The sequence below is a fragment of the Martes martes genome, assembly GCF_963455335.1.
Source record: "Martes martes genome assembly, chromosome: 5".
In the NCBI taxonomy this organism is placed as follows: domain Eukaryota; kingdom Metazoa; phylum Chordata; class Mammalia; order Carnivora; family Mustelidae; genus Martes; species Martes martes.
The window spans coordinates 154,026,212-154,098,300 of NC_137892.1; the positions used below are offsets into that span (position 1 = coordinate 154,026,212).

The window sequence follows — 72,089 nt, forward strand, 5'->3', positions numbered from 1 at the left end:
AGGAGGGAGAGGATTAGCCAGGGAGGGGCTGGGGGGAGGGAAGGGAAGGTGCCCCAGGACAGATCTCTGGAGCTCCCCAGTGCTATACCCCAGCCACGGCAGCTGGGTGGCGAGGGCTGAACTTGGCAGAGATTTGGACCCAACCAAGATCAGGGTTTTACCTACAAATGAGATGAAACGAAAGAGGCACAGGACACAGAAGTGATTATAACTGTTGAGCATTTCATTTAAGCTGATGAGACGGGAGAGGAGTCAAGAAGGCCCGTGGGGTGTAGGGACAGGGGCCTGAAGCGGGGCGGGCAGTGGCAAGAGGTGGAGAACTGTGTCCTTGCAGCTGGCCTGTCAGTGAGACCAAGGGTGTCGATAATGACAGGGTCTCCAGTGAGCCAAGAATGGCAGGTTGGGTGGGGGGGGGCGGCGCTGGAGAACCCGATCCCCAAGGAGAAGGGGTCAGGGCACAGAGAGGTATTTACTGCAAGGCAGGCAAAACGGCAGCGCAGTCACCAGGAATTGGGACGGCCAACCAGCAGAGTGGGAGAGACACACAGACCTGGGGTGGCCTGGAGGGGAGGGCCCCAAGCTCATCCCCAGGGAGCACAGTCTGCATGTGGCTGGATGAGATGGCTGGGCAGGCGCTGCCACCGTTGTGGGGGGGGGGGGCAGAGGCAGGTCCCCATCAACTGCCTGTGCTCTCTGGGCATAGGGGAGGCAGCCAGGATCCCCCAAAACGCCTAGCACAGCGCCAGGCCCCCCCGAGTAACCAGACAGAAAGGAATATGCCGAATCAGATGCAGCCTCGGGGACGTCACCCCAACCAGAAACGGGACCCAGGTCTGCAACGAGGGGCCCCCTGAGACCCAGGCAGCTGCTGCCCGCTCGTGGCTCTGCGGTGACACGTCCCTGACCCAGCCCTACACTCATGAGTCTTCTTGGGTTTAGAAAAAGAAGATGGAGAACGAGACAGCGGCCGAGGGGGAGGACTCGGCCATGACAGACATACCACCGGCAGAGGAGGGGACCGACGTGGTGGAAATGCGAGAGGAGAACGACTAAGGAGCGGGACGCGGGGACAGCAGGGCAGCCGAGGGGGCAGCGCAGCGACATCTCCTCTCCCGTCGTGCTTGCTTTCTTCTGCTGGGGGGTTTGGATTTGGGTTTGGGTTTGGGTCAGGGAAGAGGCCTCGCCGTGAAGGTCTCGCGGAGACTCTGCGGCATACTGGGTGCGCCCACTCGGCTGCGGGGACCCGAACAGCGGTCTCTGCCATCGCCTCCTGCACACGAACAGAACAATGAGTTCACGCCCCCGCTTCCCCCGAAATCCCGAAGGCGCAGCTGCCTCTAGAACAGCCTGTCTCCTCCTCCGCCCTCGGACAATCTCCACTCGGAACCAAAGGACTGCGGCTGTGCCAGCGGCGCCCTCGGCCGCCCTCGGCCACCCCCGCCCACGGCCGGCCTGGACGCTGTCCCTCCGCATCTCTCTTCCGAATCCACACGCTACAGCTCGGCTCCCTCTGGCTGGCTTCCCGGGAACACGGCTGTGCGGAGAGACGCGGCCTCGGAGGCCTTGCACCCTGCACAGCCTGCGGCCACCAACGGCCCCCCGCCCCCATGCAGAGCGTCCGCGACGGGCGGCGGCCCGGCCTGGCCGTTCACACTGACCGGTACCTTTGTGAACGCACCGCGCGGCCGGACAGACGGCCAGGCCTGCCCTCCCGTGGGAAGGTTCGGGCCGCGAGGGGCGTAGCGGACTGAACGAGAGCATTTCACCGGCATTTTCCTAGGTTTGAGCGAGCTCCCACCTTTCAGGCCCCGCCGTGTACATACATGAGCTAACTTTTTTTAAGTTGTCAGGACAGCGCATCTCCAAATGTCAGCATCCTCAGGCATGACTTTCCCCGAAGGCTTGTTTTTCACTCACCTTTCCTGAAGACGGCGCTAGAGCAAGTGAAACGGAGCGTTCTAACTTCACATCCTTAGTTTTTAAAAAAGTGAACGGAAGCTTTAAGTCATAATCTAGCATTCTAATGCCAGGTTGCTGTATTGTAACTTTCGAAGTAGATTCATTACCTGGTTCCGCTACTCTTAGTCATAACCATGCGGGACAGGTAATTTCACGCCACACGATAAAGCAAGACATTTTCTAAGCGATAGCAAAGTCACTATGTGATATTCCCTGAAATGACACATTTGAGATCCATTTAGTGCAGTATATTTTTCTAAGTTTTGGAAAGCGGGTTTTTTCTTTAAAAAATTATGGACACAGTTCACTAAATTCTTGATTTAGTCAAAATTCCTAGACGGAAAGAACCTAAACACAAAAATATTTTAAAGATATAAATATATACTGTATATGTTATGTAATTTATTTTAGGCTATAATACATTTCCTATTTTCGCATTTTCAATAAAATGTCTCTAATACAATACGGTGATTGCTCGTGTGCTCCACAGACCTGCAGTTGAAACGTATTGTATCGATGAACATTGTATTTTATTTACAGCAGTTTTACAGAGTCTGTCATTTGTATATAAATGTAAGGCTCAATAAATGAGGAGAGAACTATTTTTCATTATGGGTGGCAGGGGTATAAATAGGTCAGCTGGCATAGAGAACAGTGGGAATGGAAATATACACTGGAAGGGGCAAAAAAGAAAAAAAGGAAGAAAAAGGCAAGCCTTTCGTGTTCATTGTTTTCAGTGCTGTGTAATCATATTGTTCCTCGTTTAAAAAAAAAAAAAAAAGAATGTAAGGGCGTAAAGTCAGCCATGAACATCACAGGGCTGCATTCACATTTCTGGACATCAAGTGACCTTGGGTGTGTCCACCATGGGGACAGATTTTCATGTGCTTCCTCTGAGAGACTTTTCCTCCATATAGATGAGTGCTGGAAATTACGATGGGTAGCTCTCGGCTGGTTTCAGGGGCAGATCTGAGAAGAGGGGAAAAAAAACGTCTAATTGTATCAGCTTTTTAAAAGTACATGACTAGAAAATTAAACAGCAGTATTTTTTAACATGTGTGACTATCTCATGCTTGCGGGGCTAGAGCGTGAAGATCAAACTGAAAAAGCCACCTCTCTCTCCCTAAGTCAGGGACAGCTCAGCTAGAGAGCCTTCATTACACAACTAGAATGTGTCGCTAGGACCTCAGAGACACCGTCGGTGATGAACGGGCCATAAATATGTGGCGACTGTCTCAGAGAACACGGGAAGCCACCCCACACCCAGACCACGATGACAGACATTGTGCGGGACGCGTCCAAAACCTTCCGCCTTGAAGCACGCCATCCCTCACACAGTTCCTCCCCGTGGGCTAATTTCATTCGTGGCCTACCACACACGCCTTAGCTTCTAAAGCAGGACACGGTGTTGGCACCCTCAGATGGGAAAGGCGGTCGGAAGAGGGAGGGGGACAGGACACTGCTCCATACCACTTTCCAGAGTAAGGAGGGCCACACCTTTGACTTTGCTGGCCAAAAAACCAGATTTCCCCAACACAGGTTTCTTTTTTCTTGCCAGTCGCTTAGCGGACAGGTATAATTAGAAGGGCATGGTGCCTGGGAGAGTCACAGGTCAAGGACTGTGAAAAGACCAAGTGTGACTTTCTCCATGTCGGGTGATCCTTGTAGACAAATATAACCTGAAACGACAGGGGCACAAAGCCGTCTTCAAACGCTGAGAAGTGAGTTGGGGCAGCTCAAAGCAGTCTTTCTATACTGAGGGTTTTCCCAAGTCAGAGGCTCCTTGCTTTTTTTGAGGGTCATAAGCCAGGTCATTCTACGCATGAAGGTGTCGTGTGCTCTGTTCCACTCGGAGCTTGCTGGCACAGGGCATCAGATGCCCGAGAAGTGAGCGGAAAGAACCAGGCGAGACTCGCTGCAGGAAAGTCATGATAGGGCTGCACCTGTTGGTGTGAGGCTCGGGGGCCTGTTGAGAGGTTTGCCTACTGGCCAGAACCCCTCGCCTGACTGGGATTCTTTCATTGGGTCATGGGGGGCCATTGGTTTACAAAACGGGGTGGAAGCCAGGCATGGCCCCTTGCTGCCTGTGTTGGGTCTGTCTTCTCCCCAAGGTCGTCTTGTTCTGCGTTGGTTTCATGGGCTCGGCCTGAGCACGTGGCTTGGCTTTGGAAATGTCCATGAATGGTTGATACCCTCAGAAAAAATAGCTTTCAGTGTTGTTTGGGATATATCGGGTGGGGCCAAGGAACGCTTTGGTATGGTAGCAAATACACTTTTTCATTATTTGCGTCCTACCAATAAATAACTTTGGGAAGTGAAGAGGGCAGGGGCCCACGAGGAGGGAGGCCCAGGGAGGGGCTCCACCATAGTCAAGCTCCATCCGGTTGAAAGTTCTCCAAACCCCAAGACATTTCCCAGCCAGGATCCAGCTCTGCAGTCAAGGGCAGCCTTTTCTGGATCTCTCTCAGGGTTGGGATAGTCATTACATTTCCCCAGTATGACAAAAGTTCTTCAAAGATAGCTTAAAGTAACAAGTGAAAAAAACTCAACAGCTCCCTACCCTAATTGTTCCCCATTTGGGCTTTTTTCTTATGGGAGGAAAGGGGGGAGGAGGAGAGTAACTTTTTTTTTTATACTCTTAGTTTCTAGAAACAAAACGGTTTGAAGACTTAGTAGTTCTCTGACCAGTCTCTTTCCTTAATTCAGACTGAAGTGGGAGAGCCCAAGAGGCTGTGTTGCAAGAGAAAAAGCATTCATAGTCTTGTTATTCAATGACATGACCTTGAAAAATATATTCTTGTAGTTAAAAATCTTTCTACTTCCATGAATCTCTAAGCACACCCGTGCCCAGGACAGCATGTGCTGTTGCGTTCTAAGGAGCCGTGACTTCTCGACTCTTATTTTGCAGGTGAGCTGACCCCTAAATATAGGAATGAAGTTTCCAAACAAAGCGAGGCACAGCCCAGCAAAAGGGGCTTTTTGTGCCCGAAGTCCGGCGCCTCTTGTCGGCGGGCAGGGCTTCGGGAGACACGGCCCCTTGTAGCCTGGAGACCTCTGCGGTCCACGTGCGGCCAGTTCCGTGATACCCGTGGCTCCCCCCGGCCTTCCGTAGATGGCCACCCTCCCACGGCTCTTTCATAAAAAGCATGTGAACCGTAGAAAAGCATGTTTTTGAGCAACGTGTTTGGTAAACATTCGAGAGGCTTCTCCGTGTGGTTATTCTGAGTCTCTATTTCTGTCATTTGAAGGAGCAAAACATCACATGATCCATCAGCTGATCAAACCACACATAAAACAGGATGTAGAAGAAATCCTGAGACAAATGTACTAAAAGGCCCTGTCGCCTGCCCTTGAAAAGGCTAAAAGTTCTCAAATTCACTGGGCTAATGTTCAAAGTGAGAGAGAGCTTATTATGTAATCCAAATAACCCCAGCTCCACTCAAGGTCAGAAAAGGGGCGTGTGTGTCTTACTATCTGACCTCGAAAGGGGAAAACAGTGGAGAGGAGCCGTTCTGAGTTGACTTTCCTCCCACGAGGGGAGGCTGGAGCTGTCAGCAGCCTGGGCGAAGCAGACCACGGGGAGGTGGGCCCCTCGGTCACCGCGTTGTTTTTAAGTCATTCTTGCCAAGTCCCGGTGATGCCCAAATGTTTCTTTCCCTCTGCTTCACGTACAATCAGCCGGGGTCCCTCAAAGCCGGCGTCAGGTCAGGCACCTGCACAGACAGCACGGGGCATGTTTTCACTGAGGGCCTCAAAGCTGGGTTATGAAACTTCAGTCCCCCCGGCTACCAAGTCTCACCACAGGCCGTGTGTGTCCACAGAATCGCACGAGAGCCCGAAGTAGAAGTGGTGTCCTTAGGTTAAAGGACGCTGGGGACAGACGAGCCCATCTGGCTTCGTGGAAATCCCACGGCGCAGGGAGACCGGTTGGCCCCAGAGGGTTTAGAGGCAGATGTTCTCCAGCCGTGCACCAGGGGCGAGAAAGGGCTGCCTTTGGCGTTGGGAAACATCACGGCCAGGCCGACTCTGGTTCCCTGAGCACGGGGGACCCACAGTTTAGATGAACCGGCTACCGAGGGGAAGTTCAGACCAGCCTGGTGGAACGAAGGCGGTATGAGGTGTCCACCTGCGTGAGTCCCCCGGTCCCTGCAGCGTGGACCAGCCATCATAAAGCAGGCAAGTTGTCGTCCCCCCACCCCACCCCCCGCAGAGCCGCCCCCATGAGGCTCAGGGAAGCAAACACGCAGCTCCTTGGGGCCGGGCTGTGGTCGGTTTGCTGGGTGATGTTCCAAGAGCACAAACACCCAGAGCCAGGATGACCAAGGAGCTCGTTGCAGCCCTTCCCAAATCTGGACGGAGCCCCCCATGAAATGATTCTGTGCGACGCGGACCAGCCTGTGCTCACTCATCTAAGGAGAGCTTACACGGCTGTGGGTCTAGAGCCTGACCCTCAGAGCTCTCACACCGTGCCCGCCGCACACTGTCACCTGCGCACCGAGAGGCTGACGCCGTTAGCCCTAAGGCTCCTTCCAGGGCCAACGCGCTGTGTACGATCTAGGATTTAGAGCACACGACAGGATGAAAGATAAAATACCTCCTTCTTCATCTCAGATCTGAACATTAGTAGTGAGGCAGAATGGTTTTTTTTTTAACAAAATGAAGTCTGTGGGGAGTCATTCGACACATGCCATGGCTGTCCACTGACAGCTCTGCGGTTTCACATCAAAACTGGGGTTTCATGGAAACCAGTCACGTTAAGACATTTGTGCAGCCTTGGGTCAGAAGTGACTGCAGAGGTCAGTATAAAATACATACAGAACTTGAGCAAGTGTTGCGTGTGTATTTAATAGATGGAACTTTCTGCGTGGTTAAACCAATTTCTAGATACTTTCCTTCTTTGGTTACTGGGGGGAGTGGAGCTCACACTCATGCGTTGTCAAACGGTTTTCACACTCTAATTTTACTCTAAGCTTAGAGCTGGCATCCGGCTGAGACTGCTCTTAGTTTCTTGATTTTCTAAACTCTGTCAGTCTATTTATACATCCCCAATTACATGGTTTCCTAATTCTAACTGCATTTCCCTTTTCTGTCAAACATACAGGCGGCGTTAAAATGTTGCCTTTGCCTTGGTAGCTAAACCCTCTAGCTGCTGGGTTATTTCTCGAAACTCCCTTATTTAAATGTGACCTATTGCTTCAAATTATAGTCTATGTGAAAATGAATTTTGACTTCCCGGCATTGCAGTAATATTGAAAGCACTTCTCTGAGGCTCTCTCCCCACCGCTTCTTGAATGGGGATACCCAGCTTAGACGGGCGTCAGGAAAGTAAGAAGGCCAGAACCCGAAACCCCCTCCTGCCCACATCTAAGAGATTCTTGTTCTTATCGATCATTGTGTGAAAAGCATGACTCTTCTTTAAAATGTGGTGTCTTCACCTCAAAGAGTGATGGCGCTCATTCTTTGAACCTCCCATGAGAGATTACGGAGAGAAAGGGTTTTATTACACATCTGTAATTAACAGGGTTGAAAGACTCCCGCTGCCCTGCCTGAGGCTGCCTCCGCTTTATTCCATGTCTTTGGGTTAAAATCCCAGGTTTCTTGCCTCGACCATGCTTCCCTGTTACCGCCTCTAACACTGCCATGTTTTTGAGTCAAAGAGGTCAACACCTTTCTTGCCATTCATGGCACTTGGGCTGTGGCCTGTCTTCTTGCCTGGCTCGAAATGAATCACATTATCATCCACCCAGAAACCTATTCCATGACACTCCTATCCTGCACCAGCAGGGTCCCACTAACCCCCAGCAGCTCTCCCTCCTGTCACTCTCTCGCTTCTGTCCCTCCTCTGCATCCTCTTTAGTGCCACTGGCTTAGCTCAGGGGCTCCTGGTCCAGATGCTACAGGAGCCTACTCCAAGCTCCTCTGTACCCCCTGGACTACGATGTAAATAACACCTCCCAGAGTTTTTGCAGTGCACAACGTGCACAACCATTCCTAGCAGCTTGCCCACCTCTCCTCACCTTCACTTCACGTCACACAGTGCAGAAGACTTTTATTGTTCATACTTGTCTTCTTCATTTATGATGGCTGAGAGAATTTAATCCAGAGGCTGTTAAAATAAACCATGAGATGGTACATGGTTTTGAAACACCTGCTTCTAATCTCTGCCTATCTGTAAATTATCCCAAACCACCCACACCCACATGTTATACAACAGTGCCAATATTCCAAAAGGTTTACCCTAGTGATGGGGCAGTTCAGATATAGTCATAGATATGATCTACTGGGCTTTTACATTAATATCATGGAAAAAACTATGCCCTCTTCCAAATTATCTTTTTCAACTCATAAAGGCAACACTTGAGTGGGGGGAAGTTTGGCTTTGCTTGTTTAAGTCACCCCATGAGCTCCAGGCTTCTTATCTGGACTATGCAAGCCAATAAATACTGTGCTAATTTCACAGCTCAGTACACAGGTCTTTGCACAAAAAGAACAGAGCACACACACACACATACGCACGCACACACACAGGAGCTGTGAATCCTCATTCCATCTCGGCTGCTGACTAGCCTGGAGTCAGGCAAGTTACCGGATGCCTCCAGGTCGGCTTTCTCTGCTCCAGAACGAGACCTTGTCCATTCTGAGCTAGCGTGGTGGCAGGATTTACAGAGCCCGATGGCCAGCGGTGCAGGCCGAGGAGGGGTGCGTGTGCTGGGCCTCTGCCAGTGACTCTGCACGCGCTCATGCCGGCCTGCTTTTGGCAAAGGACCACCACCATGCAGTGATGGCCAATCTCGTCTTCGGTTCAGAGACCTCAGACACCCTTGAGTCCAAAGGCCAAGACAGAAATGAACAAACACGATTCGTACCCAACTGTATACCACCCGCCATCTCTTCATCTGATTTCTGTACAAAGCTCGGGTGCCGTGAGGGCCGGCCGCAGCAGTCCGTCTCCCCCAGCCCCCGGACCTGATAAGCGCACATGCTCGCAGGTTCGTGAAGCAAAAACCCAGATGTGGTTTCTTCACGGGTCAGGCAGGGCCACGTCCCACCCCAGCCGCTCTGCCTTTCTCCCAGATGCTGCCCTGCTTGGCTCTCAGCCTTCCTCCCCCTATAGCTGTGGTGGTCACAGCTGCAGGATTCCACATTCTTTGGAAAAGAATATAAATGGCCCCCACGCCCCAGGCCTGCTGCCACCTAAGTTGGGAATCCAGTTCTGCGTGCTGCCGGGCGACCCAGTCTGGGCCTGTCTCTAGTTCCCAATACACACTGGTGATCCCCAGGGCGGTTTTTCCAGTCGGGACTTGTTTCCGCATCTCAGACCAGTGACCTGCTAACCTCTCCCAGGGGTCCCAGAGGGGCTTAGGCCCTTAAGGGCCTCTCTGCACACTTTCTCACCACCCTGTCCCTGCCTTCTCTGGACTTCCATCTAGATCAGTCATTATCACCCACCCAGAAACCTCCTCCATGCCCCACCCCTCCCTCAATCAAGTCACAAACCCTGGCAATTCTCTCTCCTGGTAGCTGTCACTTCTGTCCCTCCTCTGCATCCTTAATTCTTCTGGCTTAGCTCAGGTGCTCCTGGTCACCCAGGAGCCTTCAGGCCCATGTGTCCCCCTGGGCTATGAACTGAATGACACCTCCTGGAGTTTTGCAGTACACAACCTACCCAACCATTCCCAGCAGGCTGACCACCTCCCTCCACTAACCTCCTTGCTTTTCCAAGCTGGCCAGGCATTCCTCTTACACTAGGCACTGGGTTGCTGTAACACTTCACACGGTGGACACTAGACTGAGCTTGGGCTCCATGTCATAAACAGGGCCCAACCAGAAAGGAGGATGCTAACACCCCGTGAGAAGCAGCATCACAAGGATGGGGGCGTGGGGGGGTGGGGGTGGAGACGGGACTCCTGTCCAGATGTCTTCACGCCCAGCCCATTCCAAACCCTGTTCCCTCTTTCATCCTCACCCACTGTGAGGGCATAAAAGAACAAAGAGTACATACTTGAAAAGATAATTTGTAGAGATGGTTTCTTTGCAGGGTTATACTGAGCCCTTCTCCTGGGGGATATGTGCACATATGTGAGTTGGGGCAGGGTGGGGGGGTTTGGAGCTTGACACCTTAAGCCTAGAGAACAGGGCTTAGAAGAAGGAAGCTGGAGGGATCACTGGATTCCTAGGAGCTGCGGAGGACGAGCTGTGGGTAGGAGAGAGGATTTTCCACATCAAGGGAAGTTCTCACGCAAGGCTGAGCTGGGGGCCGGAGGAGGGGCAGAGGGGTCTGCTCCTGCTCCAACGCTGGAGGGCCGGTTGGGGCAATCAGTGACTACTCGTGGCTTTGACTCTTAGACAAGATGGGGTATCCCAACTTCTGAACAGGAATCACATTGGGCAATGTAAAATGACCATAAGCTTTTTAAGATTTTAGAGAAAGCCAACACAAGAGCAAGCTGGAGTCAGGGGTGGGGGGCGGAGAGCAGAGGGAGAGGGAGAGAATCTCAAGCAGACTGCACTGGGCACGGAGCCAGACACGGGGCTCGATCTCAGGACCCCGAGATCACGACCTGAGCCGAAATCAAGAGTCAGATGCTAAACCGACTGCGCCTGTGCCCCCCCGGGTGCTCCCGTAAGCTTTATTATCCAGGGGTGCTCAGGAGAGTCATGGATGCCCACAGCTGAGTTTTCATCCAGGGGCAGGGGAAGTTCTCCTACTGATTACTCTTGAACAGTGGAAGAAAAAACTGCTTTGTGATTCCGTCCTGCCATTCAGATGCACATGGGCTGTGTGAAAGTTGGGGACAGTTGGGAGAGGGCCTGGGGAAGGACAGGGAGGGAGGACTGGGCCAGCTCATCCTTGCATCTGGAGTTTGGAAATGGGCAGTCACTCTTTGCAAAAAAAAGAAGGCACTTGCACCTTCCTCCCTGGCATATGCTAGCCCCAGGACACTTGCACAGCAGTTCCCTTCCTGAGAGAGCCTCCCCTCCAACCCCACTTCTGGCTGATGAACATCAAGCCCTCCACGAACTAAGATGACCTAAGCCAGCTAGCCGCCAGCTGCAATCAAAAGAGCTCAACACGGATGTGTGATCACCCTTAGCCTTCCCTTCTCGATGTTTCCTCCCTTAAATCTTTTTGTGAAACACAGAGACGAAAACCAAAGGTACCCTCACAGCTGACAGTCTAGTTAGAAAGTATGGCAGATGGGCAAAGGACAGGAGCTCCCAGAAAATGACCCACGAACGGCTTCTACGAACAAAAGCAGGTTCAGTCCCACTCGGTACAGGAACACAAACCGGATGTCCAACTACCAACTCAGCAAAGATCAAAAACTACGATAGAGCTCAGCGTGGGCCGGGGCCTAAGGAAATCGGCGCCCCTAGTCCCCAGTGGACGTGTCCATCGAAGGCACCTCTTCAGCGGATACTTCCACAAGATGCTTCAAGCGCACCCTCAACGAGGGAGATTAACGTCATGGGTGAACACGGACAGGCAAAGCAGGAGAGAAAGCCAAACGACCGATAAATATCTAAGAAAAATGGCCACCGTTAGCAGAATCAAAAGCCAATAAAACAAATTCTCTCTCTCTCTTTCCACTTTTTTCCTTGCTGAATGGTCAAAGTTAAAAATGAAATCCCACCTAGTATCGCTCGGGGAACAAGGAAGCAGGCCCTCCAGTACCTCCTGGTGAGCCTGAAAATGCTTACAACTTTTTTGGAGGGTAGTTTGGAAATACATTTCAAGAGCTTTACACGCATTGAATCTAGAAGTGCCTAAAAAGGTTCATGAATGAGAATGCTTATTACAGCACTAGTTATAATTATGAAAACTGGACCTATTCAGGGGCGTTAACTGTATGCTTTTAAAAGATATTTTTAAAACCTTAATAGCATAGTGTGTTCCTCATGACCTGACACAATCAGAATGTGATCTTCAGGTACCTAAGCCAACAATTACTGTGGGGTTGGCCTTTTGTGTTCTGCGTTCTCGCTGAGATTTTTTGGAGGTACCATCTCCCCAGTGAACGGCACAGCATGTCACAACCTGAGCACATCTCACCTGCCCTAGGCTACGTTCTAGTACTAGTTGATCTGGGGAGAGAGCAGGAACTGTGTGGAAGCCACTGTCCTAAGCTACAATAAATATGCTGCATTGTAACACGAAACTTCTCAGCCACCCTGCGACAGCAGAGGGCTGGGCTGCCGGGTTGGGGAAAGGCAGAAATATCCTCACTCACTCTGGGAAGCTGGGAAGCCTGGGTCACTCTGGGCTTTTCCACCCCAAAAGCCAAAATCTGTTCTGCCTCTTCTGGGCCAGAAGTCTAGAATGAACCCTCCACATCCAGAAAGTCAGAAGGGGCTTACCAAGCCACCCACACTGTGCCCAGACAAGAGGCAGGGGTCGGAGAAGTGGGAAGGGGAGACCAATAATTTAGAGGCCCTACAGAAAGAATGCCCAGAAGGTCTCCAGCAAGACAGAGAAGTGAAAATGGACTGTTGAAATCCACACCCATCTTAACTACACATGACACAGATGGTATTTTATCGTTTGACGGGGGCAAACACATTCCGAGGGCTTCCTAGGACCCAGAGCCTGCATCCCTGGTTTTCTCTACGCTTGCAGGGCAGTGGGAGGCCATGGAGAAATGCCAGAAACACGGCCCTTAGAACCGAGAACACCATGATTCAGGCAAGTGGAGGCAAAGTGTATTTATAGCAGATGTCTTGCTGATTAGCCCACCGAATGGTGTGGTGGAGGAGGAACGTGGTCTGCTGCTGCTGTGATCCCAGGAAGGTCTCTGGCTTCCCACTTCCCGCCCGCGGCTGCTTGCTGACGGGCGCGCACCCCAACAAGCGTCCTCCAGCAGCGCGGCACCATCCCGCAAACAGACTCCCGGACTCGGTTCTCGGACTCACGGGAAGGCAGGTCTCTGCTGACTCAAACTCCATTCTCTGACCCCAGGAGTACCTCTGGAAGCCCAGTCTTCCCCACCTTCTGATCATTCCCTTCCTTCAGGGCAGTCTAACTCACGCGCAGTGCGGACAAGGTCGTTCCCACTCCTCCCACTCCGCCGCTCCTAGGTGCACGCCCGTCGCTGAACACCCAGAATGTCACAGGCCCTGCAGGCCTCTCCCGGGCAGGCACCCAAGGCTGGGTCAGGACTGCGGCTGCGGCATGGCTCTGCAGGCCCCCGGGCCCTTGCTCGGGGGCTCTGCCAGTGCGCGCGCCTCACTCCACCACGGCGGCCGAGAGGACTGGTCCTGCATCCGGACCCGCGGCAGGAACGAGGCACCGGGGTCCCCGCAGCACTTACTGATGGATCTGGAACTATCAAGTCCTGGGTCACCACAGGCCCGTCCGGGGCTGGGGACAGAAAGTCACGGTACTGGACCCGAGTCCCCCGGAGTCCTCAAAGGCAACAGAGCAACACAGCAACACAGCCAGGCTTCTGATCTTTTATTTTCTACGTTTATTTTTGGTTATTTATGTGTACATCCCTCGGTGGCCGGGTTTACTAAAGGGGATCCACAGTGAAGCCCTGAGTCATGAAGTCACAGAGGGAACCCCACCCCCGCCCCCAGGCAGGCACCCCCACAACCGCAGGCGGGGAGCTTAGCCCACACGGCCTGGAGCCTCAGGAGCGCGTTTCTCCGAGCACAGGTACTCGACAAATCTGACATTTTACAGTGTAAACAGAGGAGACTTTGCTAAACGGGCCCAGAGGAGCAGGGCCAGGCTCACCAGGGTGAGCTCCCTGCCATGCTCCCACCCTCCCAGCTCAGGCCCCCCAGGGAAGGAAGACGCATTGCTAAAGGCAGAAGTTGGTCGTTATCCTCTCCAAATTCACAACACAGAAAGTCAGAAGCTGCTAAGATGCAGGTAACAATAGCAAAACATCCTCTAAAAACAACAGAAATGAGGGGGGAGCTTACTAGGTACATTCATTTTGGCTTTGTGCCCACGTGAGGATACTGAGAAGCGAGCGCAGGTCCCTTGGGCTGCGGTGGCTCCCGGAAAGGGTACCGTGTGTTAGCACCATTTACGGGCACACGATCAAGGCGTTTCTTATTACAGAAAAGCTCTTAAAACCTAAGTACAAAAAAACTATTTTGAGGTTCATAATTAAGCTCAACCATCGCTGGTTACTAGGAGAATGAGCCCTAAGACCACAGGTATTTCAAGGCCTGTATGCTCTTCCTTGTATTAACCACGTTCTGACGACTTCCTTCCTGACCCAGGCGTAGACCCAAGAAATCAACGTGACTGAAACAAACTCCAGCGGGGGTTCTCCTCCATGAATAGGCCCGGCTAGTCCTGAGCATTCAAAGTATTTAAATACATAGGAGGCCAGGAGGCCTGGGAACCAGAGGCGTGGTATGTTTAAATGGTTTGCTGATACGGAACTTCAATGCAATGAACACATCCATCGTTCCAGACCAAATTAACCCGTTCCCCCATTCCTAGTAACTACTTCAACTGACCATGGAAAGAGAAAAGCGGCTAAGTCCCCTCAGGCCTCCGGAGAGCTGCTGGGCCCAGCAAGACCTGGTGCTGACCTGCTGACATGCACCGGCCCCACGTGGGCAGGGCCCTCCCCTTACCCTACTGCACCCCTCCCCTGCCAGCACCCCCCCCACGCCCCCCAACAGCCCACCGGACCAGTGTGGTCTTGTGCTTTTCCAGGCGTCAAGTTATAAACTGAATGACAAAGGCTTTAATCGTCAGCTGCCCTCGTCTATTCTCTGCACAGCTTGGCACCGGCTCCCTGGTCTCTCGACCTCCTCAGAAGAGATCACCAGGGTTTTCCAGAAGAGTTAAGCACTAAACATTGCACATCTGTGAAACAGGCAACTTCATATGTTTTAGGAAAAGTGATTTGCAGAATCCATACACAGAAGTCCTTCTACTCATTCAGATGTTCATCCACGTGTAACACAGGCCAGGAGGTCTGTCAGGCATTTGCTGTTTCGCCCTTTGGTTTCAAGTAGGCTCCACAGCCGGCACGGAGCCCAGTGTGGGCAACGACCTGAGCCTAGACCAGGAGTCTGGCATTTAATCACCTGAGCCGCCCAGGTGCCCCTGTTGTTTTAAGTGACATTTTTATTCTAAAATCAGTTCCTCCTTCGATTCACTTCTTACAGTTCCTTTCGCCATTTCTGCAAGGGACCTGACTCCGCCCTGCCCTTTTCCTGAATGATCTGGGGTTCTGTGCCTTTCACACACTTCCCAGATGCACCTCACACACACTGAGAACCTCCTTTTCGCTGTGCTTTAAGTAGTCACAGGCTTTTTTTAAAAAAGACATTTATTTCTGTGTAAGCCTAGAAAGAGGATTCCCTGGAGGTTTAGACTTCTGAAAATACTTCTGGGTTTTCAAGGGGGAGTACCTGCAAAGTACTGTTTAATAAAGACAGAAAATGAAATAATCGAAACGTTATTTTAACATCAGAAAGAGGAGGCAGCGAGTAGTCTGTTGGAGGCTGAAGCATCCGCAGTGACAGCAGGAGAGCCAAGAGTAGCAAAGGCAGGAGAGCGGGCACAACACAGCTGTTCGCAGGAGACCGGGGACCGGCAGAAAGCAGCCCACCGACACGGAGTGACACACAGCACCTTGGTGGGAGGGGCAGGGCAGGAGGGAAAACAGCCTCCAAAAAAAGGCGGGGGGGGGGGGCCATAAAAACCCACAAAAGATGTTTCTTCTGAAAGAGGTGTTAAGACTCATGTGGCCTGAGACTTTTACCTGCTAAGCCTACAACTGGAAGGAACTGAGTAATGAAAGGATGCCAAGACGATGCCTGAGAACTGCATCAGACCTCACTTATTAACTCAATGCCCAACACAAAATACAAATGAAGCACGGTCAAGACCCATTTGGTGCATTTAAAGGTCAATCCCATTTGGTGCGTCTAAAACATTTTCTGATATGCTGTATTCTAAGAAGAGGAAACTCAAACACTTCAGGTCAAACCCCGCCTAGGTCTGGAGCACAAGGGCAAACCCACACCTTGGCATCTTGTCCTCCACCGCGGTCATCGCTGTTCCACGTGTAGGAGTGAAATCAGTGCGAGCTGTGTGTGCAGGAGCTAAGCTCCTCCTCCTAAGAGGGGAGGAGCCAGAAGAGGTCCTGAAGAAGCAGTGTTAATTCCAGGGAACTCGCTATAGGGAAAGTCTTTCAGGTTTAAATGTGCCTTAAATAAGCTCAAAGGTGTAAGTCACGCCTGCTTAAGATGGAGATCATCTTTCTGCCGAGACCCTAGGGTCCAGATCTCTGAACTCCTGCAGTAAGCTCTGGGAATGAATAAGCTCAGTGTAGTCACCACAGCTTTCTCTTTTCCTAGAACACTGTAACATCTTAGAGGCCCCTCTAAATCGATGATCCTGCATCTGGTTTGGTCACAATGCAATTTCTATTCTGCTGCTATCACCCGAGCAGCCCATGACTAGGAATGATTCATGGCATTAAGATTGTGGGCAACTGAAGTTGCATGTTATAATGAAGAAATGTTATTTTTTAAAGTCAGCCAATCACGTATATTTCCCGAAGTACTGTTTCTTTGAAACCTTTGCCTCTCCCATGCTGCAATCACACTAAGCCTGTCCAACAGGCTGGGCGCAGAGTCCCACAAGGCCCTGGGTCAGAAAGCTACTTCAGCGCATGCTTTCAAACAGGCATCATTGTGGTGCCAAAGACCACAATTTCCACGCGCTCTAACAATACCACACACAGGAACAAGAAAAAGTATGCACGTAAACAATTAAGCTGCCCAAAAGTCCAGTTCAAGTTCATGAAGATTAGAACATTTTCAAAATGCAAAGACAGATGATCATGAGTATTATTAAACTGAATAGCAGGTGTGGACCAAGTCAGATTCGGTGCACCCCCCGGAGGACAGAGACCCCCACTGCCTCGCGCCCAAACACTAACTGCTTTAAAAATGTTCAAGAATGAACAGTAAGCATTACTGTTGTACAATTACAAATACTAAAATGAAGCATCAAAGCCAATAAGAAGTCATTATTATTTCTTTAATTTGGCTTCTAGGCACCTCCTTATTCAAGGCACCATGACATTTCACAGTGAAAAACAGAGCCTCTCCAGCGCACTCAGGCACATTCAGAGCAAAACCCAGTTCAAACGGTCTGAAGAATGAACACCTCCCGAAGTGTGGTATCACGGATGAGGTAACAGGAAAATACTCATGTAACAGTCTGCATAGTTTTGTGTGTCCTCTGAGTTTTCTCAAAAGAATTTTAATTTTTAAGTATAAAGCAAAACTTATATCTTCAGAAAAGGCCCGCCACTCCCCCAAAACATGTGATAGCTTATTAACTACACTAAATTGAACCAAATCAAGATTGTAACTGTTATAAAATAAAGGTTGGTGCCTCAGGGTGGTGCTACCTTCACAGACGCTGAGCCCAGGCCGGTGCTGCTGACACAGCACTGCAGTGATGTATCTGGTCCCGGGGAACCACGGACACGGCCCACACCCCCCGTGGACCACTCTGGCCCTAACTGCAAGCAACCAGGCCTCCCGGCAGCATCACTCACCAACAGGTACACTCCCTCCTCCCTCAGCCCTCCCGAAACCGAATCACACACCGATGCGCTCGGCCCCACTTCTGTACTTAGTTTTCTACTTGCTTCTGTTTCACCTTACTCAAGAAAAATCTAAGACACTTCGCTATGACTCACCCCCCGGCAGGAACACGAACTTGGCAGCGGCAGCACCCTCAAAAACATCCCGTGGAAAGGGCACAGGAAGCCCTAGATCCAGCTTCCCCCGACCCATGTGCTCAGATGAGAGAGGGCCTGAAGTCACCGGGCCCTGGCTTCCTCCTCTCAAAGACCAGGGGAATCGCTACGCTCTTCTCACTATCAAATGGTGCACCTGTGAGACCGAGAATCATCCACAGCCTGACGCCAGGGCTCAGCTACAAGCAGCGCTCCCAGCTGACAGCACAGCACCTGCACGAGGCACCAGACCAGCTGCGGCCGTGACCTCAGGCGCCTGTCACGTTCTCAGTCAGAGGTTTCAGGTGCCATCACATCCCTCCTGCGTGCGGCTCCTTCTCCAGCCTTTTAATAACTCCTTTTTGGACCCAGTTTTTAATCTTCTATAAGACAATCTGCTTAGAATAGCTTTAATTAATATGTAAATCCAAACCACCGATCAACAAGACTATCAGAGGCCGTGATGACTGTGCTGGTGACAGACGCCCTCCAGAGTTAGGTCACGTAAGCTCAAGTGCACAGGAAGGGCCTACAGACACCCATTACCACCAACACAAAAAATGACTATCTTAGAAAAAACGAGAGCCAGTTTACAATTAAAAAGAGTTTGATTCTGAGACATAAAGAACACATTCCTTTCCAAAATGAGTCTCCTCTGATACCAGAGATGTGCTTTACGGAGAAGACGCGGTCTGTCCCTCCCACGACAAGTGCTCTGAAGGCCCCTGAAACGTACTGCGTCCAAGATGAGGGAAAACACTCGGTTAATTCTTAGCAGAAATTGTCCTCAGAACAGCCCCATCCAGCCTGGCTCACAGGGCCCAAGAGTTCCCACAGGTCATTCTAAGAGACCCGGAGGCCCAAGGCCCAAGCCAAGCGTGGCCTGTGCACCTCGGCCGCGTGGCCAGGCTGTCCAGGCGCGCCGCCCCTCACAGACTTGTCTCCTCGCACACTCTGACGGGGATGTTGTAGTGCCGGTCGTCTTCAGCGATCAGCGTCACCACCGGCCAGTCCAGGGGCGGATCGGTGGGGTAGACGGTGACGAACTCTTCCGTGCTGTACTTGGAGAGCCGGTACACCTGAATGGTGTGGCGCACGGCATAGGCGAGGAGGAACATTTCGACCTGGGGAAGAGAGCAGAGAGCTGTGCGGAGGGAAGCCGCCGAGCCAGGTGGGGCTCGCCACCTGCTCCAGCCCCGAGCTCGGGGCAGCGCGCGGCCCGGCCACCCCGCAACCTCTCTTCCTCCGTGCAGGCCCAGCCCCCAGCCTTCTCTACACGCTTATCACAAATAAGCAGACCATCAAAAGTGGGCAAAACATCTGTTAAGGGACTTGTATCCAGAATATATAAAGAACTTTTATAACTCAACAATTTAAAAAAATGACCAGTTTGAAAACTGGGCAAAGGAACTGAACAGAAAAGACATTAATCCAAAGAGGATATGCAAGCAGACAATGAGCACAGGAAGAGCCCTCAGACGGTCGCCCACCAAAACCACAGGGAGACTCCCCTTCACTCCCACTAGAACAGTTATAATCAAACAGATAATAATGAGGCATCACTACTTAACAGCTACCACATTTTCTTTTGGGGCGACAAAAATATTTTGGAACTTGATAAACGTACTGAGAACCACTGAGTTATATACTTTAAAATGATTAATTTGGGGTGCGTGGGTGGCTCAGTGGGTTAAGCCTCTGCCTTTAGCTCAGGTCACGATCTCAGGGTCCTGGGATCGAGTCACGCATCAGGCTCTCTGCTCAACAGGGAGCCTGCTTCTCCCTCTCTCTCTGCCTGCCTCTCTGCCTACTTGTGATCTCTCTCTGTCAGGTAAATAAATAAAATCTTTTTTAAAAATAAAATAAAATAAAATAAATAAAATGGTTAATTTTATGTTACATGAACTTCAACTGAAGAACGAAAGAAGTATATCCCAGGTATCTAGCCGAGAGAAATGAAAACGTGCGTCCACACAACAGGATTACTCATAGTAGCTAGAAAACAGAAAGACCCCAAACGTCTGTCAGCTGATGATGGACTGCGGTCTGTCCACTCACTCACTGGAATACTGTTTGGGATGCGTGCTGCAATATGGACGAGTCTTGAGAACATGAGGCCGAGGGAAAGAAGCGAGCCACAAAAGACCACATATTATACGATTCCGGTTTTACGAAATTTCCAGGATAGGCAAATCTACAGAAACAGAAAGCAGACTAGTGGCTGCCTAGGGCTAGGGGAGGCGGAATTAGTGCCAATTGGTATGGGGTTTCTTTCAGGATGATAAAATAGTTTAAAATTAGATTACAGCGATGGTTGCAAAACTCTATAAACACACTAAAAACCGCTGAGCTGCACACTTCAAAAGGATCATCTTTTTGGTATGTAAATTATATCTCGATACAGCTGTTATGTTTTAAAAATGGGACTCGCCATTACAGATTTTGTGAGGACTCCTCAAGAACGAACTTCGGTCCAACACGCAAACCACCACGCCCCAGGCTCTGTACAGAAGGGAAGGGCTGCGGTTCCGGAGACAGAAGGAGCCTACGCTCCTGATAGATGAGCACATACTGTCTGAAGCAGTCCTCTTCAATCCTGCCTGACCCAGCCGTGACCATGAGCCTCTGCCCTTGGCTACACACCGCAGAGGCTGCGCTTTGGACGGACAGCCTTAAATGCCACGTTCATAGCCGGCTATTCCACTAACAAAGACTTGAGCTTTTTGAGGTACCACAGCACGCACACACCAAAGACAGGGCAGGGTGGCTGTGGTGAGTCGGGGGACAGGAGCGCACCGGGTCTCTGGGCAGAACTCCAAACTTAGCATATGTGTAAAAGATCCCAGAGCAGGTTGGTCTCTACTGGCTAAGGTGACTCCAATTCTATTTTTAAGGACACTATCTAATACAGTTCCGGCTGCCATGATTAAATAATAAGACCCTTTGCTGTATTTATTTGTAGCCTGCCAGGTGCAAGGGTGCTGATCCCATCCAGCATCCTGCAGAAGCAAGTTCAGGCTGAAATCAACGTGGTGGTTACAAAACGGACCCACAATTCTTCTGCCCTCCTCACTTGATAAGGTGGGTGGGACCTGATGCTCTCTCCCCTCGAGTGTGGGATGGACTTAGTGACTTTGTTTTCAATGGTGTATATAACAGTATGTAACTTCCAAGATGAGATCGTAAGGCAAACTGTGGCTTCCTCCTTGCTCTCTTCTTGGATCACTTCACTGTCTGGGAGAAACCAGCCATCGTGTCCCAAGGACACTCGGGCAGCGCTATGGAAGGGCCATGTGTCAAGAAACTAAAGCCTCCTTCTAACTACCCACGAGGGTGCTGCCAACAGCCGGGTGCTGCGCCATGTGGGAAGTGGATCCTCCAGCCCAGTTGAGCCCTCGGGTGACTGCAGTCCTGAATAACACGGGACTGCTCCCTCCTGAGACCCTGAGCCAAAACCACACACCTACGCCACTCCAAATTCTTAACCTACAAAAGCTGTGATATAATGTTTAATGATTAAAGCTGCCATTTTGGACTAATACACATTCAAAGGCACAACTCACCTGTTCAAGGCCACCGGTGTGTCCCACCTGGTTTAGATGGTTCCTTAGCAGCTGTCCAGGATCATTTGATGTGTCCCGAGCAAACAGAAGCACGGAGAAAAATGGTACTTCCTTTCCCTTCTCTTTATCATCATATAGTTCAATGGCTCTGTTTAGCATTAGAAATTTTACAGCTTCATAGAGGCTATATTCCTCTTCCTCATTTGTGAACAGTTCATCACAAGCTATCTGCCTTGCTTCGGCCGTTCTCAGTTCCGCCAAGCCTGCCCACTACAAGAAAGTTACGTAACAATTAAACACCTGCTCTAAAAACCCCTGGTATATTTCATACTATGAGCACAAAATTATTTTCAAAAGTAGGCGACCACGGGTCATGTACCCATGCTCACAACATTCAAGTTTCTAGCTCAAACAATGGTACTCCTTAGACCACACAAATTCCTTATCCAGCTTTCCCCCCATTAGTATGAAACAAAAGTACAGTGCACTAAGGAGAAGCACTGATGCCATGGGATGGAGCTTTCAACTCCCCTAACTTCCAAGACGATGAAACTGGACCAATTGGAAATAACTTCCGGAGGAGCGAACAAGGTGCATGTGTGAGGGCTGTGTGTGAAGCTGGACGGGGTTAGCTAAAATTATACCTCCCCTTAAGGGGCATACGGGAGGGAGCACTTACCACCTAGAAGCACCAAGCCAACCTGCAAAAATGAAGACGGGCAAGGAAGACTGTGAGGCTGCTGAACGTTAGGTTCACTAAACTCATCCTTCTATCTCCCTAAAAATATACATGGAGTTTCAAATGAATACATCCACGCAGAAAATTTTTATTGACTCCTCCTTAAGAATAAAGCAGAGTCCTAGGAATACAGCTAACACAGGGGAACACTTTAAGTGAACGAGAAAACTCTATAAATACATGTGCTTTTAAATTAAAGTGAATGAAGACAAGAGATACCAACACGAACTAGTCCTTATGAATAACCAGTAACTAGTGCTCCTCTCAGAAAGCCATTAAAATTCTAAATTCAACAGTGAATTTTAATGGTAATGACTGTACCACAGGATTCTCTTCTATATGTGGTTGAAAGCTGGAGCATCTCTTATTTTCCAGAAGTAAACCCCGTCAGCAGTCAAGAGCATGGCTCTAGAGTTACAGGGTCAGGATGGAATGAAGGCCTTGCTACCAAGCAGCTGGTGGCTTTTGCTGGGCATTAACAGACATCAGGACCTTAGTTTCCTCATCTTTAAAATGGGGATAATATGGCAACATCTTGGTAGTTAGGAGAATTAAATAACATATGAAACATTTAGCGCACAGCCTGGCACACAGGAAGGACTAGTAATGCTGGCTTAGATTACTAATGAATAATTTTAATGTTACTGTAAATTGGAAACACTTAAACCATTCCCCAAAATAAGGATCTGTTTACAGCACACATAGCTAATACAGCAAAAATTACAATTTCTCAAGACCTTAAAAGGGATGAAAAAGAAATTGTCACCAATGGCTGAGTTCAAGAGCCTTCCTGTTCACCCACACAGCCAGAGCCCTGTTCTCAGCCCTCACGTACCCTAGATCCTGGGGTCCCCAGCCCCTGTAAACCCCATGCTCCATGCCAAAAGGCAAAGAGAATAGAAAGAATCCCTGTTTCCTTCTCCTGTCACAAGTTTTTAATTGCTAGACTTTCCATGAAACATTCATGTTTGTAAATAAAAACTAGGTTCTAGGAGGTCAAGGCCCTCGGTTCATTCACTAAAAAATGTATTTACCAAATGCCTATTGTGGTCAGGCTTGGTGCTCGACACTGGGTGAAAAGGAGGGAGCAGGACAGAGCCTCATGGAGCTGAAAGTCTAACCAGGTGGCAGACCATACGGGATGAAACAGATCAACACCCGGGGTAAGCGGTGAAGGACTCCTGAAAGCCGTCTGATGCCTCCTTACCAGGCTCCGCGCCATCTACAAAGCCTGAAGCAATCAGCAGGCTCTCAACTTGGGGTTCCTGGTGGGAGAGCTTCAAGCTCTTCTAAGGCAAGCAACCTAGCAGTCCGCGTGGGCCAGTGTCCAAGCAGGACCTCCAAAACCCATGGAATACTCCAGAAAGGAGTATTTTAATAACCAGATCACTGGGAATCAGTATGCCCTACAATTCTGTTTCAGAGAAATCCTCAGGACACTTTTAAAAGACAAGTTACTGGCATGCCTGGGTGGCACAGTCGGTTAAGCATCCAATTCTTGGTTTCAGCTCCAATCATGATCTCAGGATCATGAGATCAAGGACCCCCCCCTCGGCCTCCACACTCAGTGCGGGAGTCTGCCTGACAGTCCCTCTCCCTCTCCCTCTGCCCTTTCCACTCGTGCTCTGTCTAAAATAAATAAATCTTAAAAAAAAATGAAGACAAGTTTCTGACAATCATTCAGAAATGAAAGCAAGTCTAGTAAACAGGGACAGAAACTTAAAACATGAACACAGTTGGAAAAAATTTATAAATACGCATTCACGTCACTGATAATACTCTTAAGAAATAGAGACTAAATACAGACTACCCCTGAAACTTGTTAGTGTGACTTAAAACAAAGACCACATTTAAGGCTTCCTTTTAAGAAAGTTAAACATTTCACTAAACATAATAAATGGTGTTGATATTTCTCGATTTTACCAAAGACTTCACAGGAAGGGTTTATGTTCATTGAAATTATGTTGTCTAACTGTCCGCCATGGGCATTTGGCAATCCACTCCGTGAGGACTAAGAAGTGGTCTGCTGGGACGATCAGGAGTGAGAGTTTTGCACTTCTCAGAGAAAAAAAAACTACAGATTCCAAACCTTCTTCCTTAGCAACGTGAGGGACTCCTTAATTCTATCAACCAGGTCCTCGCTCTTCCCCTCAAATTTCAGTCCAAGTTTCCACTGCTTGATCCAGTTGTATTTGCTTATGAGCTTTTCCGGTAACTGGATTATCAGGAAACAGAGAGAAAAAGAGGTGTTAGCGTTCCAAGAAATCCACCACAGGATCCTGCAGAAACCACAAAACCTACAAAACCTACCTTTGCTTCCAGAATTAATTCCCGCACGTTTGTCTGCTGGAGAGAAATGGTGGTTCCGGCTGAGATAAAAGAGGCACAACCTACCTTGCTCAGCTCCCACCACACCCAGAACATTCCACAGCACTTTGTGAGGGGACATTAAAGCAGCATCCCCGACACGTCTTCACAAACTACCCAGGTAGCTACTGGGGTCACCGACAGCCTCCCTGCCACTCCCTAAAGCCCAACTTAGGAAGGTGCTTCGGGCAGGCAAGATGGTCCAGGATCAAGTAAAAACCTGACTCTTTCCTGATTAGAAAAACACAGCCTAACTTCCGATATCACCACATATCCTCAAAAGCTTCAATATTCACAAAAACAAAATGTCTCTAGTTTAACTGCCTCATCAGTACAGTGAGACAAGCACAGTGGGGAAGCGGGGTTGGGGGGGCGGATTAACAGCTGCAGGGGCTCAGCTCATTAAAGAAGTGACAGCTGAGATACTCCTTCCCTGCTTCCTTTTTTTTTCCTGGACCGTGTTTTATTTTGTTTCCCCCTAATCATCCACAGAATCTGGAGTCTGCAAGGCAAGCTGGGACACAACATGACGGATGACAGCATGGGAACTCCGACACCCCCACCCCCCGCCCCGCCCCGCCGAGTCCCGGGTGTGTCAGGAGAAAATGCATCATGACGCTGGGCACAGGCACGTCCCTTCACTGCTGAAACACCCAGACAGGAAAAGAAAGTTCACTGAGTCAAACGATCAGTAGAGAAGAATTCGTTCCTACCGCGTCCTACGTGGAACGTGGGCTTGTCTCACAGTCAAAAATAGTTTTAAATGAGGCCACCTGTGTTCGGTTCCCCGGGGAATCTAAGCCTCCAAAGGCCCCTTCACAAAGGGTGACTCCAAGTCCACCTTCTCAACCCGCAGCCATCCTGGGAAACAAAGGTGGTCTCGTTTCTGCAAAAGCCAACACCACGCACGGACGTACACCGCTCTTCAGGGAAAGTTACCACAGTGACAGCGATTTACACTCACTAGGTCGGGAGGGGCTGCGCTCTCCCCGTCTTACCACCACCAGCCCAGCTCCGTGCCCACAGTGCCCAGCATTTTGGCAACACATGGGTGGTTCTGCAGGGAACCTTCCATTCGGGTTCTCAGATTTATCACCAGAACCTAAAATGCCCCCAAGTGGCGATAAGCTGTAATCACAGCTGGGCACAAAGAAGAGCGAGGAGCGGGAAATACCAGACCGTCAGCTGAGAAGTGAGGTAGAGAGAAGCCTGGAAGACCATCGGAGCCTCACGTGACACTGCACGTACCCCAGCAGCAGTCACAACACACAACTGCACCACTTGGAAGAGCCCCAAGTTCTAACTACGTACAGCGAAACCCTGAAACCTCGTTCCTTCCACATACTGGGCAAACCGTTGCCAGCGTAATGACCTAGCTCAGGGTTGTAGGCCTCTGGGAGATGTGGAGATCCTGGAGAAAGTCCAAAACATGAGGTGTGAGAAAAAAATAATGAGAAAAGAATAATGCATTTGCAATGATTAATCCAGGAATAAAAAAGGAGATCTAACCTTGAATGCTTTCCAGAGTCACGGTACACAGAACACACACACATACCCACTCTTCTAGGACACACAAAGAGATGGGGCTTTTGTCAGAATAAGAGAAATTTAAGCAGGTAACAAGATTTAAACAAGAAACCATGATTGGAAATATTTCAAAAATAAGGATGGTAATTAGCTTCGATGAATTTCATTTGTGCCTATATTATAAAACCACCTGCTTTCTCCAGGAAGTTGTCTTTAATTCTTGACATCCTCACCATGATTAAAAGGACTGTGGGGTAACAGAGATGTGTCCCTAAAAATAACTCATAAAAAAAGAGCTCCAGTAGGCAAACACTGTCCCAGGTACTGCCTGCTCATCAAGACACTCTAAAACCTGGTAAACCTGGAAACCAAAGGATCCCTGTTCTGACCGACACTCCCTCTCAGGGACCAAGGCGCTGCCCTCAAGTTTAAGAACAGTCAGACCAAGCCACCTCCAATGCTGGCGTCAGATGATCAAGTGCAGTTAAATGCGGAGACTGGGACCCGGACCAGGGAACCCAAGCAGAGCAGGACGAGAGGGGCAGCGAGGGCAAAGCTCCACCTCCCAGGATGAGGACAAAGCCAGGCCAGAGGAGACGAGTGTGGGCAGGAAAAGGGTCTCTTTCACTGAGCTCAGATTAAGGGGACGTTCTCTCAGTCTAGCTTTCCTCTTTCCCTTTAATGTTCTGAAACCAAGGACATTCTGGAAGAGAGGGAAAATGGCAAAATGCTACAGAGAACACATTTCAATCTGTAAACAGAAGCAGATCAGCCAGCTAAAGGGCGCCTGTGCCTCGGTGACAAAGCAGGGCTTCTGTGGGCTTGCCCAAATTCTCGATGAGGTCAAGAGATGCCCAGCAGTGCACGGCCTACAGGCCACCAGCCGACGCTGGTTCTGGGTCCACAGACTCACCCACGAACTTAGGTGCCCCAGGACCTCTCTGACCCCAAAAGCAGAAGAGATGGATGAATGTAGAGCCGGTGCTGCTCGGGAGGCCCTAGTAGCGCAAAACTAGATTCCCTTCAAGCTGCCTGCTGAGAGCTGCTTTTGTGTGTCCCCAGAAGTGGTCAACGCTCCCACACTTCTAGAAGCCCCAATGGACACACAGTAACCAAAGGTGCTTGTGCTCTCAACCAAACAGGACAGAAGACTGTCGCCGGGCACGGGGTAATGGTCAGAGGAGGCCCTGGGCATTTTGGAAGGATCGAGGATCAGGGTAAATGGAGACAGACCCACTGTCACTGGCTCTGCCCCAAGTGTTTACCATGGCAAGCCTATGCCATCTTTAACACAAAAAGCGTAGCCCAAGCTTGAAGGGAACACGGGGTTTTATTGACTATGACAGGACACATCTTACTCTGATGTATCAAGAAAATGAGTAAGAAATGACTTTCATCCCCTAATTCCTGTAGGAGTGTCTTGTTTGGCAGCAATAAGGTATCCCTTGATCTGCTTGTCTTAAGCAAGTATGTTACCAAATAAATATTTTATAGTAAAGAAGTTACTTATCACAGTCACACAAGGAGTACTGGAGATGGGGAGACCCCACTCCGGAGGCCAGATGGTCCAGGTGCCCTGCCACCGAGGGGCATACTGCGGCCTCCATGAGCCACCCCCCATCTGCACGCCTGGTTCTGCCAGCCCCGCTGTGCCATCACGCACGCACTCAGGCCCCTGTCGGAGTCAGGCTTTCCAAGGGAAGACCGGCGGAAGGGCCAGAACGAGAACAGGAGCACAAAGGCCTCCACGGCCTGTGTCCTTCAGGCCATGTGACCTCTCGTGTACCTAATCTCGAGCTTAGAGGGCAACCAGCTTCCTCTAAAAGCATCCTGATTCCAGGCAAATACCCCAGCTCCTTCGACAGTTCCCGAACAAGAATCATCATCTTGGTCACACTCCCATCTGTACTGAGGACACGGGCACAAACCCTCAAGATGGGATCTGACCAGCCCAGTTCAAGATGGGACGGTCACTGCCTGTGGTTTAGAAGTGTTCAAGACAAGGCTTCATTCTCACTGCCAGCCACATGTCGTGTGGGCTCGGACTGAGCTTGCCACCGATTCATCCTGCTGACCTCTGTAAGCTGCCTATCAATTCATCCTGATGACCTTTGTAAGCTGCCGTTAAGGTAGATCTCCCACTGTGAGGACTCTTGGGTTTTGTTAATGTCTGTGGTGTGTGTGTGTGTGTGTGTACGTGTGCCCATGTGTTTAAGCGCAGTGCTTCCAATTTTCTTCCGATGAACGTCTTACTATCAGTTCTGCCCACCAGATGCTCTGAGATATTCTATCCTCCAACCTATCATGTGACTTCATCTGACATAGGTCATAGACACAAGTCACACTGACATGACATCCTAGGGCGTCACTACCACACTGCCGATTTAAAACTAAGGCCAGGCATGGGACACATCCCATGACCCTCACCTCCCAGGAAGCCCCTCCCGGGGTGACACGAGCCACCCCCTACACTGATCCTCTTAACACAATGCAGAAGGTGCTCATCTCTTGAACTGGAGCTGAAACCACAGAATGCGCATTCTAAAACCCCGCCAGGTTCTCAGATGAACAGCGTACAGCCCACTTACTGCAGACAGCAACACTGAAGCCAAACTACCCCGAAGTGCATTTTACAGACCACGAACACCAGCTCTCGAATTCAGCAGAACCGTTCAAATACATTTTACCATGTTTCTCTTCTGCATTGCAACCATTCTTGGTCACTTTATTACGCAAAATCATCTCTGCCATCCAAAACCAAATCAAGCTGCATGCTGACGTCACACTGCGGACAGTACCGGCCAGGGCTGAGAAGGGAGCTTTCTCACAAAAACGATCGGAAACACAGTGGACTCAAACCTGCAGCAGCAGCGTACCAGCGTGAGCTCCGGGTCCTGCAGCCAGAGGGGCAGTGCCGCCGGCTGGCTCATCGCCTGGAACAGCGTGGCCCTCAGCGCGCAGTAATTATCTCCGCGGACGCGCCTGATGGAGGTGAACTTCTGAGACACTTCCTCGTAGCCCTGGGTAAAAGCATCAAAGAATTCAAAATGGTCATTACTGACTTCAGACCGTATGAAAAGCTTTATTCCTATGGGAAAAAACGTGCCTCTGATCACTGGAAGGATGAAAACAAGGCTGGCTGAGTCCCTCACATAAGCCATTCTAACTCCTTTCTTTACTAGTCTAAAGAAATTACCAAATGTTAATACTGTACAAAACATCAGCATATGTAACAGATACAACACACAGGAACACATAAATATATCATTTATTAATAATCATTAATCTTGATTATTAATAATAAATGATTATTAATAATCGAGATTAATAATCATTAAGACCAATAATTACAAATTATCATTTGATAAAATATATCAAATATTATGAAAACATTAGCCAACCCTGAGGTCAGGAGTTACACGTCCCTCTCTAAACAACTATTATAATACTTATTGATAACCAACATCCTGAGGGGGTTAATCTGCATTAAAAGTGACTCTAACTCTAATGAAGAGACGGGAAAGAACAGAGAGAAGTACTAAGTTTATAACCCTATATTTTAAAATTTTTTTTTTAAAATCCCAAGTTTCCATGGTATAGTAAAAACAGTCCACATGCTAGGAGATGTCTGGATCATTCTATCAGACTCTTTACAAAGTGGATTTAAGTGTCATTCGGTCTGGAAGCAAAACGAGGACATGAAAATGTTGAGTGACATACACGCTGTCACTCAGAACAGCCATCCAAACACACCACTGGGAAGCATCCTCTGAAAACAGCCACCATACAATGGGCCACGGGCACGGGACAACTGGATTTCTCCGGCGGGATTATGCTCGCGCATCAAGATCAACCTGCTGCCTTCTGCACTGCACTAGCCTCGTTCTGGGGGCCCTTCTGCTCCTCCTGCTCTGTCGTGACCATCACCTGAGACTCTGCTTTCTACCCTGCACTTACACAAAGGAAGGAGCATCGCCCTCGTCGTGGGGTGGGTGCCACGCAGACTCTGCCCAAGCACTGGGCCCTCGTTATTAGCTGTTCTCGAGGTTCGAGTCATAGGATGACCTCAGTGGGTGTGAGTCGAGTTTTCATTCAGCGCTCCAATCGCTGCAACATATTAAGGGCCGGTGACACACCTTTGCCCTTGGGCAGACTCCTGGTCACCCTGGGAATACGCACGATGGCTGACCCAACCGAACTGCATTTTCCAAATGCATAAATCACTCATGCTATTTCAGAGGCCAATCAAACTTCGAAAATTAAATTTGGGTTTATACAAACTTACTTCCAAAAGAACATCCAAAACAAAATTAACTGTGAGACAAATAAGGACAAAAAAAGAACTAAGATCCAAACTGAGGCCCCTGAAATAGATGCTCTAATTACTGCCACGAGTCCCAAAGTGACCCTGGTCCAACTGATGTGCCTTTGATTATTTGGTCACTGGAAGAGTCCGATGACATGGCCAAACTGTTCCCTCAAACTAAAATCATGGAGAAAGGGTTTTAGCGTGAGTTCCAAAATATGGACGATGTGGATAACTTCAGAGATACTTTTGAGTTATGGACCCTGAGGTGCCAACTGTTAGATCCTTTAAAGAGGCTGAGGTCATAAAATAAAGCCGGAAGTCAGGGAAAGCCTTTCTGGAAAAGATGAGAAAACATATGTTAGGTATCCAGCCTCCTGGTTATCTAGTTTGATACAGGGCTCAAGTCTGGAAAACCTTTAAGTGGCCAGAATTTACACATTTAGCAGGTGGCCTCACAAGTGTAAACATTCATCGTCCCAGGCACTTCATGACTGAGCTCCCTACCGAGTGCCCGAGACACAGCAAGCCCACAGCTAGCGCGGGCTCTCAGACAGCAGCAGCCGCCACGTTCGGAAGGCTGGCCCATTTCAGGGCAGGCGGGAGCGCTACGGTGCACGTGAAAGGGGCATACTGTTTTTGATAAAAACAGCTCTGAGGAAAAGCACAGATATATACAAATATTTAAAAATTTTAAATCATGAACAATACAGATGTAAACAACAATACACATATTCCTATCAAATATGACAGGTCGGTATCTCTAATATAAAATAAGTACATTCAAATTCATAATGTAAATAGTCCCAAGAAAAAAATGAGCAAAGGACAAACCCAGAGGTTCTAAGAGGTGGTCGAAACTGCCATTTTTGTAGTTCAGAAATGGTCAGAGAATAGCAATTTCACATCGTTCCACTCACTAAGGAATGTTGGCTTCAGGGTCCATCGAGGGCAGAACCAAGAGGGTGGTGGGATCGACCAGCGTGCAGCGGGAGGGGGCCTGGCTGAACAATGGCCAACCCAGCCACAGTGGGACCATGTCACCGGAGTCCCTCCCTAAGAGTCATCAATCACGTGATGGGACCAGGAGGGGCAGCTCTAGGGACACCTTAAACAAAGGAAGCAGTTTCAGATCCCTCGGCACAGGGAGTGTGGGAGAGCCCAGGCCCCTCAGACAGGAGGGCAGGAGACGAGATCCAGGTAGGGACAGCAGTTGGGATGGCATCTGCTGGTCCCATCCCTAAAGCTTTTAACACAAAATGCCAGAAGGAGATTCCCAAATGACCCCAAGAGGACAACCAATGACCGGCCCAACTCTGAACAACACAGCATCGTATTTTTCAAAGAAACGGAGTTACTGAACCGCTAAAGCTGGCCCTATATTAACACTGCGACTCGAAACAAGCCCCTTACCTTTGGAGTCTGTTTCCTCATCTCTAGAATTAGAACACCAATATTTACCTAGTCTAAGAAGAGTTGTTGTAACCACATCTAAAAATATAAAAGGACATATTACATAATCACTTATGACAGACTACTTTAAAGACTTGAAACTTCGTGTATCTAGACATCATACCTTCTTCATACATGTGGCTTTTTGTGTATTTCCCCGCCATTCTTTTTTGCAGTAGTCCATGATGTCCATTTCAGGAGCTACACTTAACCTGGCTTCTGCAGAAGAATCAAAAGGGGGTTGGGTGGGTCACGAAACACCATCAGAATAAAGCACCATCAGAATAACAGCACTGCTTTACTCAGCTTACTCTTCCTCTACCCTCATTCCAAAAAGATCCAGAATCCCGCCGCTACCTACCACCATCCCTTCACCCCCCAGAACTCTGCCCGCGGGTCTCCCATGTCACCACACCTTTTCCACATGGCAGCCAGAGCGACGCGTTTAAAACTTCAGACAACTGCCACCACTCCTGGGTTCTGAGAGCTCCAGAGCCTCCCACAGGACTGGCATCGATGTCCTCACTTCCTACAGGGGCCCCCTGTCCTGCCCCCCACCACTGCCTCTCTGGCCTCGGCTCCTGCCGTTCCCCACAGTGACTGCTCCAGCCCGACCTGTGGCCTCCCCCGGACCTCTCCCACATACTGCGGGGCTCCGGCACTTGCTACAGGTCTCTCCTCAAACATCACCCAACACCCATGTATCGTGTCACACATACACACCTTCACTCTAGTCCCCTTACACAGTTTTGTTTTTCTTCTAGGCACTGATCAACACCTGACATGTTTCTTTTTCTCCACTTCTCCCTAAACTCCCACTCCCACGCACATCCACAAACACAGTAAAGCACGAGTTCCTCTGAGGCCAAGGGTTTATTCTGTGTCTCAGCTGTGTCCTCAGCGCTCAGAGCTTCACGGACACGAAGTGAGTACCATTCCACTCAAACCCACTGTGCAGGAGTCTGAGCTATGAAAAATTACACCTACTGATTATTTAGTTTTTTTATATCCATTATACAAAGAGATAAAACCTACTAAAAAATGTGTCTTTATTTTTCTATACTCTGCCCTCATCCCAAAAGGCTACAAACTATTAATAAGCCAGAAACTAACAAAGTTCTAAATGTTAGCTGAGCTACAGACTTCACTTGACTCTTGTAAGACATTTAAAATCCAACTTGCCATCAGAAAAATTACATAATAAAAAAAAGGGCTTTAGATTCTCCTTGTTTAACATACAAGGTTTGGGGGTTGACTTTGTGGTATACATGCACGCACACACACAGGCATGTGTGTTTTAGGAAGAAAGTGAAGAAATTCTCAGGCATAGCTTGACTTCCTTTTTAAATTATTGAAGAAGTAAATGATAGCAAGGAAATTAAGACACAAAGACAGAAGTACCTTACAACACACTTACTCCTGAGGAAAGACGTAAATTAATGGATACATATTTACTGAACATCTACCATGCACCAGGCACTGAGCTAGAAACCAGGGTTACCAAGGCAGTGAAGACCCAGATCCTGTCCTGGACAGACTGGGAAGCGACTGAAGAAGGAGAGACCACGGGCACCGACAAGCCAGGGTGTGATGGAGGCAGGAATGAGTAAGGAGCATGAAGTCCTCCTCGCAGGTTACAGACAATTCTGCAGCCTAAGTTAGGACTGATGTATAAGTGATACACACCCTTGAAGCACACTATCCAGAGACCACAAATACCGGAGCCACACAGCCAATCCTAAATACAGGCCCATCAGTGTTTAGATTCAAGAAATATTTTTTTTAGGGTCTACTCAGTGGAAGAAAGAATTCCTTCCAGAAGAGCAAACATCCAGAACCGAGCCCATCACTTGGGCCATGTTTTCCCAACAGGAGGCGTTATGAGCCTGTACAAGAGCACATCTCCAGCCCAGGAAGGACCTCACAAGCTCAAAGTCCAGCCTTCCGGCTCTCCTGGCCTGTAGTCCTCATTCCTGCCCACACGAAGGTAAGCCCTGGCCCGTGGGCATGGTGGGCAGGTCCACCACCTCAAAACTGAGAGGAGGCGGCATGGGACCTCACCAGGTTAGGAGGCCAAGCCACAAGCCACAAGCCCTGCTGAATGAGAGGCCTGCAGGAGGCAGAGGGGTGGGGAAACGGCAGGCCCACACAGCCGCGGGCACCAAAATGATACTTCAAATCCCGTCCTGCTGCTGTTTTTGGGGAGAAGGGCTCCAATAGCCCCTGCATGCCCTCCTTCAGGATAGAAGATGGAGGCACAGGACAGGCAGCCCCTGACCTCAAACAGCTTAGGCTATAGGACAGTCACAGTATATGACCGTCCGTTTAAATGCAAACTATGCAGACTATTACCGTTTCCAAGAAAGAACATTAATAATGCCAAAAAAAAAAAAAAAAAAAAAAAAACAAACTCCAAAACCAAACCAAACCAAACCAAACCCAAAGGAGAAGCTAAAAACCAGAGGGGTAATCAGGAGCTCAAATAACCAGGAGGTCTGGTCCTTAACCACTGTATGGTGACAAAGACAAGGATTCAGAACCTGGAAAGATGGGAACTTAAAACTGAACTTCAAAAAGCCAGAACTCAGGGTCAGAGGGTGGACCAGGGCAAGAATCGTACTTTTCCTGTAATGGGCCAGAGAGTAAATAACACAGATTCTGAGGGCCATAAGGTTTCTGTCACAACTAGTCAACTTTACCATGTGTGAAAGCCACCACCGATAACAGGTAAAAAAGAAGTTCCAACAAAACTTTATTTTAAAACCAGGTGGCACATCAAATTTGGCCAGGCAGCCATTGTTTCGCCAACCCTGGGACATCTTTGTTAGCGAAGAGTATTTGTTGTTCTTTTTGTTTGTTTTTGTTTTTTTTACTAAAGGAGAGCATAAGAAAACTTTCTGCCTTGGCCTGGGCTCCGGCTTGGGAAAGAGGAAGTCTCCCTGAGAATTCATAACCACAGGCTGGCTCTCATACAGGGTCAGGACGGGAATTCAGAGTAGCCACAAGACCCTGGAAACTCAGTTTTAGAAACTGACATAATGTGGCCCAGGGTAGGTGACACGGTGGGTGCCCAACAGGAATAAGGCCGAACTCTCCCACTCAGGCCAGACGGCACAAGCCCTCCGCAGATACGCAAAAGCTGAGCTTTCAGTTCAAACTCTGAAAAACGAAAAGTAAGCAAAAACAGCAACCAGCATAATTAGACCTGCCAAGATTTTCAGCGAATGAAATTATGAGACCCAGAGGAGTAGGTCTTAAATACTTAAAGAAGTAAAAGGAGTAAGAAACATGAGCAAAGGGCAATAAACTATCAAAAAGAGAGCCAGGCAAATCTGGAGAAAACAGCACTTCTCTTTCTCTTTCCTTTTTTTTTTTCTTTTTTTAAGACTTTATGTAATCTCTACACCCAATGTGGGGCTCGAACCTATGACCCTGAGATCAACAGTCACAAGCTCCACGGACTGGGCCAGCCAGGCACCCCCAGGACATCTCCAAAAAAGAAGAAGAAAAAAGAGAATAGATCTGAACAAACTACCCAGAATGGAACAGAGGCTACACAATAAAAATATCTATAGGGGTGCCTGGGTGGCTCAGTCGTTAAGCATCTGCCTTTAGCTCAGGTCATGATCCCAGGGTTGCGGGGTCAAGCCCTGCACTGGGTTCCCTGCTTGGCTGGGAGCCTGCTTCTCCCTCTCCCACTCCCCCTGCCTGTGTTCCCTCACTGTGTCTCTCTCTGTCAAATAAATAAATAATTTTTTTTAAAAGATGTTATTTATTTATTTGACAAAGAAAGAGAGAACACAGGCAGGCAGAGATGGAGGCAGAGAGGCAGGCAGAGAGAGAGAGAGGGAAGCAGGCTCCCCGCTGAGCAGAGAGCCAGACTCGGGGCTCGATCCCAGGACCCTGAGATCACGACCCGAGCCAAAGGCAGAGGCTCAACCCACCGAACCACACAGGCGCCCCTAATAAATAAATAATTTAAAAATATGGATCTATGAAAGGGCATGTCATGAAGAGCCTCGGATGACTGAAGCAGGCGAGCAAACATCTACTTAGAGTTCTGAAACGAGTAAGTAGGGAGAATAAGAAAAGAAGATAATGGTGCAAATTCTCCCAAACTAATGAAAACTAGGCATGGAGGGATTCCAAAGAGGACCTTAAGCAGTAGGCTTTTAAAAGTTCACACTCAACAGACATCAGAAAGAAACTGCAGAATACTGAAGACAAAGAGAAGACAGAAAAAATGGACACATTATCTACGAAGGATCAGTCTGACTGCAGAACTGTCAACTACCTTATCTTCGGAAAGATCAACCTGCTCATCTGGAGTTCTTAAAAAAGAAAGCTGAGACTCAATTTGCAAGCAAACAGCCCCTTGCAGAAGCACTTATTTCAGGAAGGACCTTATTTCAGGAAGGGCAATGACCCCAGAAGGACTGAGGTGCAACCTCGGACGAAAGCTGGAAATGACACAGCTCTCCGGGCCGCTGAAACACCTGCGGAGGGAGGGCTCCCCCGAGGACAGGGCGAACCACAGCAGAGCACCTGCAGAGTGACAGAGAAAGCAAGAGGTCCCTGCGAAGGCGGCGGGACACACAGCGACGGAGGGAGCACTTTCTCCTCAGGGCTACGACTAACAAGGATTCCGTGGTCGTCACGAACGGGGTGCGATGGTGGCAGCAGAAACGGAGCATCCTCTGCGGTTCCATGGGGGACAGGGACAGGTGGCCCGGGAAAACTCCTGATGGGACAACTACAGAGAAGCTGGTCCACAGGGCTACCCCAGCCAAGAGTTCTGCCAAGTCACTGTGAGGACGACTCGAGAAAAACCTCAAAATGATCCAAAAGCCTACTTTATATCATGTGTTCCTAACTACACACACAACAATATTTTTGTGAACCATAAACCAAACACAAGCTAGTGCTCAGAACGAACCAGAACATGTACGTTACACAGGTAGTGAGAGAAAATGTCACTTGTGAGTCATTCATGGCGGATCCCCCAAGTGCAGCATCCCCCCTCAGCTCCAGCCCGAGCCAGCCAGGGAAGCAAGGGGGCTCTTTACCCCAGACAGCCCAGCCGGCCCTCCCTGCAGCGGAGGCGGCCAGGGGACCTGCCTCCTCCTAGCAGCAACGGGCCCACGGGTGCGGGGATCTGAGGGGTTGGGGGGGGGGGGCGGGGAGAGCAGGCCTGACTGAGCAGAAACACGGATAAAAGGTCATGAAACTAAAGAGAACTCCCGCTACTGATCCCAGGATCATCCTTTCTTACAAGGCCATTTGTGTGCAAAGACACACAGAGCCAGCTTCCCAAGAAGTCCTTCCACTTGAAATGGAAAGTGCGTTTCAACTCCAAACTCTCCCTCTAAGAATATGACGGAAATCACGGAACTAGAAGGTGGCGTCAAGAGAGTGAACAAATCCTCACGGGGGCAAAGATGATGTGACTGTAAAGAACACAGGGAGAATATCCGCATTACGATTTTAAAACCTGAGAAGCAGTATTCCCCAAACAAACCTCGGCAAAATGAATAATCAGACACATCTAAGACCATATGCATAAGAATGTTTCCTAGGAAGCACATCTCAGCATTTTATGAAAATGGCTATATCGACTTACTGCATTTCCTACTATAAACAGTGAGAACTCGATGAATAAAATGATTCCAAACATACCTGATAACCCTCTTTCATGTGTAAGTAATTCTTTCTCCTTTTCTATTTCTTCCGCGTCACGATACATGTCCTCCTCACTGAAATCACACCAAATCAGACATTTCAAAAATGTGTTGCACTGACATTTCCCTCCCATTACAATATGCACTTGCTTAAAAAATTATCAGACACTAAAAGTGTAGCTTTTTTCATATTACATGATGATGATCTGATAAAATACGGATCTTCAACCCTGGATGCTCATGCTTCTATCATTCCACTTCAGAGCTTCTTAATTTAAATGTGACTCTTTCACAGCACTCCACGGGCTGCGTGGCTCTGAGGCCACTTGAACTGGAACATCTATGAATGGGAGCTCAGCTACGTTTGTAAGCATCTTAGCATGCGTCTTATCAACGAAGCCCTGTCACGATGCTATTAAGTTCCAAGAAAGGAGACAGCACTAATAAAAGTATTTACACAGGAATGCAGGCCAAGTGCTTTATTACGTCACAAGCAAATTTTACAATCACTATTTAAAAACAAGGATAGGAGACCATCAATCATTTTAAGTCCCCAAAGCTAAAACCCTCCCGAGGCTCTTCCTGCTCCCTGACACCCCCCCCCCCATTGCAACAGCCAGCCCCGCTCCGTGGAGCACGTCCCTCCTCTCCCACATACATGAAGTACCGCCACCCTGATCGACTTGGTACTTATATGGTAGGTTCCCGCAGTCTTTAGTTTCATCTAGTGAGCGAACAAGAATATACTGTGTGCAAGAAAAGGAAAGAAAAGCCCACTAGCTGCCAGACAAGGACTGAAAAAAGATATCTCCTTTACCCCTCAAGATAAGCCACAACCCGACAAGGAGGAGAAACAGAAATACCAACCCTATCTTTGCTAACACCACAAGACATGCAGAGGCCCAAACAGTCCAAAAAGGGACAAAGAAACAGTAAATGACTGAGGACAGGAAAGCCTCCACGCCAGCGGAGGAACATCTGCTGGACAGTTAAGACAGTAAACCTGCAGAAAACCCCAGAGGGGCTCAGGAACTGGCAGTGCCAAGCATTTCTCACGGTACAGGAGAGCCCCAGAGTTGAAAACGAGGAAACTGGCCGAAGTACACATAAAGTGTAATCAGACGCCCAATTCCCTATATTTCCTCCCCATGGCTGCACAGCCCACCCTGCACACCAGACAGAGGCTCCAGGCACAAGGAAACACGGGAAGGAGTTAGTAAGATTAGTAACAAGTAAGGAATTAAGCAAACTACCTGAGATACTCCCATTCCCAATTCCCTCGACAACCCAGCTCCTGGCACAAGGCTCAGCACAGCACGGGGAAAGAGGAAGAAAAGGTGAGCAGGAGTAAGAGAAAGATGAAAGGATACTGAGAGCCCTCCGCCATCCCCACCTTCCCCCACCTCACTGAAACCCTTCACTGGCTCCCAAATAAGCAGCGACGTCTATATGTGGACCCGACCCACCACGCTAGCCTGTATTCCAGGATTCCTCTACACATCCTCCCCCCTTTGGTTCAAACACTTGACCAACACTAGCCTATGCTTTTACACCTGTGATCGGCTCAATCCATTCCCTCTGCTGGAGTGACTCACTGCCTACGACATCAGGACACATGCGGGATGGGTGAGGCGGCTGCAGAGTGCCGGAGCTAGAGCAGGGACCCCAAAGTTACAAGGTCAGGTTTGAATGACTCCTCGCTCCAGCCCTCATCAGCCCTGTGTGTATGGCCATGGAACTGAAGTAACTATACCTCTCAGAGCCTAAATTTAACCACTTAAATTTAACCACCACAAAAAGGACAGTGAGAGAACTCACCTCAAAAGACTGTTGTGCAAAAGGACACATTGAAATATGAGCTCTCCCAAAAGTTAGCTGTTCTCATTCTCAAACTACACCACTGGTACACAGTATTAACAAATAATTCGCCCAATGGTCATTTCTTACTCCTTTTTTTCTCTTTAAATAAAGGTAATGGTATGGGCGTGGGTGTGCCCATTTTTTTAAAAATACTGTGGGGCTGAGGTACTTTCCACGTTCTCTGACCCCCCCATGAGATTCCACGTAAAAGGTATGGTGTCATGCCAGAGGTAAAAGCAAACCAAAACCAGATTCACAGGGACTAAACATCAAATGCCTAAAATAAAAGGTGACTAAATATGTTAGTTCTTCTTTTAATAACTTCATTGTACCTTTTGGCCTCCTCCTTAGCTTTATCAAATAGGAGAGAAATTCTGATCCTACAAAACAAGCACTGACGTGAACCACCTTCTTGATACCATCATCAGAAGCATGACTTCAGGCAAGCCACTGCCCTAATCCTGGCCTTAGTTGTTCTCATCTTCAAAGTGAGAAGAGCAGACAAAGTCTGTACGATCTACATGGTTCCTCTTCCAGGTCTTAAATTCTATGAGACTATGAATCTATGTGTTGTTAAAAACTATACTTCAAGCGAATCCTGTGGCTATGCTGCAGGCACATTTGGCTCCACCTCTGTCCTCTTCCTTTTTAATCTGCAAAATAACCCAAGTGCAAGCGCAACACCAGTGCCCAGAGGAAGTTCTCTGAACAAGCCTCTCTTGTACACATACAAATTCCCACGAAGGCCAGCAGGAATGGAACGAAAAGAAATCAACATGAGAACTAAATGCGAAGGGAAGACGGAGTAGAAAGGAAGATTATTGGAAATAAAAAGCACTGATTCAAGATATACAAAAGCAGCAAAGCAGAAATGGGTGAATGGGAGGCCCAAGTGCATTCAAATTACTTTAACCACAACCAGATTTCATTCAGATCCTGTGCACAAATGTTTGCTAACTTCCCTGGCCACCAAGGACAATATCCAAGGACATTTGCTAACTTTAAAAGGCCACTAAGGAAACTTTAAAGGCTACCATAAAAATGATACTAAAGCTGTAATTTCTTGGAGAGAGAATAAATTTTAAGTTTAAGCAATACATTCAATTACTATGGTCAGAAAAGAAGATATTTAACAGCCAAAATGAAATAGTCATCTACATAAGGACAATCAGCTGAGGCTGAGAGAGAGAGAGAGAGAGAGGTGTGTGTGAGAACAAGAAAAATAATTTTACTTAGGAAAATAGTTCACTCAATAATCTATTGCTTTAACCTTTTTAGGTATCAAAATATTAAGGCTGAAAATGACAAAATATTTATATATTACATATATATTTATTTATATTTTATATTTACATATTGTTTGTTGTATATTTATTATATTTAATCTAGAGGTTTGAATTTTTTGTTTTGCGAAGGGAAGACAGTGAAATAATGAAAAGAAAAACGATATGCATCGTAAGATAAAATCGTTGATACTGACCAGTTTCAGAAATTTAGTAAACTTTTGTGTTTATATGTCAACTTGGGATGGGGATGGGAAGTGTCTACTGTTTAGCACTAAACAGGCCACTGAAACCCAAAGACTCAAATGATCACCACGGCAAAAGGTTTCCTTCTAGAAAACATAGAGATAGCTAGAAAAGTAAGACAAAGTCTTAAATATGACTTGATTTCTTGTGGACCATGGCATGTGAGTCAGGCTCAATTACATAATTGAGTTAAATTTTAAAACCAAAATCCAATACGTTCTACTTAGAAAATTCTTAGTTTAGCACACTGCTATTTTAAAGTGTGTATTTTCAAGCTCTGGTTTTCTTTTAAGCTAGAGATGAAATATCTTAGTATTAAGGCAATATACGTGATTGAATAAATTACATGATTCTGCAGACCACATTATATTCTCTCTTGCTCTGTTCAAAGAACTGCATAACAATAAAATGTTTGAAAATTTAATTTAAAAATGCTTACTACATACAGACACAAGTATACTGTTGCCAAGAACAAAAGCTATCAACTGAAAACACAGAGCTCAGTGAAGCAAGACATTTCTGTAGAGCCAATTTTTCAATTTCTGATACAACATGTAATATGAAAAAAGTCAATTCTAACATATATGCAAAACTAACAAGACAGCATTGGAATCTCTCACCATTATGAACATTTGCATTAAGTTCCCCTTAGTTGTCTAGAAAAGCTAAGTATGGCTTTGTTCAGCTTTCTGAACTTGAACGTTGCAGTTCATGCTTAACTTGGCCTATCACAGAAGACCCATCACCCAGGCAGTGTTGGTAAGACAATGTCAACCACTGTGACACCAATGTACCTTCCCGCAAAGGTACAGGAAAAGCAAAGACCACTCAACCCAGCCTTTCTCCACCACTTAGCGGTTGTAGAGATGGGTGAACAACACATCAAATGCAGGAAAGTACCGGCACCCAAGCCAAAATTCCACCCCCTTCTGCAAATGGACTTTCCATGACTGGCTCGTGCTACTCCACGTGACTTTCGGAGGTATCTGGGGACAACCCAGATATCTTCAACAATGAGGTTTGAAACAGTCTTTACTTCCAGGTTGGAGAAGGGGCAAGAGAGAATGAGGGAATGGCTGTTACCCCATCAAACATATCCCACAGCAGCTAAGGAGTGAGGCGAGTGGGAAAACACACTCCCACAATGGCATATTAGCAACATCCAAGAACAACGGTTTAAAAACTCGTTGTGCACAGCCCTTTTGAAAATCCATAGCTCCCATCAGAACCTCAGCCCAGAAAAACAAATACACATCAAATTTCACCTTTAATTTCAGAGGGGTTCACAGACATATGCTCCCCACCACATAAAACCAGCCTATGGACCCTAGATTCAAACCACGTCCCACCATCAGGCAGGCAAATTCCAGCCTTGAAGTAGTTATGCTTCTCAGTTCCCTGAGCTCGTCTAGCCTGGCTACCGACCATGTCTGGGGACCATCTTGGTCCTCAAGAACGGTAGCTTATTTAGCTAAGGGCAAGAAATGGACACAGCCTCAGTTTCAAATGCAGGGGTGGGGCGAGCAGGGGATAGCGCACAGCAGATGTGCTCACAGAAACAGCGAGGAAGCGCCAAGAAAAGTCAACCAAATCTGGCGTGACGTAAGACTTCTTCAAATCAGACTATAAGCCATCTTGTGAGCCATCCTTAGGGCTTGTCCAGGGGATGCCAGTCAACTCTGGTTCTCAAATGAGCTGGAGGAGGTAAGGGGAGAATTATAAATCATGTTCCTCTGCCTGGTTTTGCTGAGAAAGCTGGAAAAAGATGGGGGTATGTTCCCATCAAAGCATCAGGGAACATGGCCGAGAAACCTATACCCCCCGTCTACCTGGCCAAGAAGCACCTCTGGAGTCCACCACTCAGTTTCCTCCTGCATAAAATGACAAATCTAGGCTGGTTTCTTTTTCCCGAGTTTCCTCTCAGACTAAGTCTGTAAATCTACTGACAGCGGTAAGAGGTGTGTCTCAAAACCTTTTCATTGAGAAAGAGTGCTTCTTCCCACCATGGCCTATTTCCCCAGGTTCTGACTCTGGAAACATCCAAAAACTTGCCAAATAACTATACATACTTTTAGAAACATGGTTCTGGATTCAAAGTTTCTGCATCTAGAAGGAGCATTAGAATGCTCCGCTCAAGGCTAAGGTGCAATTTCTGAGGGGCAGGGTGTCTAACCAGGGAGTCACATCACTGACCACCAGGGCAAGAGGAAGGCAGCAACAGTTAGTAACCAGCATAGGCTGCAGAGGGGCAGAAGCAGAAGACACCCCCTCTCGCCCTCCCCGCCCATTCTATTCTACCCTCTGTGGAGTCTGAGGTCGTTTCCTAAGCCAAAGAGCGAAACAACATCAGCTCCCACATGGGCCTGCACAGTGGTTTCAGTTAAAAAACAAAATGCTAGTCTTTAAAAATCAGGATATTTCATTAAAAATTCAGGATTTTTGGACTCTTGAAATACAGAAAATCCAGCAAGCAGAGGGTAGAACCTACTGGACTCTGACCCCAACAGTGATGAACACAGCTCTCCGGAAACCCATGGTCCACACCTGGCCAGCCTCACTCACCTAGGTTACCTGCATAGGCAGGAGTTTGAGACTGCCTACTCCAAATCTTTCCCAGTAGCCATTAACACACTAAGTGTGGATAATACCATCCCAGAGGCCTTAGGTGTTCAATAAATGAGAAGGTCAACGCCCATGGTCAAGAACCATGCACATCTATGTCATTATAAAACACGAGCTGCACAGCAGGCCCACCAAGGACCCCTTGCCCAAAGGGGGAAAAAAATCACATTTGAACACACCTTACAATTCAACTTGCCAGCCAATTAAGCTGTCAGAATGGTTACCTGAGTGCTTTCATCAATTCTGGAATTCAAAGGCATTTGTACGCGACTAGAACCTGAAAGTGTAGAAAAAGTTCGTCTTCAAGTCTATATTCTGCCTGCACCTCACTCCCAGATCCTTGCTAAAAATATAAACGCCTCCGGTTTGTGCTGCCTTCTTTACAATTCACTAAATAACTGATCTAACCAGCGCTGCCTTTCCTATTTAAAAATAAAGGGGGAGGGGGACGGCCAGTTAAGCCGTTCATGGGCAAAAGAGAATTGGGTCAGACTCCGACCAAAGTCTGCTCAACAGGTGGAGCGCTCATCAAGCGGCGACTTGCCTTTCAAGAACAAACTTGTCGCATGGCTCCCTTTTCCTTTGGCTGTGATAGAAGCAACCTTACTTCCCCAACCAGGTCGGAGGAAAGATTCACTGGGAGTTATAACAGTACGCTTTTCCGGTTTGTTTCCCAAGTTCCTGGAGCTTTCTTTTAACTTTAGAGCTAGGCAGATGTAAGAAACAGGGGCACTGGATGACCAGAATTGTGAGACCCCGGGCCCTGCGGAAAAACATTTTGTACGAAGACTGGACACAAGTGTCTTTGAATTCCTCTCCGTCGCCGACCTTACCCAGAACCAAGGGTGCGAAGGGCTCTCGGCCGGCTACTCCCCAGCCCAGCCCAGCCCAGCCCACGCCCAGCCTCCTCAAGGGGAACTAGCCTGACGCCCCCGCCCGCCCCCGCCGCGCCCCGCGACTCACTGCTCGGCTGGGCTCCGCACCGCGGTCCGCGGCTGTCCGCCGGCCGCCGCCTTCCCGCCCTCCCGCGCCGCCGCTCTCGTGGGGCCCGGAGACGCGGCCCCCGCCTCCCGCACCAGCTTCTCAGCGCGGCTCGCGCCCGGCCACGCTCCGGGCTGAGGCATGGTGCCCCGACTCATGGGACCGCCGGCGGCAGCGGCGCCACAGCGGTTCCGCCGCTCCGAGCGATCCGGGGCCCCTCCCGTTGGGGGGCCCGGCCGTGGCCGCCGCCGTTCTACAGCCCGCCGGCTTCCGAGGCTGCGCAGGACGCTTCCGCACGCGTCACCCCCCACCACCCCGCCCCGCGGCCTCTGACCCGCGAGGAGGGGGCGTGGCCCGCTAGGACGGGGTGGGCGGGGAGCCCTTCGTCGCGGCGCCTGCGCAAGCCGCTGCGCCGGAGGAGCCGCGGGCAATTACGACGGCCTGCGTGGTGCGGTCACTGCGCATGCTCCGCACAGCTGGTCCTCGCTGGATTTCCCCGCGCGTCGGGAGGTGAGAGGGAGGGAAGACGCCGGACGAGCGAAGGGTCGCATCCTCGGTGAGGAGGAGGAAGGCCCGCCCAGGGTGTGAAGAGCGCCAGCGCTTTTGAGCACCTTGAAGTGTCAGTCTGGGCTCCAGAGCCGGGCGGGATTTCCTCAACCACAGAACAAAGGATGTGGGCAGACTGAGCGATGTGCGGCTTGCCCGGCCCTCCCCGAGTGACAGCTCCGTCACGACCCGCCCTGGAGCCCGGAGCGCTTTGGTCTCGGGTGTGGGGTCAGGCTTGTCGCTCCAGGGCTGGGAGTTAGGTCCCTCCCCTCTGTGAGGGCGGGAGGGCGAGCTGGTTCTGTGCAGTTGAGCAAGCTCCGCACTTCGGGTGTGGGCCGTCGTCTTTGAAGTGAAATTCGGTGTGAGGGGAATACGAGCAGAGGGAGGGTGTGAAGAGACCTCAGAGATCAGGAGAAACCGAAATGTTTCATCTCTGGGGAGAAAGATGAGGAGCCGTCGGGGTGCAGGGGGTATTACTGGAAGAAGGATGCTGGAGACCAGATGGAGAAAAGCTTCCTTAGGCTGGGAAGGGAGCTTCTGCTTGATCCTCGCTAAAAGTTGGAAGGTGGCGACCATTTGACAAGATCGCTTTGTTAGAGAAAAGATTGGGAAAGGGCAAGACTGGGAGTCCGGTTTGAGGAGACTAGACAGTAGTGGGCATCAAAGGAAGAAATTGGATGGAAAAAATATTTCTTCTCCAAGAATATTGGAGAAAAGTGGTCCAAAGACACAAACTTGCAGTTATAAGATAAATACTAGGGATGTAATGTACAGTGTGATGACTGTGTCTAACACTGCTGTGTGATACATAGCAAAGCTGTTAAGAGTAGATCCTAGGAATTCTAATAACAAGAGAATTTGTTTTATCTATATGACATGATGGTTGTTAACTAAACCAGTTGTGGTAATCATTTCACAATATATGTAAATAAACCATTGTGCTATATGCCTTAAATTCATACAGTGAGATGTGTCAGTTATTTCTCAATAAAACTGGAAAAATAGGGGTAAAATATTTGCATTTTGAGGCAAAGAACAATGGAGTGGGTTTTTTCCTTTAATTTTGAAAAATACACATGCTAAAAATATTCAGAGTATACAAAAAGAATACAGGAGTTATATTCCCAGTGGCTATTAAGGATGTAGGATTATAGTGGGTTGAATAGTGTCTCCCAAAAGTCTTGTCCACTTGAAACCTCAATGTGACCTATTTGAAAATAGGGTTTTTGTAAATGAGGTTAAGGTGAGGTCATAATGCATTAGAGTGGGCCAGAAATCAAATGACTGGTGTCCTTATAAGGACAGGATGCAGAAATATATAGTTACAGGAAATAAGAACATATGAAGACGGAGACAGAGATTGGAGCATTGTAATAATACACAGAGAAATGCTGGGGGCCATTAGTAGCTAGGAAAAGGCAAGGAAAGGTGACCCCAAAGAAGAAGTGTGGCCCTGCTAATAACTTGATTCCAGGCATCTATCCTCCAAAACTGTGAGAGAATAGATTTCTGTTTCTTTAAGCCCTCAGTTTGTGGTACTTTGCTGTAGCAGCCATAGGAAACTAACAGATCAAGATGAAGACTTACAAAATTCTATCAGGCTGAATTTACTGATAAGGGTCCACCAAGCAGATATTTTAGATACAACATGTTACCTCCAACGGTTAGAAAAAGTTTAACAGTCTGTTTGAATGGTTGCTGAGTATGTCTTTTTCTATTATGCATGTAAACCTGGGAACATAATCATAAGATGGGCTTAGGGACCCACTGGGGTCCACTATGAGAAGGACCTGAGCGAAGCCCTACTGATCAATTGACTTCCATCCTCCCCAGAGTGCCTACACTAAATGAAGTGGCAGAACTGCCTAGGATACTATTGAGGAAGGTATCCAAAGGCTTGGGGGTAAAGGGAGTTGACATGTTAGAGTGAATTTATCATGTAAGATCTGCTCCCCCACCCCAGGAGGGTCCAAAGGACATTACCCTTCACCATGACTCTGGGAAGTAAATCTATGAGTGAAGCCCCAGTGTCTTTGAAGAGATAAACATTCTCTGTAGTCAGATAAATCTTAACAGTGGAAACTACACAAACTGGGATTCCTAAATGCACTGGGGATAATGGGATCCTAGGATGGCAGGGACCAAGAGGTGGCAGTTAATTGTCAAAAACTAGATGGGTGTGGTTGCTGTAATGGACTCCTGAACCGAAGCAGTAATCAGAATTGTCTGACTTACAGAGACCTGTGACATTGGCCAGTTGATCTTAATGTCCCTAGGGAAAAAAAAGAAATGGACAATCTACTGAATTCATACTTGGTATTAGCAGAAAAGTTCTAGGTTTAGCAAACAGAAGTCCTAACTTGCACTGCCAGAACAGAGCGTCACTGCCCCTCTGTCATTTTCCACACTTGAACCAGTTTATACACTCAGAACTCTTTGAGTGAAGGGGAGGCCAAGTCCTCTTGGGGAAGGACCTTGCTCTTTTGCTAAAAATGTATATTATTAATTTGTCCCCGGCCTTCCCCAAAGAGTCCTATGCCCATCTACCAGGGTGACTGCCCACTGGAGGAAAGGAAGTAACCAGACTTTGGGAGATTAGAGGACAATGGCTCTAACTTGACACTGCTTCATGGAAACCCACAATATCATTTTGTGTATGAACCGGAGTAGGGGCTTGTGGAGGTCAAGTGATTAAAAGTTCTAGCTCAGGTTCATCTCACATTAGGCCCAGTGGGTTTCTGAACACAACCTGTGGTTACTTCCCAGTTCCAGAATGTGTAATTAAAATAAACATGCTCAGCAACTAGCAGAATTCCCACATGGGTCCCCTGAGCTATAGAGTGAAGGTAGTTATTTTAGAAGAGGCCAAATGGAAGATACTAGAACTGTTTCTGTCTGTAAAAATGTAACCCAAAAGCAATACTACATTCTTAGAGGGATTGCAAAGATTAGCACCAGCACCAAAGACTTGAAGGTTGGAGAGGTTGTGGTAGCCGCTACATCCCTTTCAACTTGCCTGTTTGGCATGTGCACAAGACAAATGGATCTTGGGGAATGACAGTGGATTTTCATAAATTGAATTATGTGGTGATTCTAGTTACACTGCTACTCCACATGTGGTTTCCTTGTCTGGACAAATCAACACTTCTCCTAGTACTAGGTATATAGCTGTTGATCTGGAAAATGCTTTTTCCCTTTATACCTGTTGAAAAAGTCTACCAGAAGGAATTAACTTTCAACTGACAAGGCCAGCGATTCACCTTCACTGTCCCACCACAAGATATAACAACTTCATCCCTGTCTCATGATATAGCCTGCAAAGACCTCCTTTCCCTTCCACAGAAAATCACACTAGTCCGTTCCATTGAAGATGATATGCTGATTGGCGCTAGTAGGTAGGATGTAGCAATTACTGTACACATATTGGTAAGATATTTGCATATCAAGGGATGGAAAAATAAATCCTCCAAAACTCAAGGGCCTTCTTCCTCAGGGAAATTACTAGGGGTCCAGTAGTATGGGATTCATCAAGATACCACTTTAAAGGTGAAGGACAAGTTGTTACTAAAGGAAGTAACTACTATAGGAAGAGGCCCAACACCTAGTGAGAAAAGAGAAATCTCTGCCATGGGTCCAGGCTATTGTGCAAGTAGCTCTGCCATTTGGGTCAGTAGACCCAGTGGAGCTTGAAGTGACAAATGAGACACTATTTGGAGTCCTTGGCAAGTATTTATAAGTGAATCACAAGGCAAATCTTAGGATTTGGGACTAAAGCCCTGCTACCTTCTGTGGAAGTTACTCTCCTTTGGAGAAACAGCTTTTGGCCTGTACTGGACCTTATTAGAGGAAGAATGCTTCTCCGTGAGTCACAAGTTACCATGTAAATCATGTCAGTGGATTGAAACAGTGATAGATGGATCTGATGAAAATGGCTCCACGCTTCTGTGATCTTCCAAAAACCCATAACCCCAGTCTAGTCATGAGAAAAACTGGACAGATTACAAATTCCATTAGAGGGGCATCCTACAAAATACTTGACCAGTATTATTCGAAACTGTCAAGGTCATCAAAAACACCAAGAGTCTGAGAAACTAACGCAGTCAAGAGGAGCCCAAGGAGATGGACTGACAGTAAATGTAAGGTGGTGTCCTGGTAGGGATCCTGGAACAAAAAAATCCTTCCTTAAAAAAAAGTTGAGTAAACTATCACCTTAGTTAATAATAATGTACTGGGTGGCTCAGTCAGTTGCGTGTCCAACTCTTGGTTTCTGCTTAGGTCATGATCTCAGGGTTGTGGGATTGAGCCCCGAGTCAGGCTCTGTACTCAGCGCAGAGTCTGCTTGAGATTCTCTCCCTCTCTCTCTTCCCATTACCCCTTTTGTGCTCTCTCTCTCAAATAAATAAATAAATCTTTAAAAAGATAATAACGTATCAGTACTGATTCATTAACTGTAATAAACATACCATACTAAAGAAAGATGTTATCAGCAGGGGAGATGGGGTATAGAGTATATAGAAACTCAGTACTAGCTTCTCCATTTTTCTGTAAATATAAACTATTCCAAAAAATAAAGTCTATTATATAGGAAAAATCAAATCACCACATCACAAACTGTTAAACCAAGACTTTCCAAAATAATGATGAATATCTAGCTACATTGTTCTTATTTTGCACTTAGATAGAAAATTTTTAATGTCAGTGTTTCATCTTTAACCTTTTTAAACTTCCTATTTTGTATATGTTTTATAGTACACGTAATAAACACAGAAGTACACATACATTTTTAATATAGGCACATTGGGGAATGTGGTAAATTTTTACTGACATTACAGGACTAAATTATTAGAGAGCAAGTGTGTTAAACTAATTCAAAAATTAGAGTTTCTTAGAGGAAACTGTGAGAGGTAAATCTATGAACTGTGAAATAATTATAACTAGCCTATTCTTATGTAAAGATGAATAAATAAAAACAAAAGTCCATAAACATATGTAAACTTATGTAAAAGCCTATGTAATGACATCACCAGAACAATCCCAATTAGTTTCCGGCTTCTCCTTTGATTTATTTCTCATTTGATAACTAAAAGTTATATGATGACATTGTAATTTGTAAGTCCTTACACTTGGTAACTTGCATTTTGAATCACCCTGGATTAAGGTAACTACCTCTTCAGTTGCCTTGCCTAAAATAGTTAATTCATGAAAGACTGAGTTCCTTTTCTTGGAAAACAGCAGCCCTTATTTATAATATCTTCATGAGGAACAGGGCCAAACCTCTATTCATAGTGTTTCTTGTTTGATGAATTCTCTGTAAGGAATTTAGTACAAGTTGTTTGCATCGCCAACTTGGATCCATAGTAAAATTTCAGTACCACAAACTCACATTTTACAATGAAGTCAAAACACCTTCCATTTTCACTCTGTGGAATTTCCCAATGTCATAGCAATAAAAAAAAAAGATTTCAAGTATATAATGTACATCAATTTCAAAAGTACTAGCAGGAAAAGTACTTTTTAGTTTATTCTAGTTTCATAGATTATGTACCTCTCAAGCTTGAAAGGAAGTATTGTTAGTTTTACTTAGAAATTAACTACTCTAGGAATAGCCAACTTCTATTTGACTTTTCCAGCATACCCCCAGATTGTGGCATGCTCATTACTTGAAACAATTGGGGTGGCGGGGTGCCTACCATGTTTTGGCAGTTCTGAAACTCAAAGAAGTAACTTTAAATAGGAAAAAAAAATAGGGGAAATAGTTCATTAGAAAAAATATCTTGCAACAGTATTAATTTACCTGGAAAGCCCCAAAACTGTCCCCAAGAGTTTTCTTGGGAGAAGGATGGGTCATAATGAAATTTATTTTGTCATGAAAATTAAACTTATGTAAGGAGATGACAGACAGAGTGATGTTATACAAAGACTTGGGATTCTGGAAAATGTTAAACTAGTCATTGGCCTCTAGCTAAATAGAATTTCATCCTAAAGAAATCATCCAGGCAGATGAGAATCTCACTTTATTTAGAGAGCTTCTGAAATGGAATTCCATACTCTTCCATACCTTAATATCTGCTTTGGACTGAAATGTATCCCCCATAAATTCATATGTTGAAACTCTAACCCCCAAAGTGACTATATTTGGTGTTCCCGACTAGTTTATGCTCCGCACAACCATCCCCCTTCACATGTCGAAACCCTACTTCACAATAGGATGGTATTAGGAGGCAGGATTTGGGGAGGTAATTAAGATGAATCAGATGAGGCCACGAAGCTGGAGCCCTCCCTAATGAGATTAGTGCCTTTCAAAGAGTCATGAGAAAGTCTGCTTTCCCCTCTCTGCTCTCTGCCAGGTGAGGATACAAGAAGTCAGCAGTATGCAAACCAGAAGAGAGCTCTCCGCAGAACCTGACCATACTGGCACCCTGATCCCTGACTTCCAGCAGCCAGAACTGTGAGAAATAAATTTCTGCTGTTTATGCCACCCAGCCTGTGGGATTTTCTCCTACGCATCCTAAGCCTTAGCCTTAAGCAAGTGGAGATGGTATCATAAACTACTTCCTTGTACTTGTCTTTTAGGACAAGCATATGGGTTCCTTTGGCAAGGAAGCCCATCATTCATATGGCACACTCGAACTTTTAAAAACCCAAAGGGGCAAACAGTAGTGGTTTCCCAAGAAAATGAAGGCAGAGAAGAGATTCTTTGTCACTTCTCTGCCATAACATATGTTGGATAGCTTCCCCTCCTCCAGCAGTCTGATGTTAGGTTGATGATTCACATATAACCGCATCTTATCTCCATCACATTAAGAGAGGAAAACATCACCCTACCATTACCCAAAACCCTCTGCTTGTGATAAGGTAGCTTGTCAACCTTACCCTAAAAATCATACCAGCCTATTGCTGACAAAGTAACAAGGACTTTCTGGATCTTGTGGCTAATATTTTGTCTCGTGAATTTTTCTTTTTACTCGGCCCAGCATTTTAGAAGGATAGTTGACTAGGCCTTCTTCAGAAGAAACGGATGTATAATTTCATCATCATTGCATCATTCCCCAAAACTTTGGCAGCTAGAATCTATCTTAAAAGAGGGTCTTCAAACTGAGGTACCTCTATTTCCTGGAGTATACCAACGCCCCTTTGTACAGTTATACTGCAAAAGCCCAGGGTCAAAAATAGCTTTCAAAGCTCTCTGAGGACATGGAGAGGCTTGTTTTCCTTTCAAGACACTTCTTCTGTTCAATATAGCCTTTGCAAAAACAGAAGACCTCTCTTATCCATCCCAAACCTCACTACAGTGTGTGCCTCAAGGACTGGGCTGTCCAGTCCAGTAGCCACTGGTCCCATGTGGGTATTCAGTACCTGAAATGTAGCTGGTCAACATCCAGGTTTGCTGTCTGTATCAAATGCTACAGGATTTCAAGGACTTAGGACCGAAAAACAAGAAGAATGTAAAGTATCTCATTTTCTATTTTTTATATTGACTGTTGAAATGATAACTTTTGGGGAATACACCTGACCCTTGAACAACATGGAGGTCAGAGGCACAGACCCCCCCCCCGCCACGCCATCACAAATCCAAGTATACCTTTTTACTCCCTAAAACTTAATTACTAATAACATACTGTTGACCAGAAGCCTCAGTGATAACATAAACAATCAATTAACACATATTTTGTATGTTATGTGTTGTATGTTATATACTATATTCTTATAATAGGGTAAGCCAGAGAAAAGAAGATATTTTTTAAAGGTTTTATTTATTTGACACACAGATAGAGAACACAAGTAGGCAGAGCAGCAGTCAGAGGGAGAGGGAGAAGCAGGCTTTCCGCTGAGCAGGGAGCCTGCTGTGGGACTCCGTCCCTGGGACCCCAGGATCATGACCTGAGCCAAAGGCAACCGCTTAACCAACTGAGCCACCTGGGCACCCCGAGAAAAGAAAATATTAAGAAAATCATAAGGAAGAGAAAATACATTCACAGTACTGAACTATACTGATTGAAAAAATGCCACATTTAAGTGCACCCATGCAGTTTAAACCCGTATTGTTCAAAAGCCAAATGAATTGCATTATATACGTTATCAATTTCACCTGTTTCTTTTTAATTTTTAATATGTTACTAGAAAATTTTAGATTACATATGTGGGTCACATTATGTTACTATTGGACAGTGCTATTTTAGAGCATTAAACAAAGCACAATTTAAATAATGCTTTCAGACAAGCCTCCCATAGAAAGCACCAAAAACTTGCATTCAGACTTGGTGTCTTTCTTTTTCTTCTCCTAAGAGTGGGTATTTTGGTATTTCAGTGGAGTGTTTTGGCCGATATGTTCATTCAGACAGAGTATAGAGCAGGGTTATTAGGATGATGATAACTTCACTCAAAGAAAGCCTTGCTCCCAAGGACGTGTCTTGAAAGACCAAAGAGAGAGCATGAGTAAGAAATGTTGGCATCCTCTTACGTCACCCAGGTGACAAACTCCTGGCAAGGACGCTGTCTTAGAATGAGTGTTTATAAGTGAGGTGGTGCTTCCCAGAAACCAGAAAGGGACAGGCTCTGATGACTGGAGAATGAATCCTTCTGTAATCTAGGTGGTTTCTAAGTCTTTGTTTTGAACAGGTCTGAAGAAGAACCTAAAGCTTTAGCTGATGATTTACAGTACTTCGTGAGGGCCCCTGGCTGGCTGGGCAGTAGAGCATGAGACTCTTGATCTCTGGGTTGTGAGATTGAGCCCCATGTTTCATATGGAGACTACTTAAAAATAAAATCGTTGGGTGGCTTAGTCAGTCTGGGTGGCTTAGTCAGTTAAGCATCTACCTTAAGCTCAAGTTATGATCCCGGGGTCCTGGGATCAAGCCCAGCATTGGGCTCCCTGCTCAGTGGGGAGCCTGCCTCTCCCTCTCCCTCTGCCCCCTGCTTGTGTTCTGTATCTCAAATAAATAAATAAAGTCTTTAAAAATAAATAAAATATTCCATGCTCATGGATTGGAAGAACAAATAGTTAAAATGTCTATTCTACCCAGAGCAATCTACACATTCAATACAATTCCTATCAAAATACCATCAACTTTTTTCACAGAGTTGCAACAAATAATACTAAAATTTGCATGGAACCAGAAAAGATCCTGAATAGCCAGAGGAATGTTGAAAGAAACCAAAGCTAGCGGCATCACAATTCTAGACTTTAAGCTCTATTACAAAGCTGTAATCTTCAAGACAGTATGGCACTGGCACAAAAACAGACACATAGATCAGTGGAACAGAACAGGAGACCCAGAAATGTACCCTCAACTCTATGGTCAACTAATCTTCAACAAAGCAGGAAAGAATGTCCAATGGAAAAAAGACAGTCTCTTCAACGACTGGTGTTGGGTAAATTGGACAGCCACATGCAGAAGAATGAAACTGGACCATTTTCCTACACCATACATAAAAATAAACTCAAAAGGGATGAAAGACCTAAACGGGAGACAGAAATCCATCAAAATCTTACAGGAGAACAGAGGCAGCAACCTCTTTGACCCCAGCCATAGCAACTTCTTGCTAGACACATCTCCAAAAGCAAGGGAAACTAAAGCAAAAATGAACTGTTGGAATATCATCAAGATCAAAAGCTTTTGCACAGCAAAGGAAATAATCAACAAAACCAAAAGACAACTACTGAATGGGAGAAGATATCTGTAAATGAATTATCAGATAAAGGGATTGTATCCAGATTCTGTAAAGAACTTATCAAACTGAACAACAACAACAACAAAAAATCCAGTCAAGAAATGGGCAGAAGACATGAACAGACATTTTTCCAAAGAAGATACACAAATGGCCAATAGACACATGAAAAATTGCTCAACATCACTCAGCATCAGTGAAATACAAATCAAAATCACAGTGAGATACCACCTCACTCCAGTCAGAATAGCTAAAATTAACAAGTCAGGAAATGACAGATGTTGGCAAGGATTCAGAGAAAGAGGAACCCTCTTACTCCTTTGGTCGGGATGCAAGCCGGTATAACCGCTCTGGAAAACAGTATGGATGTTCTTCCAAAAGTTAAAAATAGGGGCACCTGGGTGGCTCAGTCGTTAAGCATCTGCCTTCAGCTCAGGTCATGATCCCAGGGTCCTGGGATCAAGCTCCACATCTGGCTCTCTGCTCAGCAGGGAGTCTGCTTCTTCCTCTCTCACTCCGCCTGCTTGTGTTCCCTCTCTCACTGTGTGTCTCTCTTTCTCAGTGTCAAATAAATAAATATAATCTTAAAAAAAAAAGTTAAAAGTAGAGCTACCCTACAATCCAGCAATTGCACTACTGGATATTTACCCTAAAGATACAAATGTAGTGATCCGAAGGGGCACCTGCACCAAAGTGTTCATAGCAGCAAGGTCCACAATAGCCAAACTATGGAAAGAGCCCAGATGTCTATCAACAGATGAATGGATAAAGAAAATGTGTGTGTGTGTGTGTGTGTGTGTGTGTGACTATTATGCAGCCATCAAAAAGAATGAAATTTTAGCACTTGCAATGAGGTGGATGGAACTAGAAGGTATTATGCTAAGTGAAATAAGTCAATCAAAGAAAGACAATTATATGATTTCATTCATATGTGGAATTTAAGAAACAAAATGGAGGATCATAGGGGAAGGGAGGGAAAAATAAAATAAGTTGAAATCAGAGAGGGAGACAAGCCATAAGAGACTCTTAACTATAGAAAACAAACTGAGGGTTGCTAGAGGTGAGGTGGGTGGGGGGATGGGGTAACTGGGTGTTGGGCATTAAGGAGGGCACGGGATGTAATGAGCTTTAGATAATTATATAAGACTGGTGAATCACTGAACTCTACCTCTGAAACTAATATATTATATGCTAATTAATTGAATTTAAATTAAAAATAAATATATTAAAGTACCTAATGAGAAATTGCTATAATACTTTTGGCATGCAAATCAGAAGCTGAAAGAATTGAATAATTTTGTCACGATGAAGTCCATTTTCATCTATTTATGAAAACAGTGTTTCTCAGTGTTTATAGCCGTAAAATCTGAAAATAAGAAAATAATTGAGATTAAATCCTATCTCTTTCTAACAATAAATAACATTCACTAATAGATTTTTAAAGGGATATATCAATAAAATTTAACTAAATATGTGTAATAATTATCAAACTTTACAACATATTTTAATCACATTTTTACTATTAAAAATTGCAAGTATAGATAAGACTTTGAAATAATTTTAAATAATAAAAGGCTTTCATACATAAGAATATGCTGCATTAAGTAAAGTTGTGGAAAAGGAGAATGGAGTGGAAATGAGATTCCAATGGGAAAAAGGAACGACGTAAAATCGCAGTCTTTTTTTTATGAATGATAGTGAATTTCTAATAAATACATTATTTCGATTCCATTGGAAATGTGAGTCATTGATGATCTCATTTTAAAATGTCAGTAATCACTTATAATACAGTGGAAATCGTGGCCTTTATAACTAAATTTCTAACGGAAAAATTTAGATGTCAACTTTCAAACGTGGAAATGGCTTCTCAGTGTTTCAAAACTTTTACAAGGGTAGGTGGGCAAAAATATTCATACGACCACCTCGACGGCAACGAGTCAAAACCCCCTCCCTCATTTAATATACATGGCAGCTGAGCACCAGAAGTTCTGCTCTTGAACCAGAACCGAAGGCCACCTTCAGTCCCTGGCTCCGTCCCTACTCAGAGAAGGCCCATGGGCTTCTGTGAGAAAGTCCCATTTCTCAGGGATGAGGGGCCTCAAAGCAAGAGATCTTCTCTCTGAAATGTGTTTGTCTCAGAAACAGATGTGTGGTCATCTGTCAATGCCGCTCCCACCCGGCGTCAGGATTCCCTCTAAAGCAACCATCTATGAGTACGAGGCGGTCCTACACCTGTCCTGGGATCCCAGTTTATCTAACTAAGCAAGCAGGAAGCACCCGGAGGGAAGTGGCTTCAATTGACTTAGTTAGCTCGGGCTGGGCTGCCATGGAAACCAGCGGGGGCCCTGGGCGGTGCGGCTGGTTGCACACCGCGCTCTGGATTTCCACTCAGGTCACGATCTCGGGGTTGTGAGACTGAGCCCCGTGTTGGGCTCTGCGCTGGGCGTGGAGCCTGCCTAAGATTCTCTCTCTCCCGCTGCCCCTCTGCGTGCCTCACATACTCATGCTCTCTCTTTCTCTCTAAAAGAAAAAAAAAAAAAAAAACTAAACACAAGCATAGACTGAGAGGCCTGAGCGACAGGAATTTGTTTTCCCTCAGTCTGGAAGCTGAAAGTCTCGGATCGGAGGGTCAGCCTGGCTGAATTCTGGGGAGAGCTCTCTTCGGGCCTGTAGACAACTGCTTCCTCACTGTGCGTGCTCACGGGGCCTGGACGACGGGGCTGGAGGGTGGTTTGCTCTGGTCTCTCCCTCTTCCTATGACCTCATTTATAATCTTAATTACTTCCCTAACAGCCCCATCGCCACATACAGTTACTTTACAGGGGTTAGGGCTCCGCCATATGAATTTTAGTCGGACACAAGCATTCAGCTCATAACACTCCTAAAGCTTTATGTATCTTGTTCCTAACCCAGCGGATGGTACCAGCCTCACTAACAAATTTTTGCTGAATGAATTTAACATTAATTCCTTACATCAATATCATAGTGGTCATGCAGATAGCAGAGAGAAAACTAGCTATAAGACCTTGAGCAAGTCATTTAACCTCACTGAGCCGCTGTTTCATTAGACATAAGATCTAGATAATCATTCTTATAGGTCCATTATGAGGATTCGAAGGGAGGCATGAGAAGGGCCTGGAAGAGTGCAGGAAACGACAGCTTTATCTAATACTTTTGCTTGGCACTTTGCGGTTTGTGAAGCACCTTTGCATTCCCCCAAGTCAAGACCCGAATGTCTCAGACACCTCTGGCACCAAGCCTAGTGATCTTTTCACTGTTCCTGCTGATCCCAGGCCTTGTGAGAAGTGTTCATTTACAATAACCCTGGACTTCACAAGGTCATCATTTCTGTTGTGTGGAATGAGGTGGCTCACTGAACTGGTCTAGTCCTCAGGGTAATCAAGAAGCCAGGTTAAGAAATCTACTAGGTAGGGAGAGAGAATTATTAGGTGCTTTAATAGCTATTTTCTTGCGAAATAATCAGTTACTTGCAGTTTCGTTAAATTATTTTTCAGAATATTTATAGCCTCGGGGCACCTGGCTAGTTCAGTCAGTAGAGCATGCATGTGACTTTTGATCTCGGGATAGTGAGTTCAAGCCCCACAGAAGGTGTAAGACTTACCTACTTAAAAATACGTATGAATGTGTTTATAGCCAAAGCTTTGTGAGTAAGTCCATCCAGGGACGCTAGGTGGCACTATAAGAACTTCTCCTGGACCTGCTCCTGACCACCCAATGGCCACCACCATTTATTTACAGACTGAACACTTGTAGCAAAGAGCTTGGTGAAGAAAACAGAGAGAGGTGTTCTTTCTTTTCTAGGCAGAGTCTATATGTTCTCTTTTCTAGGGGGTTGAGCTCCTACTGTGACTAGGATGTGGAGAAACAAGGTTCTCGCTGAAAACCACAGCTAACATGGATCAAGTCAGGACAGGATCTGAGTCCCGGCGCTGGCACTTAACATCGGGTTTTCCAGGAAAGGGTCTGTTTCCTGCCCGCGTGCCTCCCATGGGATTGCTAGGAGGACTGTAGGAAGTTGAGCACGAGGACTGCCACGTGCTACGATTAAAGACGAAGGGTCTTTCCGGGGAGGCTCCTGCCTCGCATCAGCTCTGGGTCTCTGCTCCTGTGGTCCCAGCAGGTTCTTTATCAACTCCAAGATCACTCTCCAACATTTATGAAGAACTTTGACACCAGATAGCGTCATTTCAACTTTCCCTCAGACAAACGACTGAAACACAGTTCAAAGTGGCCTCTCTACCAATGGTGTTTAACGTCAGCAATCTTTTCCAACGGCTACACCCTAGACCTTGTCATCATCTGGAAGTAAACCCCCTTAAACTCGTCGGCTTCACACTCCGCTCCCTGTCAAAAGCCACCTCTCCTTCCCCCCTCTCCCCCTCGCTCGTGGGTCTCCGTGAGACTTGCAGCTCCTTCATTCCTCCTCCTCTCCCTGTTTATCGGTTCCCCCTTCTCTACCAGCAGAACCCCCCTTCTCTTCTTGCCTCTGTGTTCACGGTGAGCAGTTACTTACTCATCAACTTCTACAACTGCCCCCCATTCCCCACCCCTCCAGGGCTACCACCCCTCAGGCCCCCCACCTGAACCAGCACAGCCCTTCCAAGCGATGCAGAGTGCCTAGAGGGGACAGCGCAGACAAAGAACTGAACCACTACTGGTTAAGAGCTCTGTAGCCGTCAGCACAGGGCTGAGCGCCAGACTCGGGTTTATTAAAGGGTTGAGAACATCTGTTCATAGAATTAAGAGAGGTAATAGCTGAAACGAGATTTTAAAAAAAAAAAATGTTTTCATGCTTTTATCTTTAGCATCTTCTACATCTGTGTTGTTTCCCTGTATCCAGAGGGCACGTGGATGAATGGATGGGCCTGGTGGCAGGATGTAATTTACTTCTACAGTAGCTAATTGAGGGGCACCTGGGTGGCTCAGTCAGTCAAGCATCTGCCGTCAGATTGGGCCACGATCCCAGGGTCCTGGGCTGGAGCCTCGTGTCAGATTCCCTGCTCAGCGGGGAGTCTGCTTCTCCCTCTCCCTCTCCCACTCCCCGCGCCCCGGCTCATGCTCTCTCCCTGTCACTCAAATAAATAAATAAAATCTTTTAAAAAGTTAAAAAATATAATAGACAATTGAGATGCAAACCTGAAGGCCCAAGGAAAGTAGGACTTAGAGATTATGCCAAAATATAGCTTGAGAAGACGATAGGAAAGAGCCAGGTGTACCTGTCCCTTATTCACCCACCATCCGTGAAGAGGAGACTGAGCAGGTCGAGCCCTCAGAGGAAATGGACGAGGACAGGAGAGGAGCTGGGTTTGTTGCTTTTCAAAAGCCCAACACTCACCCAAGCAAACGAAAAACAAAAAACAAAACCCACGAAATCTAGGCGGTGCTGGGGACCTGGAAGGGAAAACCATAGCGTATATTAAGTCCTTTAATCCTGAGCTCAGCTCCACGAAACCATTACTGCCCACATGAAAACACTAGCACAAGACTGTTACTGGCTCCATTTCACAGAACAGGAAAGTCTGTGATAGAGTCAGGATTCTAACGCAGGTCAGCTAACCTCAAAGGCTGTGCCCTCACCAACCAACTACACAGCCCTTCAGTAAACATCAGATCTCTACTCTCACCCAAGCCCTAGTCTATTAAACGTCAGAGATAAGAAGCCCTAGCAGAAAGTTACTGTGGGTTTCATGCTATTACTGTTTAGGGTCTAAAGTCAGCTGGGCTCAGTCCCATCACCTGTTCTTTGTTCTTGGTCTACGTCCTCTCCCACGTCCTGCGGTGGCGCCTAAGCCCTCCCCATCCCCTGCTCTCTCCATGTTTAGCAATGAACTTGCGTGGCTCACAGAGAAAGCCAGTGTCATTAAAGGCGGACTCTCGGGGCGCCTGGGTGGCACAGTTAAGCATCCCACGCTTGATTTCGGCTCAGGTCTGATCTCAGGGTTGTGAGACTGAGACCCGTGTTGGGCTCCATGGTCAGTTGGGAATCCACGTGGATTCTCTCTCCCTCTGCCCCCCTCCAAAATAAATAAAATAAATCTTTTAAAAAAGAGAGAGAGAGTCAGACTCCCTCAGCTTCTCCCCTTCTCTCCACTAACTTATCATCAAGAGCACCCTCTCACCCTCCTTTTCAGCCCGTTTCCAAGCAATATGTGTCTGTCTGTCCTTCTGTCTCTCGCCATTCCCTCCCCTGTCCTTTCACCGGCTCCAGAATTTCCACCGAGGGTCCTTTCCAACGTCTCCAGCCTCCCGGCTCTGCCAGGCTCTTTCTCTCAGCCCATGAACAAAATAGGGTCTTCCCTTCGCATCTCCCCATCCATAATTCTTCTAGACGTCAGGAACTTCCAAATCTCTTCCCAGAACTCCTTCTCAGTAGTGATGAAATTTTACTAATTCATGAAAAAAAAATGAGAACAACAAGGATAAAAGGGAGTTTCTCAGTAAGCTAAGGTAATTAAATAAGGTAATTAAGCGATTTTGTTTTGACATCTTGGCTTTTTTTTTTTTTAATTATTAGTTATTCTTTGTATGCTGCCTTTCAAAAGTGTAAAGACCACATGAACAAGAAAAAAAATCGCCTTTGCTGTGTTAAGACATTGAGCTTCGGGCGGTTCTTTGTTCCTGTACGTTACCTAGCCCAGTTCTCAAATGTTTTGTCTTTGAACACCTCTGCGTTCTTTACATTCTTAACTAGTAAGAACAGTGTTTGAGGAGGCTAGCTTATCTCTAGCGATAACAAGCTACTCCCCTGTGAGCTCACCTTTCACATGCAAACTAACCAATCCAAAGTCCTCGCCTTGCCCACACACCTTTATCAGGCTTTCGTAGGGTTCTAACATTTGAACCAATAGTCTCCTATCCTAATCACCCCAGGGCCAGATACTGGACCACACCGGACAGCCCCGACACCCTAGGGCCTACTGAATTTATTCAAACTAACCAATCCTAAACCTGCTTACCCTGACTCACCTGTTCCTTTACGTCCTTTGTAAAGGCTCCCACCTATGCTCTCCCCTCCTTCCTCCCTCCTGACCGACTCTGGTGCTTCCCCCATGGCCTTATCTGGCAAGGCATGCTTCCTACTCTTCAGAACAAACCACTGTTATTTACAATTTTAGATATTAAAATGGACAGATTTTTTAAAAAGATTTATTCATTTAGTTATTTGACAGAGAGGGAGACAGCGAGAGAGGGAACACAAGCAGGGGGAGTGTGAGAAGCAGGCTTCCCCCTGAGCAGGGAGCCCGATGTGGGGCTTGATCCCAGGACTCTGGGATCATGATCTGAGCCAAAGGCAGATGTCTAATGACCAAGTCACCCAGGACCCCCAAAATTGATATATTTTAAATTCTTTTGAAAAACAAGTCTATTATACATTAGCATAACATCTTACTGAAGAATAACCATATTTTTGGGATGCCTGCCTATGAGGATAACCTTATAGACCCACTGAAAGGGTCCCAGGCCACATTTTGGGAATGCTGATTTAAACAATCTTCATTAATGAGACAAGTGTTTGAGCTTCTGAAATTTGCACACTAAAAAGGAATTTATTGATTAAAAGTTTAAATTAAAATTGTCCTCCTCATTTTTTATAGTCATAGCCTTTTTAAAATTTTTATACAGTTTTTTAAAAAAGATTTATCTATTTTAGAGAGAGAGAGCACACACCCATGCAAGCACAAGTCGGGAGGGGGCAGAGGAGAGAATCTTCAAGCAGACTCCCTGCTGAACGTGGAGCCTCACATAGGGGCTCGATCTCACAACCCTGAGATCACGACCTGAGCCAAAAACCAAGAATTGGGCACAACCAACTGAGCCACCCAGACACCACTTTTATGATCATAGTCTTTTTTTTTTTATGATTTATTTATTTATTTGTTTGAGAAAGAGGGAGAGAAATAGAGAGAGAGAGAGAAATAGAGCAGGGAGGAGGGGCAGAGGGAGAGGCAGAGTTTCAAGCAGACTCCATGCTGAGCTTGGAGCCTGTTGAGAGGCTCCGTCTCATGATCCTGAGATCACAACCTGAATCAAAACCAAGAGTCGGGCATTTAACCAACTGATCCACCCAGGTGTCCCTCTGGTCATAGTCTTCATTCAGGTCTTCAAGAAAGCAGAACATTGTATTTGATTTAGGAGTCGTATTAGTCTACTAGGCTGCTGTAGGAAAATACCATCATAAATGAAATGTAACGACAATATTTAATAAATGAACACTATAATCCATCTAATGTGTACATCGATAGATGAGTCTTAACTTAGAACAGTCTTAGCCTATAACGAATGTTTGATATTCACCGTATCCACCTCCTAATGAGATTTAACACACTGTATGATTCAGATTTGCTTCAAAGCCAGTGGAGTGAATTATACTGCAGTATCCTTCTAATGAAATGTGGGAAGCCTACAAATCACTGTGAGAAGTGTGAGAGCTCAAGATACATTCATAATGGCAATCAAATTGAGTTATCTTATCACCTCCAGGTAATTGTTAACTGAAAGTGACATTGAGAAATACCTTGAGAAGGGAGCAGGCATGGGTTATACTTACCACCAAACCTTTATGCCCTTGTTATTCTAAAGAACAAAAATATGTTAGCTCTCGTTGACACCGGAGAGCAAGGACTATCGTGGCTACCTGCTAAAGCGTGGAACATCTTCATTTCCACTGAATCTTTTTTGAGTTTTCAAATTACTTATTCCTGTGGTATTCATGTATTCATTGTTAGTTTCAAGGTTTATCACATGATTGGTCAGGGACATACGTGTGTGTGTGTGTGTGTGTGTGTATGTGTGTGTGTTATGTTTAGGGAGTAGTTATTTCAAGTGGCTTATGGGAAAGCAGACGTGGTCAGTGGACAATATTAAAACTCTGCAAAGGACTGAAGACGTATATACATTGTCACCTCTGAAATAAACTAGAGTTAACCCAGAGTAGACAGGGATAGCCAGGCAGGCCAGAGGAACAGGTTTCCCAGCAGTCTTAACAGCTGTAAAGCATTGTCTTCAAATCCCGTGTCATGAAGCAAATGATGAAGATAACAGTTCCGGTGGCAGAAGTCACGCAAAACTCTGAGATGAGTACGAAGTATATAATGTCTCCTTAATTAGAAACTTGTTCTTTTACTGATACCTCAGCGCCCATGACTTCCAAATGTCAGTCTGCAGCCCCATCTTCTCTACCAAGTTCCGGACCACACATTCCCTGTGACACCTCCTCACGCTTCACACTGAGTCCACTGCCAACCTTCCTTTCCTTCTATATTTCCTATCTTAGTCAATATCGAAATCCACCTCTTTTTTTTTAAACTCTCTTGTTCTCTACTCCTAATTGTATTTGAAGAACAGTAAATTGCCCTTTTCTTTTTAAAATATTTTGTTTATTTATTTATTTGACAGAGGGAGAGCACAAGTAGGCAGGGAGGCAGGCAGAAGTAGAGGGAGAAGCAGGTTCCCCACCGAGCAGGGAGCCCGATGAGGGGCTCAATCCCAGACACATGGGATCATGACCTGAGCCGAAGGCAGGCGCTCAACCGACTGAGCCATGCAGGAGCCCCTCAAAATCCACTTCTTATGTTAGCCATTTCATTCATCCCATATCACATGTTTCATGGTAGGCACTGGGGATACAACAGTTAATACAGTAATGTCCCTTTCCTTATGAATTTTATATTCTACTAGTAAAATGAACAATAGCTAATACATGCATGTGTGTGTGTATGTGTGTGTGTGTGTTAGTGGCAAGTTCTTCTATGAGGGGAAAGCAGAGTAAAGGGTCGTAAGTTACAGGATATGCCATTTTATGTAGGTTATCCAAAAAGGCTTCATTATATTAAATCCCTCTCTTCTTTGCCTCCTGTCTCCAATTAATCCTCTCACCAATCCCCTGTCTCTCTGCATCTCCCCTCTATCTCATCCCATTTGCCATGCTTCCATCCAAGTCATTCTCTCTCTCTCTTTTTTTTAAGATTTTATATTTAAGGGGTGCCTGGGTGGCTCAGTCATGAAGCATCTGCCTTTGGCTCAGGTTATGATCCCAGGGTCCTGAGATAGAGCCCTGCATCGGGCTCCTTGCTCAGTGGGAAGCCTGCTTCTCCCTCTCCCGCTCCCCTGCTTGTGTTCCCTCTCTCACTGTGTCTCTCTCTGTCAAATAAATATTTATATTTAAGTAATCTCTATACCCAGTGTGGGGCTTGAACCCACAACCCCAAGATCGAGAGTCACATGCTCAACTGACTGAGTCAGCCAGGCATCCCCCAAATCGTTCTTTTAAACTTCAAATGGCTGTTCCCCATTGTTTATTATTGATGTGACATTCTATGTTCTTCACAATTTGGTACACCCTACTTTTTATAAACTATAACTTCTACCACTCTCCAGTTGCCTGTGAGCATTATTTTCTCCATTTCCATTGGTTCCAAATGTAGATAGGCATGAAACAGCTTTATCAGTATTTGTTTTCCATTAGTCTCTCCATTATAATGTGATCTCCTTGGATAAAGACTGGCTGGGTTCCTGGCACAGAGTAAGAAAGAAGTAAATATTTGCTTGGTTCATTTGAAATTTAAAAAATATTTTTCTTGAAAGTTAATTTCCTCCTTGTTCCTTTAATGGAAGTTAGCCCTGGCAGCATTTCTGGGTATCTAATTGTTACACGGTTATCCAATGCTTTATGATTGTTGCTCTTGGAGACATCCCAGCAGAGTGACATTCTCTAGACTACCAAGTGGTAGGAAATTTGTTCCCCAGGTCTCGTAACAATTTCCAGTGAATCCTTCCCTAAATTTGGTTTTGGAACTTCATCAGCTCTGTGCCTGCTATGAAATTTTTGACAGGTGAGAGGGTGGAGGTTGACAGAGCCCACACCTCTAGAATGTTCTCATCTCTGTGATGCTATGTAGAATAGGATAATGACCTAAGTGGTGACTTACCAGAGGCAATTCTTAATCAGGGCTTCTGTTGTTGACTACGAATTCCCCATAACCCAGTAGGGAACAGTGGTTAAGAAACAAACAAACCAAAACCAAAAAACCCAATGCAAAACAAAACAAAAAACTCTTCCATACTTATTGTAACTCTCGTAATAGCACTAGAGAAAAGTTCAAAGCCAGTTTTCGTTAATCATTCATGCAGATATAAAGATATCTTTTGATATCTTTATATCAAAAGATATAAAATTAAAGCAGCAGTTCACTGTCTTCTAGAGATCATGGTGACGTCAAAAATAGAACTCGGGGTGTACCTGGCTGGCTTGGGAGGTGGAGCCTACAACTCTTGATCTCAGGGTTGTAAGTTCAAGCCCCACACTGGGTGTACAGGTTACTGAAAAACAAATAAAATCTTAAAAACAGAACTAGACTTCTACTATGTATTTCTTTTAAAAAGCAAATCTACACAAGAATTATTTGGATAAAATATAAATGACCTTAACTGTTATAACTTTGGGATACTAGAGTGAAAAATATATAAATTAAGTGGGAATTTCAGGTATTTGTACATAAAACTACTATATCAGTCTCATTTCTATCCAACAAAATAAGCATTTAAAAATAAATATTAATAAATACAATTTATGCTATGAACAAATTAAGCTTCAAATGTTTGAATAATTCTTCAATTATGTGGACAGCAATGATTGATTTTAGCAAAAGGAAGAAGATTCTCTTAACTTAATTAAGCACATAGTGGAGAACTGCCAATAAAGGGGAGAGATATTTTTGGCTCAGGGCTATGAGGGTTAAAAGATATTTTTTTCAGCTCAATGTAGGTGTTGGATAAATGCTGCATTTTGCAACTTTCAAGGGAATAAAACTGACCTCAGTTAACTTGCTAGATTATTTTTCTTATTCTGCTTTCCACTAAGGGGGAAAAAAACTCTTCCAGAAGGTAATATTTTTCAATTAAAAACAGTTTAATCTCTGATTGTGTAAAAGAAATGTATTTTCTTGCCAAAGAACAGAATTTGAAAATAAGAGCTTAGGATTTGTTAGGATGGAAAACAGTTCTATGTTTCCATTTATTTTTTTTCTTGGCGACATTTTCAAGCGGAGTTTATATTATTAAGAGGACAGTAGGGTCAGTATAATGAGAAAAGTACAGCATTTGAGGCATGCCTCTTCTCTTACAGGGGACACATGTCACATATTCTGCATCATCCAGTTTGACAAACAAGTCTTTTACCAGAGAACTACTAAAAAATTCTTTCATCAGATATTTCCCAACAAGTGTATTGTAAATGAGTTCCCTGCTTCATAATGTGTTACTAAGAGCTCAGATAATGGGATTCTTACTACACTCTATTAACAAACCCTTGTAGAGATGCTGAGGGAAGGTCTGAGAAGAACCAGAGAAGGACCATTGTGTTGAAAATAATCCTTTACAACATCAAGAAAATGACAAGACAATCCATAGAGTGAGAGAAAATATTTGCAAATGGTATATTTGATAAGGGACTCATATCCAGAATATGTAAAGAACTCTTCGAGTTCCACAATAAAAAATCACCCAAGTTTTTAAAAATGGGCAAAAGATTTGAATAAACATTTCTCCAGAGAGGATAACAAATGACCAATAGGTACATAAGGAGATGTTTAGCATCATTAGCCATTACGGAAATGTAAGCACAAGTAAAAAACCACAGTGCGATACAATTTCACATCCTACTAGGATGACTAAAATCAAGAAGACAGACAATAACAAATGTTGGCAAGGATGTAAAGAAATTTGAATATTCATACATGGCTGGCAGGAATGTAAAATACTGCATCTACTTTGGAAAAGCATTTTGACAGTTCCTCAAGATATTGAAAAGATCATATAACCCAGCAATTCCACTCCTAGATACCTATTCAAGAGAATTGAAACCATGTTCACACACAAAAAACTTGTACACAGATGTTTGTAGCAGCATAGTTAAAAACTAGAAACAATAAATGTAGCATATCCATACAATGGATTATTGTCTGTCAATAAAAAGTAACAAAGTACTGATACATATTAAAACATGGATAATCCTTGAAAACATGATGTTACAGTAAGAAGCCAGTCACAAATTGTCACACATTGTATGATTCCATTTATATGAAAAGTCCAGAACAGGAAAATCTATAGAGACAAGAAGTAGATTCCTGGTTGCCAGAGGCTGAGAAGATGAATTTCCTTTTGCGGTAATAAAATGTTGGACATTAGTTAGTGATGATAATTTTACAACTTTGTGGATATACTAGAATATGCTGAATTGTACACTTTAAAACGTAAAATTAATGTTGTGTAAATAACTCAACAAGGTTGTAATCTAAAAAATAGTCTTTAAAATGTTCAAGATGGGAAAATATTTTATAAATATAATTTTTATTAATAATATTGTCATCAGTGGGCACCTGGGTGTCTCAGTCAGTTAAGAGGCCACCTTCAGCTCAGGTCATGATCCCAGGGTCCTGGGGTGGAGTCCTGTATTGGGCTCCCTGCTCAGTGGGGAGTCTGCCTCTCCCTCTCCATCTACCTTTCTCCCAGCTTATGCTCTGTCTCTCTTGCTCACTGTTGCTCTCTCAAATAAATAAATAAAATCTTAAAGAAAAATAGGACTGTCATTGGTAATAGGAGCCCAGAAAAAAATATGTACAAAAAATTGGTGAAGGCCATTCTTTGACCTACTTGCTTTTTGGCAGTTTCAGCACCGGGGACAGCTCCCCTGCATAGGCTACGCTTTCAAAGGTACCATTCAAAAGGCTACCCAGGTCCTACAGAAGTTTTCTAAAAGTGACATCTCTATTACGCTTTTCTTCTTTTTAACACTGTCATATTACGGCAGACATGATTGCCTTTATATATACATATCATGAGCATTCAAGCAGGAAATGAAAGCTCTGCTGCACTACTTCATTAGTCCAGGTAGCAAGATATATTGATTGATTGTTACGTGCTGGTACACAATCAGCATGATCTCTTAGACAAGTCACTAGCCTCTATTTACTTCATTTCCTTACCCAAAACTCGTCAACTATTACACATGAGATAAACTAAGCCAATATTTGTGAAATAACTCAATATGGCTCGTATTCATGAAAGGTACTTTTATGACTGAATTCTTTAGCAAGTCATCCCATTGCGTTAGCAGGCAATTTATTTTTTTTCCTGGGAACACAGAGTCTCCCATGACATCAGAAGCCCAGACTACTGTCCTGGATATACTCAGGTTATTCTGTTAACAGCCGTCATGGCAAGAACTGTCTTCTTAAGCGTGCTTCAAATGGGCACAAATTTCTAAGACATAATCTTGGATCTGGCCTGGAAATGGGCCCATTTCTAAGGATGATGTATAAATGAAAAGCTATGCATCTAATCCTTCACCTTTCTAAATTTAATCCAAAGAAGAATTTCAGCACATAACTCCAGATGCACGTCCGCTACCCATATTTCTATATGATCAATCCTGTCATAACAGAATTTATCTGTAGGGTGAATGTAAATTTGAACCCCATATAATGCTGTTATAAAGGAATTCTATAAGATTTAACACTTCAAAATAGGAAATTATGTAGAAAAGTTCCACAAATGTTTGGACAGCAAAATTGTGTCAGGTCGCATAACTTCGTGTTTTCATCTGTATGACTCATCGGATTAGGTAGATAAAATGCTCTACAAAAAAATCTAACCAAATGTGTATGGTTCCACTTCACTGTTTTCCATTCTTACTCAAATGGCTCCATTTTAGTTGCCATTTACTAATCTTACTCATATTTAAATATCAAAATAACTAGTACAGGATGCTTAACTCTGCCAAATTTCATAAAGTCAGATGCAGCTTCCTTAAGAAGAAAAAAATAATTATTGACTTTTTAAAGGAAGAGAGTGGAAGGCAGCCATTTGATCTCTCAATGTCCACCCTTTCCTTTACTCTGGCTTAAGTAAAAATGTTGTGTAAAAGGTCAGAGTACATTTCCATAGGAGCCCTGGGGTTCATTAACACAAAAGTTATAAATAACACTTCTCTTCCTGAGGAAAGAAAGTGCATCAGTCTGAGTAGGCACAAGCAGGAGCCCCTAACACTCTGAGATGTTGGAAGGTAGATCTTCAGTCCAAATGTTTCAAAAAGCAAAAGCTTCCCAGTTCTATTCCCTAATGATTCTTTAATCCTTACGTGTTCCTTCTGTGATTATTGTGTACTATAAGCCCATCTGATAGATAGTTGTTCTTCTCTCATGGTGCTCATTATTCTCAACAGTTTGATGCTTTTCCTTAACAATTTCCCCACAGCTTGCCTGTCTGTCCTTTGCTGTTTGTTCTCTATTCATCCCATCTGCCCTCTGTTCATTTATCCCCCTATTTCCTGCTACTGGGTAATTAGCTATACTTACACATTTTAGTTTTTAGTGGCTGTGCTAATGTTTATGACATTTAGAGTAGCTTACCCAGCCTACTCTAAATAATAGTTGAATGTTCCATAATAACCTTATAACAGTATACTTCCATTTTCCGCTTCCATCCTTTGTGCTACTGTTGTCATACATTTTGCTTCTGTGTAAGTAATGAAACCAACAACATGTTATTTTTGCTTTACATCGTTGAATTTTCTTATGAAAATAAAATACTTTCATATTTGCCTACATATTTACCACTTTTTGTGTTCTTCATTCATTCCCTTGTGTAGATCCAAGTTTTCATCTGGTTTTATTTTTCTTCCACCTAAAGAATTTCCTTTAATATTATTTCATTGATGTTCAATTACAAAGTCTCTCAGCTTTTGTTTGGCTTAAAAAGCCTTTATTTCACCGTAAGTTGGACATTTTATTTTAACATTTTATTTAAATAATCTACACCCCATGTGAGGCTTGAGCTCATGACCCCAAGATCAAGAGTTGCATGCTCTTCTGACTGAGCCAGCCGAATTGAATATATTAAAGGAGATTTTTTGCTGGATATAGAACCCTATGTTGACAGTACTTTATTTTTTCATTCTGCAATTTAAAAATGCCATACCATTGTATTCTGACTTGCATCATTTCTGAATAGAAATCTGCTTTCATTCTTATCTTTGTTCCCCCGTACATCATGTACCTTGTTTCTCTGGCTGAATTTAAGATTTTCTTTTTATCACTGTTTTTCAGCAATTTAATTGTAATGTGCTTTGATGTGATTTTCTGTGCATGTTTATCCTCCTTGGGATTCATTAAGGTTTGTAGATCTATGAGTTCATTGCTTTTATTAAATTTGGATTTTTTTCAGCCATTATTTCTTCAGTTATTTTTCTGTCTCCCTCTCCTCCCCTCCCACTAAATTGCAGTTTTCTGGGATTCCAATTACAACAATAAACCACTTGATATTATCCTCAGGTTACTGAAGCCTTATTTTTTCCATCTTTTTTTCTATGTTTTATATTGAACTGTTTGTATTGCCTCATCTTCAAGTTTGCTGGTCCTTTCTCTTTCTGTGTCTCAGCTGCAGTTAATCCTGTCCAGTGTAATTTTTTTTTCATTTCACCAATTTAATTTTTATCTCTATAAATTCCACTTGGTTCTTTTTGTATCTTCATTCTCTCTCCATTCTATTCCCATTAAAGATTATTAAATATATTGAGTCTACAGTCAGTTAAGTGTCTGCCTTCAGCTTAGGTCATGATCCCAGGGTGCTGAGATCAAGCCCTGTGTCAGGCTCTCAGCTCATTGGGGAGCCTGCTTCTCCCTCTCTCCTCTGCCTGCCACTGATTCTGCTTGTGCTCTCTCTCTCTACTTCTCTCTCTCCCTCTCTGTCAAATAAATAAATAAAATACTTTTTTAAAAAATATGTTGAGTCCATTTATAATAGATAATTCAAAGTTTTCTGTACCAATTCCACCACCTCTGTCATTGATGGATCTTTTTATATTGACTATTGATTCTTTTTTTTCTCCTGGTTATGGGTCCCATTTTCCTGATTCTTGGCATGTCTAGGAATTTTTTTATTGGATACTGAATAATGAGTTGTTAGGTTATTAAGTATCTGAACTTTGCTATCTTTCTTTAAAGAGAATTAGCTTTGTTCTGGAAGCAGTTAAGCCACTGGAAGATCAGATGGGTTTGATCTTTTCATGGCTTTTAGAAAAACTGTTTAAGAGTAGGTCAGCAGTAGCCTCTATTCTGAGCTAGTTTAACCCTACTACTAAGGTGTGACCTTCTGGGTTTCTTAAGTAGTCAATTTGGAAGGTGATTCTCTTGAAAGCATAAAGTTGGAATATCCTTGGCTTGACCTTCAGAAGGGATTCACAAAATCCTCACTCCCCTATGGAAAAGTTTGAGACCAAAGAGTTTTGGGGAGGGAACACAGAATGTGAGGTTGGCTGCAGGTGCATTGAAGGACCAAACATGTGGCTGTATGCTGTGAAACAGAATGCTCTTGTAAAGAACAGTGGCTGTCAGACAGCCAATCATCAATCACAAGGTCAGGAATTCAATGTGACAATTGATTCTCTCTCTATACAAGGATTCAATAGTTTTCTGGCCGGCCACATAGATAATGCTGAACTTCCTGTTCTCTGTTGGTATACAGTGGTACTGAAGATTGTGTT

The 72,089-nt window shown here is 45.7% G+C and overlaps 2 protein-coding genes across 3 annotated transcripts in view; one reads left to right on the forward strand and one right to left on the reverse strand.

The window, feature by feature from the left end:
• Positions 1 to 2,743, forward strand: part of ANKH (ANKH inorganic pyrophosphate transport regulator) — a 125,860-nt gene extending 123,117 nt beyond the window's left edge. The window contains exon 12 of the mRNA XM_080803889.1: positions 940 to 2,743. Coding sequence (XP_080660015.1) covers positions 940 to 1,053 — 114 coding nt within the window. The 3' untranslated portion in view covers positions 1,054 to 2,743. The remainder of the gene's footprint in view (positions 1 to 939) is intronic.
• A 14,224-nt stretch (positions 2,744 to 16,967) lies between these two features.
• On the reverse strand, positions 16,968 to 44,625 carry OTULIN (OTU deubiquitinase with linear linkage specificity). Of its 2 annotated transcripts, XM_080804126.1 has the most exons (7): positions 44,297 to 44,625; positions 37,321 to 37,397; positions 31,769 to 31,863; positions 28,763 to 28,906; positions 24,082 to 24,207; positions 21,254 to 21,523; positions 16,968 to 18,814 (listed from the first exon to the last, which is right to left on the reverse strand). In XM_080804126.1, the coding sequence occupies exons 1-7, from the start codon at positions 44,470 to 44,472 to the stop codon at positions 18,620 to 18,622; spliced, it is 1,083 nt and encodes a 360-aa protein (XP_080660252.1). In that variant the 5' UTR covers positions 44,473 to 44,625; the 3' UTR covers positions 16,968 to 18,619. The 2 variants fall into 2 exon arrangements, with proteins under 2 accessions (XP_080660252.1, XP_080660253.1); XM_080804127.1 differs by lacking the exon at positions 37,321 to 37,397 and having other exon boundaries at positions 44,297 to 44,586.
• Positions 44,626 to 72,089: the final 27,464 nt, after the last annotated feature.

Bases quoted from the DNA above. Each gene is read 5' to 3' on its own strand.
- OTULIN (XM_080804126.1), bottom strand. From the start codon at position 44,472: ATGAGTCGGGGCACCATGCCTCAGCCCGGAGCGTGGCCGGGCGCGAGC. The intron at 28,907-31,768 runs GTATGATGTCTA...GCTTTTACCCAG, and splicing joins AAGCCACATGTATGAAGAAG to GGCTACGAGGAAGTGTCTCA. The intron at 18,815-21,253 runs GTGAGTTGTGCC...TCTCTTCCCCAG, and splicing joins ACACCGGTGGCCTTGAACAG to GTCGAAATGTTCCTCCTCGC.